Here is a 69,798-nt window from a genome sequence, read left to right as displayed (position 1 = left end):
GTGGGAGCTCTCTGCATTAACTCCGTTCTCCGCATGACCTGAGACAAAGCATTAATCAGGATGCTGAGGGGCTGACGATCATATTTTCCCATATCCTCCCCTAAATTCACTAGCTCCTTCCAAATCATGTTCCTAAGGCTCTCCTTGGGTCGGCACTGCCCAGGGTTGTGGGAGGTAGGGGAATTAAGATTGGGAGGGTGCCTGGCAGAGTGAGGACCATTATTTGTAAATGTGATGGCCTGCACGGGCTCTGAGGTAGTTTTTTTGCTGACTTGTCTTTTCAAGACCCCAGTTTCTCGCAGCAACTCTCCTGCCTGTTTGATTTTTGTCACTAGTTCACTCCAGGTTAGGTGTTCTAAATCTACAGTCCCCATGGTCATTTTTGTCTGAGAATTTAGTCCTGCATAGGTGCTCTGTACTAATTCATATCCCTGATACTGGAAAGTGATGATCCCATTTTCTTCTGTTACGGGTAATAAATCAGAGAGAGCTGCCAGCATTTTCTTTCGAATTAGGTAAGCTTCTGGGGCCTCTCCTGGTTTCCGCTCTTCCATTATATACAGTTTCTTAAGGGAAGAAGCAGGCAGTAATATTTTAAGAGCACTTATCATCCATTCCCGGGGTCCAGTGGCGGTCCGCTCCCAAGAGCCTATGCCTATGTCTAAAGCATCTGCATCACAATGAGAGGCGCATAACTGAGCCAATTGGGTTAAATCCATGCCATCAGCAGAGGGGTACATTTGCCAAACACGAGCCAGCCACGCAACGGCTGTGTCACGGTTCAGTGGCCCCAGTCTCTCAGCAATAGCTTTGGCTTGACTAGGAGACCATCTTACTACATCCGTGACCAGCTCTGTTGTGGGAAGATCAGCTCCTGCAACGAGGTGTTTAACCTCCCTGGTGGAAACAGGGGCAATATTATGCCTGTGTGGCCAATCGGGGTTGAATGGGTTTTGAGGGACTGCATCAGGGGGTATCTTTATTTTCCCAGGGGGCTCCAAATCACAATCCTCTCTCAACTTTACAGCTGCTACCACCCCCTTATGGGCACTAAGTTGGGCACACAATTTATTAATCTTTGCCTCACGCTCCTGATGGTCTGCTGCTGCCTTTGCTGCCCTGTTCTCTTCTGCCAAGAAGCGAGTTGCTGCTCTTGCTTCTTCTAACATAACTTTTGTGTGGGTTAAATCTTTTCTATACTGTTCTGCATTCCTACTTGCCTTGTCTCTCTCCTCTTGTATATCTCTGAGTACAGTCACCATTCTGAGCTTTTCTCCTATACATTCACACTCGTCTGTCTCACATTTATTTAAACGCTGTTGTAACTGCTTTTTCTCAAGCTCCAGTTCCTGCCCTCTCTTTACCATTTCAACCATGTCCAGACATGCATAAAATAATGCCCATGCAGCAGCTGCGTCCTTTGCACTACCCCGCGGCTTACAGGTTGTGCAATACTGTTCAAAGCTCAGACTAACTTCAGTCAGGGGATTCACCCTTAACACACCCCCTTTCCCAGGGACATTTTCCCTTTTTTATTATCCATCTTTCTAACCTGTTGGTTTTCTCCTGTCTCAAGCGAGCAGCAAAAAGGTCTTTTTCAGCCATTTCTATTTCCTTATTTTATTACCCAACAGCTCTTTCTAACACCTTTACTTTGAAGGCACTACTCTTAACTCCTTATTTCACAGTTCTACAAGTATTCTAAACACACTTCTTAACAGAAGGTTACCAAATAGTCTATGAGAGAGAGACCTTGCTAACGAAGCTTGGTCTGAAAAAGGAACAGAAAGAAAGCTTACTTAGGTCTGTGCCTCAGTTTCCCCACTCCATAGCAACTACTCAACAATTACCATGTGATTAGGGTCACGTGCTGCCCGCATTCTCCACCAATTTGTTACTAGATTTGCCCATTACTTTGGGATAGGCTCATTTATTCGGGTTACTTTTCTGGGGAAGGGGATTCTGTAATTCTATTAATGTACTGCTTGTGTCACTTGTGTGTTCATATGGAGCTCTACTTTTCCCTTCCCGCAAGCCCCCTCCCAATGGAGCTATCCTGCAGGACCTAGGTTCCCTAGGGCTGGGTTTCTCCAGCTCCAAAACCAGATGAGCACACACCCACCCACACATACATTAACAGAGCAAGTCTGAGCGGACCGGGTCAATCAGCGCTGTCAAGCTGACTCTTGGCTGTGGGTGGTGTTTTCTTCCAGGGAGCTCACAATGCAACTAGGCGGCTTTACTATTTGGATATCAATTAAGGATTCATTACTAGAATTGGTCTGATAATTGCTGAGCTGGGTGTGTGCAGGCCTAGGTTCATTAGCATCTGGAGCAGAGATTCCCATGATGCAGTACTTCCCTGCTTTTTCTAGTCCCAGAATTCAGTGTGGTTCTTGGTTCTAAATTCTGTATGCAAATTGAGATGTCTTCCCGTTCCATCTTTCATGCAGATGAGGCTAGGGGAGTTGCCTCTGCTCTCCATTCTGTATGCTAATGGAGATGTCTTAATCTTGTCATTCTTGTCAGGAGGAGTCTAGGTGTGTCTCCCAACGCCCTTCACTGCTCTCTGCAAGTTCTTTTCTCTGATGGGTTTTGGTTTAACCAAAGGCTGAGGGGTTGGGGGGGGGGGAGTCTTTCATGAGTCAGGCTGGATACTGCACCCTGGTTCCCCAAGAACACAGAGGTGTCTGGTATCAACACCCACGAGATGCTACCCCACGTCCTGTGTAGCTGCAAGCCTCATTCAAGAGCTTGGGAGCTGCAACACAATGCCATCCAAGATCACCTGACCAGAGCCATCCTGCCACCCATGGGGAAGGTTGCCATAAACTCTGCCATCCCTGGAACTGAGAGCCAGCTGCGACTGGGCATCGTCATCAGCAACAAGGACTGGAATAAGATCATCATGGTGCACATCAGAGAACAGGACCCCAGACTTCCACGATGCTCAGGCTGGAAAGGTAGAGAAATATGCCCCTCTGGCTGAAACCTTGAGAGCAAAGGCTTACCAGGTCCAGACACACGTGCTGATTTTCAGAGCCTTGGGTGCATGGGACCCCAGTAAGAGCAAGTGCTGAGAGAATGAGGAATTGGTCAATGCTACACTCGGCTGATGTGGCAACTCATGGTGTCAGATGCCATAAGGTGGTCGAGGGATTTCCACATAGAACACGTCACAGAACATCGGCAATACCAGGAAGGATGAGCTGGAATGCTGATGAGAAGCGCAGTCTATAAGGTGCCACAGGACTCTTTGTTGCTTTTTACAGATCCAGACTAATACGCCTCTGATAACTTCACTCTGTATATCATCTGACTTTTAAAAAACTAACATTGTATTGGTGGATAATCTAAGCACGACACCCAGATGTGCAGACACTCTTTTCTCCAACCTATGTATTATTTAATTTTTTTAACATTTGCTTTAATAAAACGTTTATATATGAGCATACAGTGGAAGGCTGCCTGGCTCCTCTCTCAAGCTAAAGTCAAGCAACCAGTTAGGAGGGGCAATGGGGGAGAAAAAAGAAACACTAAAAGCCAAAGAAATGTCTGTCCCTGACCAAAGCAAAACCTCGCTCCCTCCTCCTCCTATGGGATACAAAAGGGATGGTACCAAAGCCCCCAGACTCATGACCCTCCGAAAAGGGAACATGACCATAAATTGTAAGGGGTGGGACCAGGGGCGGGACCAGGGGCATGAACTGAGCTGCCTTGATATTGGTCAGAGGATTTTTTATCTTTCTACCACCTATTTCAGATATTTTCCTTGATAGAGAATATTTTCCTCATATATTGTTGTCCCTACCTGTGACTCCAGTCTTCTAGTTTTGGTGTGATCATCAGCTACCTGAAACCCATCACCAACCTGTGATTAAATCCATTGAAAAGTCAATTCATTGCCTCGCTCTCTGGTCCTTGGAGCCTCCTATAAATTGCAAAAATGGATTTTTTTCAAAGTTGACTTGTAATTGACGTGAGTTGCAGTTGAGTTCTCAGCACTTCTGGAACTCAATTCTGAAATGTCTCAAGATGAGCATCCAGAAAATGAACATACTAATTAGTGGCCATGCATGAAAAAGTTGGGTTTCATTGACTTCACTCTGTGGCTGACATCATGGTAGAAGCCAGTTCCCCGGTGTGGCATTTGATTGCTTTAGCCGTGGGACCATCCTTTCTCCTCCTGCAATCCCCAGCCTCATTCTGTACACAAATTCTACAACAAATGAACCGGGGGTCCCATAGGTCATTCTCATTCTTTCCCCAAGTTTTGTGCAGCCTGTGCATTTAATCCAGCAGGGATCTTGGCCTGGATCTGCAAGAGCATTTAGGTGTTGCAATGCTGAGCATCACAGGAACACACTTTGATCCACAAAGCTTGAGTTAGGGCCCCAGACTCCACAGGGAGCGAGAGATGCCTTGGAATGCTGTTGGAGGCTTTCCCTCCCCTCTGGTTCTTGGCACACAGACAGAAGGCAAAGGGCCAGAAGTCTGCAGTGCAGGCAATGCAATGTGTACTGGGGATAGTTTCCAGCAAGCACATCTGTAACTCTGATGCCACAGAATCTTGTTTCCCAGTGTTCCCTTCAGGACCATCCCTAGCCATTAGGGTGCCCTATGCAGCCCCTGCATGAAGGGGCTTTACGGGGCCCCAGGCCTCCTCCCCCAGGGTCTGGGAGACAGGAGTTGGGGGTGGCACTTTTGGGGGCCCCACAGGCCCAGAGGATTAGCGGGGGGCTGGGAGCAGCTGACTCTGCTTCCCTGGCCCCAGGCCCCAGCTGTGTCGCTTGGGGGAGGGGGCTTGGGGGAAAGGATCGCCCCACACACACTCACTGGCAGAGGCGGGAAGTGGAGCAACCCAGCCCCAGCCCACTCTACTTTGCCAGCTCCCAGCTGCGGAGTTCTGCTTCCCACCGCCGGTGAGTGTGGGGGGCGTCCTTTCCCCAACCTCCCCACACGCACTGGCGGCGGGAAGTGGAACAACACGGCTGGGAGCTGGCGGAGTGGAGCAGGCTGGGGCCAGGTTGCTCCACTTCCTGCCACTGCCGGTGACTGTGGGGTCACTGGGGGACAAGGTGGAACAGGAGCAGTCTGGGAGGGAAGGGTAAGAGGTGGGGCGGAGGGAGTTGTCCGGGACCCCCCCACCCACCTAGGGACGTGCCCCTTGCTGTGGGTGCAGCCCATGGTGGGGCCAGCCGAGGGACAGAGCTGGTGCTGCCGCATATGCAGCATGCAGCTGCCTAGGGCACCATGAAATTTGGGGCAATTTGGTGCCCCAAATTTCACAGTGCCCTACACAGCTGCCTATGCCTAAGGACGGCCTTGGTCCCCTTCTCCCTACTCCTTAGCAAGCATAATTATACCTGAAATGCACATCCTCAGTCCCACCGCCGACAATTTATGGTCATGTTCCGTTTTGGGGGTTGTGAGTCTGGGGTCTTTGTCCCACCTCTTTTATATCCCATGGGAGGGGTAAGGAATGAGGTTGTGCTATGGTCAGGGACAGGCATTTCTTTGGCCTTTCAGTGTTTTATACCTTCCCTCCAAACCCCCTTTGCCCCTCCCCACTGGGTGCTTGACCTTGCCTTGAGATAAGAGTTGAGGCAATCTTAAAGTGTGCGCTTGTATATTATACTCCCACCATGTCCAGTAACACTTAGTTCCCATTATACTAACAAACCCATTTGGCTATGCAGAAGCAACACACACAGAGTCTTTATCCTTCGTTTGCACACGTTAGTATAAGATAGGAGAATATCAAAAATCAACCAGGCAAACAAGACCCAAAATTCTACCTCAGGCAAAGATACAGGCCTGAATCCTACATTGTCACTAACACTTCTAATGCTCTCTCCCACCTGACGTGGCTATTTCCAGGCTGCACAGTTCCCTGCCTACACTGGGAATTCCCCAGCAAAGTCAGACTGCTCAAGCACCCTGGTCTGCTTTTCCCCTCAGAGGCTATAAACCATGCAATTGCCACAGTTATGCTACGACGCAGCCCCTTCTAAGCAAGTACATTTCTTCTTAAGGTAAAAGTATTAGAGAGAAAATATGAAAACCTGAACTTCACTAAAGGCTCCAGCCCGTAAACAGTGTTTCAAGCCCAACCCCCCCCCACTCCACCTGCGTGGGGTTTTTTCTGTGGTGGTAAGTTCATAACAGCTGTTAGCTCAAAACAAGCAACCCCATGAATTTGAGTCACTCTTTTATCCGGTTTGGGCTGCTGAACTTGTCCTCATGTAATGAGTGATCAGCAGACAACGTGTTTCTCCTCAGGGTGCAGCTTCAGAAGGATGGGACCAGAGGTGGGTAATTTGCATTCCCATTCTCCCACATATTTCTTAGGAAAGCCACTCACTAGAACAGGGCTGGCCAAGCCAAGCCCGAGGAGGAGCCAGAATTTACTGAATTGCCAAAGAGCCACAGTAATATGTCAGCAGCCCCCTGGCATCAGCTCCCCCGCCATTCCCAGGCCTCCCACCCATTGGCAGCCCCACCAATCAGCGCCTCCCCCTCCCTCCCTGCACCTCCCAATCAGCTGTTTTGTGGCATGCAGGTGGTCTGAGGGGAAGTGGAGAGGAGTGAGGGCAGGCTCTGGGGAGAGGTGGAATGGGGGCAGGGCCTATGGCAGAGCCAGGGGTTGAGCAGTGAGCACCCCCTGGCACATTGGAAAGTTGGCGCCTGTAGCTCCAGCCCCGGAGTCGGTGCCTATACAAGGAGCCGCATATTAACTTCTGAAGAGATGCATGTGGCTCCAGAACTGCAGGTTGGCCACCCCGATCCAGAAGTTTAATCTTGTCTAGCCCATTGTTTTAAATGAGTCCCCTGAAGCTCATAACACTTCCCCCAGTTTCTGTTAGACCACAATCCCACAACACCACAAACATTTGCATTTTTAATACAACCAATTCCTAAAATACTTAAACTTCGTTCAACAAGGTTTGTCCAGCATATTGCAGGTAATTGCTACATCTGTCACAGCCAAGAGCAGATTTTAACACTGCCCACACTTTTGAATGTCATATTGTAAGGCAAGTGATTCTCTTCGGATTTGACTCCTTGGACCAAGCCCTTACAGAGGACCCTCTGGGAGTTGCCACGTTTTTTCTCGAACTTCATGGCCTGAGATCATTATCCTGGACAACACAACAGCAGCTGTAACATTTTCAAAAATCTGACTGTCTCTCAAGTTCAGCACCCTAACAAAATGAGCGAACCCTTCACAACTGTGTGTGTGTGTGTCAGTTCCTCGCTTGTGAGCCAGGCACAGTAAATATCTCCCAGGCTCTTGTGAAGAGAAATAATTTAAAGAAGCACTCAGCTACTATAAAGATGGGTACCAGAGAAGAGCCCAGGAGGAAATGAGCAATTCGGTGTTTGTTTGGCTAATGAGCAGTAAATACAGGAGACCACTCACTGAATCATATGCCCGTATAAAATATTGAACAATTACCCATTCAGCTAGCACCACCCAGCCAGTCCCCTGATGGAGGGAGACATACTGTGGAAAAATACTATGTGAGTATATAGTTAAAGATGGGAATCAAAATACACAAGTACAAGGAGACAGAGACAACCTTAATTCTGGTATTTCCCCTGACTTTGTCAACTGACCATTCTTTTAATGTAGTTTTTGTATGTAATCAGAGACACAAAAGAGAAATTTGACCTCAGTACTTACCACCTGCTTAACCCTGGTGAGACAATAACTGCAATAACTAGAGGGTCACACCTTGTTACTTACGCAGGCTGAGGTGAGGGCCCTTTGTCCGTCTCCCCAGTGCAAAGGTGCCAACTGAAGTGGGGGGTGCAGCTGGCTGGAGTTGGGGAATAGGGTCTGTTGGGTGGGGTGCTGGCCAGACTGCAGGGGCAAGAGGCTTCTGGCAGCATGAGTTCTACTAAAACCAGGCCCACAGCATGCTCATTGGGTGCTGCAAGCAGAGGAAGCCCTATGGTTCCCCTAAATCTAACCTCACCTCACCTGGATGTCACCGCCTCATGCCTGTACTGAGTGATGCTCCCCTGCCACAAGCCTGGGGGAGGTAACTGCCTCGCCCATGTGTCTAGAGCCTACAGAATCATACCGTTTAGATTGGCAGAAATCAGACTTTTCCAGTTTTCTGATTTTCATCAAAATCAACAGGATTCTGCCATTGATACTTAGAACAGTCTCTGAAATTCCAGAGTGAACTGGAGGCGGTTTTCAAAAGTGATCATGCTACAGCCAAGCTGAGTGCAAGGGCTCCCTTTGCTTGGCCAATTAGCTCTTATGTATGCAGAAAAAAGGGAATCTTAAGAAGGGATCTGAAGGACAAGCTGGGGTGGGGGTTGTTTGGTTTGGGTAGGGGAGCTGGTTTTAAACAGACTAATTAAGGGAGAGTGTGGGAACAAAATCAGTAAGTTACGAACGCAGAGGAACAGGCAAGGACTGTGTGTGTGAGTGTGTGAGAGCGAGCGACGGGGGTGGGGTTAAAGGTGAGCACAAGAAGCTTGAATCTCATGCAGAAAAGCGGGGAGAGCCAGCAGAGGGATTCAAGCAGGTTTGAGATGGTTAGAGTAATAGGCCAGGATGACTAAGGCATCTACACATTATACTACACTAATACAAGGAAATAATAATCTTAGCAGCAGAGTTTTGAACTGAGGTTTGTGGTCTGGAGGCAGAAATCAGTGGATGCAGTTCTCTGACCTGCATGACACAGGTCAGACTACATGATCATAATGGTCACATGTTGCCTTATCAGGGTTGGAAGGGACCTCAGGAGGTCATCTAGTCCAACCCCCTGCTCAAAGCAGGACCAATCCCCCAACTAAATCAGAATAAATGGCCGGGAGAACAATGTGGGTTTCAGGGAAGCGAGGGAGGAGGTTATAGGAGCCACACGGGACATGGTGAGGGCCCAGAGGAGAGAGTGAGAAGGATGGATGGAGATAAAAGGCAAGCTGTTACAGAGGAAACTCCAGCATGATTTAGGCACTACCTGGGTGTGTGAGGTGTGGGAAAAGTTACAGATGACACTCAAGTCGCAGGCCTGATGGTGGTGTACTGTACAGTGACAGAGAAAGGGAAAGAGGAGACTTTGGTTGTTAGGGTCCAAATCCTCAAAGGTATTTAGGGTCCTAATTTCCATTGCAATCAATGGACGTTAAGGAACCTGAGTATCACTGAGGATCTGGGCCTAGGATAGCAGCGAGACATCCAGGAGGAAGATACATAGGACTGGAAGGGACCTCCTGAGTCATCATGTCCAGTCTTCTGCTACTGCAGGCTACCACATCACATAATCAAGTGAAGCTTCTCTGTCAGGAAATCGAACCCTGTCTCCCGCATAACAGGCAGGGATACTCACCACTATGCTAAAGGAAGGCACGATCAAGGAGGATACAGAGACAGATGGAGATGTAAGACTGGACAAATAAGGTTGAGTCATCGGTGTAAATATGGTAATTGAAGCCAGGTGAGTGGAGGAGATGACCAAGAAAGGGTGTAGAGGGAGAAGACGAGAAGGCCAAGGACACCGCCCGGTGTAACCCCTCCTAGAAGTAGGCGGCAGTGAAGAAAATGGCAGAACTAGAGCTGACAGGGTATTTATCAGTACCACTGAGCCTGTATTAGCTTCACAAATGATAAAACACCATTTATCATTTGCTGAGAAACCTTTCACTGAGAAATCACTGCTTTAAATTCCATCCTGGGGAGAGAGGACTGGAAATGACCATCTGACAACCGCTCCATGTTAGGGGACATACCCACATGACAGTTAGTCCCCTTAATAGTTTCGCTGACCAGATGGGGCATGGAGACGCTTCAGAAAAAAGAACCCACACATTCCATGCTTAGAGCTGTTTACTTACATCAGCTATGGGACAGGCACTGTCCTTGGCCTTCAGACACGCGCTGGCCATACTACTCTGAAAGTGTTACCCTAAAGCACAGACCTTACAGCGCATCCACTGCACTTATTTCTTGGGATTAGCTCCAGCCACATGATAATGTTAACAGCAATTCTATTAAGCAGTAGTTGCATGAGACCTTTGTGCATGCTGGGAGTGGTGTTCCCTGAGATCTTGGTCATTAATTCGCTTGGAAATAGGTGGGCAGTATTGTCATTATCAAAACTACAAAGACCCTTCAGGGCTAAAGCAGCTCCATTTGATATTCCACATCCCCTCCTTGTGACAAGCCAGTACCCATCAGTAATCAACCAACCCAGCACTCCAAGCTGCTAGCGGAGCGGGGTAGCTCAGGTCCCCTAGTTCCAAGAGTAGGGGTAGGTTATGCAGGAGGCAGCTCCATCTGGATATCAGGCAGCAGGTTGCAGCTGGTGACGATGTCCATCTTGTCAGCCACAGCTTGCAAGTCATCCAGAACGAGGCGGATATTGTGCGAGGCATTGATGATGCCGCTCTGCGAGTTGCTGAGCTGTGCGGTGATGGTGCCGAGTTCCTTGGTGGCCATTTGATACACCTGTTTGATGGTGCTGCTGACATCATAGCACAAGCGGGCGTTGCTCTCAATCAGCTTCTGCTGCAGCAAGGTGCTGTAGCGCCCCTGGTGCTGGATACGAAGGGCGGGTTTCTCTTCTACTCCCACAGGAGACCTTGGCTCCTCCTTCCTGATAACAATCAGGGGAGGCAGGTCCAGGTCGACTAGCTTAGACTTGACTTTGTGCTCACTTGGGCTCCCTTCATCTTCATCATCTGTCTCAGATGCTTCCCCGAGGACTTTCACACCAGAGAGGCTGGGAAAGGAGGCCTGGGGAACAGATGACAGATAAACTTCTTCATCGGAATCGGTCTCCGAGGCTTCTCCTTCAACCACTGCTTTGTACTGGGGCGCTGCCATCCTTGGGCTTCAGCCACCTAAAGAAACAAAAGCAGTTCAGTCACGGCAGCAGAAGGGACGCTGAGACAATGGAGAAGAGCTTGGGACAGCTCAGATGGTCGATGGGTCCCAGGAGCCCGGAAGAAGCTGGCAAATGGTTGTGACGTTCCAGGGGGGAGCAGCGAGGTGGGCTGTTAGCTGAAGTGCTACGTGCCAGCAACAGCCAGCCCAACAGCCGCTGGATGGCAGGTACCCAGCCAGAAGAGAGGTGGTGAATGATCCCAAGTGGAGGACAATACAGTAACAGGATAGGGAGACCACCAGCCCATGGCATGACGGACATCAGCACAGGACAGACTATGGCCATTTGCAAAGTCCCAGAAGCCTGTCATTCGTCTCTCAGGGAGACCCCACACACTCTTCCCACAAACCTCCTTTCCACCTCTCCCCCAGAGCCTCCTCCCCAGCCCCTCTCCCAGAAAGCACCCTGCTCCCCCTACAGTCTTCTACCCTAACCCTCTCAACCCAGCCCCCTACTCATCCACCTATAGAGCACCCCTGCTTCCCCACAGTGCCCCCACACTTCCCTCCACATCCACAACATTCCCAGAGCATCCCCTCATCCCACCGCTCCCGCACGAGCATCTCCGTTACCCCCAGAGCGCCCCCGCTCCCTTCTCCCAGAGTCCTCCCTCATCCTGCCCATCCCCCTAGAGCACCCCAACTCCCTTCCCCCAGAGCATCCCTGCTCCCCTCCCCGAATCCTCCCTCATCCCAGCCATCCCCCTAGAGCACCCCGACTCCCTTCCCCCCACTCACCCCCCATTCTCCCCTCCCCCAGTCCTCCCTCATCCCACCCATCCCCCTAGAGCACCCCGACTCCCTTCCCCCAGAGCACCCCTGCTCCCCTCCCCGAGTCCTTACTCATCCCACCCATCCCCCTAGAGCACCCCGACTCCCTTCCCCCCACTCACCTCCCATTCTCCCCTCCCCCAGTCCTCCCTCATCCCACCCATCCCCCTAGAGCACCCCGACTCCCTTCCCCCCACTCACCCCCCACTCTCCCCTCCCCCAGAGTCCCCCACTCATCCCACCCATCCCCCCAGAGCGCCCCCCACTCCTCCCCGAGGCCCCCCCAGACCCCTCAAACAGCCCCCACGCTCCGAGCCACCAGCCCCGCCCCCACCCGCTTCTCTTCGCTAGCCGCTACCGCGGAGGCGGAACAGGAACGGCACGGACCGAGTCCAGGTCACATGATCCCGTAGCAGGCAGGTCACGTGATCAGTCACATGGTGTCCAATCCCGGAAGTCGCTACTGCGGCTATGGCTGACTCGCCGCTGTTCCAGGCGCTGCACATGGAGATGGCGCATGCGCTGTGTGGGGAGGGGGTGAGAGGGGGCGCTGGGCAGGGTACAATGCTCCGTGTCGGGGGGCGAGCCGCTGGGCTGCGGCGGGGCGCGCGGCGAGGGGCGGGGCTCCGTGCCGGGGGCGGGGCTCTGTGCCAGAGGCTGGGTGAGGGGCGGGGCTCTGTACTTGGGAGCGTGGCTCTGTGCCAGCTTCAGAGCAGTGTGGGCGGGGCTCTGTGCCAGCCTCTAGAGCAGAGCAGGGTGGGGCTCTGTGCCAGTGTTTAGAGCAGTACAGGGTGGGGCTCTGTGCTAGTGTGCAATGCAGGGTGGGACTCTGTGCCAGAGGCTGGGGGCAGTGCAGGGTGTTGCTCTGTGCCAGCATTTAGAGCAGTGTGGGGCGGGGCTCTGTGCCAGAGGTTGGGTGCGGGGTAGGGCAGGGCTCTGCTGGGGGTGGGGCTCTGTGCCAGCGTTCAGTGAAGTACAGGGTGGGGCTCTGTGCTGGGGGCGGGGCTCTGTGCCAGCATTCAGTGCAGTACAGGGTGGGGCTCTGTGCCAGCATTCAGTGCAGTACAGGGTGGGGCTCTGTGCTGGGGGAGGGGCTCTGTGCCAGCATTCAGTGCAGTACAGGGTGGGGCTCTGTGCTGGGGGAGAGGTTCTGGGCCAGGGGCTGGGTGCAGTTCTCTGGCCTGTGCTACATGAGAGGTTACACTACATTAGGGTGACCAAATCACCACACTAAAATATGGGGACACATTGGGGTGCCATCAGCTCCGCCCACAGTCCACCCCTGCTCCTCTCAGGCTGTGCCCCAGGTCCCACCCCCTCCCCACTTGACCTTCCTACCGCACCCTTCCTCATCCCCTGGCCTGCTGCTGGCTTGCTGCGTCCCTCCTCCGTCCCCCACCCACCGCTCACCTTCCCACCCACTGCTCGCCTCTTCACGCCCCCACCCGCCACTCACCCCTACGGTGCCATCTTCCCCTCTGCTGGGTGGGTGGTTGTCCACCCTCCGCCTCTTCCCGCCCTTGCACCCTCACACCACCACCCCCATTCCATCCCCTTCCCCCAAGTCCCCGCCCCTGCCCTGCCTGTTCTCCTCCTCGTCCCCTGAGCACCCGGCATACCCGCTCATCCTCCCCCCCCCTCCTGGAAAGCGCTAAGCACTGCCAAACAGCTGTTAGGCAGCAAGAAGCCCTAGAGGGCGGGAGGAGCAGGGATGTGGGGCATTTGGGGGTGGGCGGGAGAAGGAGGCAAGGAAGGGAGAACTAGACTGCAATTTTTCCCCATGGGTGATCCAGCCCTGGAGCACCCACGGGGTCAGTGCCTACCTCCCGCTTGCCTCCTTACCTGAATATTGGGACAAATGGTGTCCCGATCGTACGTTGATCAGGACGTGGGACAAAGGGTTAAATATCAGAACAGTTCTGATTTTATTGGGACATCTGATCACCCTACACTACATGATCACATTGGTCCCTTCTGGCCTTGGAGTCAATGAATTGATGAAACTTCAGAGGGAGCATCAGGTTCCCCCTACCCCACCCCAATACACCATACCCCACTCTTCAGCGTCAGCTTCACCATGCTGCATCTTGCCCTGATGCTCCCAGGTCAGAGACCTACTCCCACCCTTCTGAAGCATGGAGGGGCTGCTAGGCCAGGCTAATCCCAGCGCCAGACAAATGGCTTACGTGCACTGACCCCATTCTGAGCCTTTTCATCTGTGGTGTTTGACAGGAACAGGAGAAAGGTCTTGGTGCCCTGGAGGGAGTGGGTTTCCGAGTGGGCCAAGGACTCTCGGAGAGGTGAGTGCAGAGTACCAGAGCACAGGTGGGGCTGGGTGGGAGATTCATGGAGTGAAGGTGGAGGACGAAGCTTAACATGGTGGACAGATCAGCAGGAGCGACTCCCAGTACAAAGCGGTCCCTGTGAACTAGGAGTGAATCAGAGTCTGAAATGGAGCCCTAGGAGCACCAGGGAGGGAAGGCCCCAGGAGGGGCTGGGACATGGCAGAAGTCCTGAAGCTGGATTCACTTCTAATTTTGGCACCGTTTGCTCTGGGCTCTCCTTGCTTGGGCTGTCTGCCCTCCTGCAGTTCCTCCTGCAGAGTGAGCTGGTGAGTCTGTTGGCTTTAAGAGCCTGAAGCTCATTGACTCAAATAGACACAGAAAGTGAATGATGTTTAGGCTCCTAAGTGACTTAATTGTTTTTGAAAATGTTTAGCCCTTCTGTTTCTGTGCTGTTGAGCCGTTAAGTGAAAAGCACTTCCAAACGCCGGAGAGGCTTCAATCCCCCTTGCATGTGCTGAAGGAGCTCCCAGCTCCCTTCCCAGGCAGGGATCGAAGCCCAATAAATCCAGCTTCCCTTCTAATACATCTAGTGCTTAATCTCTTTTGACAAGATACAAGGAAAACAGGAAATGAGCCCCGGGTGTCTGCGAGTTATCCCGTCAGCATTGCTTTGACCGGTGACTCAGCTCCAGGTTTTCTCTAGTCCCGCTGCCTGATACTGTAGGATCCATTCAAAGAGACAATTACCAAACACTGTGATTTCCCCCTTCTGCTGAAGGTTGACAAAGGAGATGCCATCATTCAAGGATGAGCTGGATGTCCTGAAATTCCTCTGCAAGGATCTGTGGATAACCGTCTTCAAGAAGCAGGTGGATAATCTGCGCACCAACCATCAGGTAAGAGCTGAGAGGCTTTCTCGTGCTCCCAGGAAGACTGGATGCTCTCCCACAGTTTTGTCTTGACCTTTGCAGGCTGTTCTCTAGCTATCTCAGTGTCCCTGCTGCACGATGCAGATGGGTGAGAAGAGAAGCCTTAATTCTCCCCAAAGTACTTCTTGCTCCGTAGTTTGTTCCAAGAGAAGGACTAGGCTGCTGCCTCAGGTAGTATCAAGAGGTCTGAGCAAACATTTGAGTCTGACGTGGCTGAGGGGTGTGAGGCACAACCACAGCCTTATTTCCAGAACAGAGCCTCTCAGCTGAGGACCCTCCACTAAGAATGCCCAGCCCCGGAGTTCCACCCTATTGTCCCCGTTGTCCTGGGGAGAGAGGTGGTCACTGAGGTTGGCAGGTCCTAGCCCATTAGAGCTCGGAGATTCGTACAAAGACCATGAAGTGTATCCAGAACTGGACCAGCATGTTCTGGGAGTCCTGTGCCTGTCCCTGCTCTGGAACTGACCTGACTTAGATTCCGAGGTGCCTCAGAGACAGCGAGTGCACTGACCAAGGGGCAGCTGGAGTACTCCCCCCGCAAAGCAGCAGTGCGAGGAAGTGCCCTTCCTGCTGTGCTAGGATTGGGGGCTTGGCATTGCGTGAGCCTGTGGCGGTCAGTGATGGATTTCTAGGCAATTGCTGATGGTCTCATGTGCTGTGCAGGGGGCACCCGGGTACATGCTGCTCACACAGTCCGACTCTTGGTTTAATTTCTAATGGGCCTAGTATTTGCGGCTCTGAGGCCCAGCCATCTTGACTTATTTTGACTCCCAAACCCACAGATCTCTCATTCCCACAGGGAACCTACATGCTGCAGGACAATCAATTCCTCCTCCTAAGCCAGCTGTCCAATGGGAAGCAGTACCTGGAGGAGGCACCCAAGGTAAGCCCAGCGTGGGGACATCCTCCAGTAGAAACATCTCCTCCTTGTTTGTTGGCACCACAGGAAAGGCTGCACTGTGACCTCTGTTATCATGGCTAAAACCCTCCTCGGTGTTTAGATCCCCAATATAAAACCCAACAGATTAAATTCCTCCAAAGCAGTCATGGACATGCTGTCTAGCAAGCCAAGCTGGAAGCTGAATCTGAACCAGATAGGCCTTGTGGCTGCTTTTCCCCTGTGACTGACTGCCCCCCTCAAGCTCAGATAGCCCATATTAGGTTGTAAGTTCTTTGGTGCAGGGACCAGGCCTTTCTACTTCATCTGGGGGGCCTCAGCATACCTTGGATGTTCTAAAATAATGAACACAGCTGCATGGACTGTGACTGGCCTGCTTTCAGGTGCTCTGGGTTCCAGGTCCTCTGGTGAAGTCCATCACTGTTGTGCTTTGAACTTGGAGCTGGTGTAACTCTTGAAAGCCCATGTAAGAACTAACGGGATGCTTGGATGTGTTAATGGCATGGTGCATGAACTGCCCCTTGGGGCAGGCTAGCCCCCAGCCACTCCCCTTCTGCCTGAGGCCCTGCCCCATCTCTGCCAGAGCCTAGAGCACCCCCGCCATGGCCACTGGCTCCACAGGCCGCCTGAGTGCCCCCAACCCTAGAATAACGAATGGGCGGCCCAGAGCACCAGGCGGGCGGCCTCAGCGGCCCCCAGCCCCAGAAGTGCCAGGCGGGCGGGCGGCCTCAGCGGCCCCCAGCCCCGGAAGTGCTGGGCGGGCAGCCCCCAGTGCCAGACGGGCGACCTCCAGCCCGAGAGAGCCAGGCGGGCGGTCCCAGCGGCCCCCAGCCCCAGAGTGCCAGGCAGGCAGCCCCCAGCCCCAACGCGCTGGGCAGTGCAAGCACTGGCCCCAGTCACTCCGAGTCCCAGCCACAGGCTGGCCCGCCCCCGCCCGAGCCACAAGGGAAGAGCGGGAACTGGAAACAGGCAGGAGGAGGTCTGGGGGCGAAGCATGGGCAGGGTCACTCTGGGCTGTTTAGGGAGGCTCAGCCTCCTCTGGCCTATGATACCCGCCGCCCATGGTTAACGGGAGTAGTGAGTAGGAGCAGGAGGGTGATTTTTCCCTTTGCAGAACATTGATGAGACCAGTACTGAGATACTGCCTCCAATTCTGGGGTCCACTTTTTAAAAAGGATGTTGGAAAAATTGGAGCGGGTGCAGGGAAGAGCTACCGGAATGATTGGGAAGAAACTAAAGAGTTCAGTCTCTTTCGTTAATCCAAAAGACAGTTACGGTTACACGTGGAAGAGATTTCTGGTTTTTATATCTAGCCCAGTGAGTTAGAACAAGTTCCAGTTACTGGAAGCTGAAATTAGATAAACTCAGAGTAGGAATAAGGCACAAATTTTTAACAGTCAGAGTAACTAACCGCTGGGAGAATTCACCTAAGGGTAGTGCGGATTCTCTACCACTTGGAGTCTTGAAATTAAAATGGGACATTTTACAAAGATCTTCTCAGCCATAAGTTACGGGCTTGATGCAGGAATCAGCGGGGGAGGTTATCTGGCCTGTATTATGTAAGAGATCCGAGCAGATGATCTTAACTGTTATTTGTGGTCTTATAATATATGGGTGAAATCCTGGGCCCACTGAAGTCAATGGTAGGAACCCCCCACTGAGATGGGCAAGCCAGGATTTCACCAGAGGAGTTCATGACTGTCAGGATAATTCCCTAATTCCTGAGGACCCTCCCAACCCTGATATTCTATGATTCCATTGGTTACCCGCTGGAGCAGTCTCCTCTCTTGGTGTTCACACTTCAACTGCTAGAAGAGGGCTTCATCCTTCCCGACTGAACTAACCTCGTTATCTCCAGCCTGATTCTTGCTTACATATATATACCTGCCTCTGGAAATTTCCACTGCATGCATCCAACGGAGTGGGTATTCACCCACGAGAGCTCATGCTCCAATACGTCTGTTAGTCTATAAGGTGCCACAGGACTCTTTGCTGCTTTTACAGATTCAGACTAACATGGCTACCCCTCTGGTACTTGACAAATAGAGAGAGTCACTCCCAGGCTAGCTAGTGACTCCTAGCTCGATCCTTCTCTGTCTAGGGTAAGTATTGCTGCTCCAGAAGGCCCCCCGGGGGAGAACTGACCGGCTTTCTGCCTTCCCTGTAGTTTCTTGCCTTTACATGTGGCCTTGTGAAAGGAGCTCTCTCCAACCTGGGCTTTGACAGCACTGTGACTGCCGAGGTGGCGGTGATGCCGTCCAGTAAGTAGTTAGCCTCTGCATGGGGAGAGGGAGCTGAGATCCAGTAGGATGCAAGCCAGGGCACCTTAGTCTGTAGTGGATATACCCCTCCCCCATCCCTGCTCTAGGGAAGAAGGGAGTGGCCCCAGCGAGCACCCTACTCCCTACTTCCCTGCCTGTCAGAGCCCTGGGGAGCCATGGGTCCCAGTGTGATGTGCTGGGCGTTGCCCAGATGTTCCAGCCAGCTGATGTGTGTTCTGTGGCTCTGAGTGGAACAAGGAAGACAGACAGTCTGAGTCCAGTTCTTGGCAACAGGGTAGCCCTTGTCACAAAGCTATCATCACCATTAGCCCCAGCTGTCTCCCCTGGCCGATGGCCTCTGGAGAGGGGCCCAGGATGGAGCAGGCCAGGCAGGCTGGAATCCTTTCTTGGAGAGGCCCTAGAGGCTGAGGCATGTGGAGGAAGGTGCCCTGCTGCCGCTTGTGTAGTACAGAAGGGTGTGCCAGAGGGGCCAACCTTCTCCCTGCCCAATATTCACTTCTGAAAGGGACCCCTCCTAGCTAGTGCTCAGTGAGGAGGTGTCTGGGGATGTGTCAGGGAAAGAGAGGCCCAGGGAGTCGGATTTGGGCTCTTGGTTCAGTATTTGGTGGGGTCGCATGGATGAAGCCAGGACAGTGATTTCCCAGGCAGAGGTGTCTCAGCCATGAGATCTCTCTAAACCAGCCCCTTTTCATGGCCATTGCCATGGTCATAGGTGTCGACTTCTGCTCCCACCAGTAGGAGCTTGACCCTCATCTACCCCCTGCCCCACCCCGACTCCACCGCTTCCATGAGGCCCTGTCCTGCCCCCAATCCAACCTCTTCCCCAAAGTCCCTGCCCCAACTCTGCCCCCTCCCATCTTCCCCAAATCCCCACCCCAGCCCCTCCTCTTCCCCGCCACCTTCCCGCTCCTCCCCACACCCAGAGCGGCCAAACAGCTGTTTGTCGGCGGCCAGGCGGGAAGCAAAGGGAGGTTGTTGGAGGAGCGAGGAAGCAGCATGCTCAGAGGAGGAGGAGGTGGGGCATGGGGGAGCTTGGCTGCCAGTGGGTGCGGAGCACCCACTAAATTTTCCCCTTGGGTGCACCAGCCTTGGAGCATCCACGGAGTCGGCGCCTATGGCCATGGCAGCATTTCCCTTTTTATGTGTCCTCCCCTTCGCGAAGGGCCTGCATTGCACACTCAGTGCTTTCTCTTTCTGCCAGGTAAATTTCAAGTGGTGATTCAGAAATCCTGACCTGGTGCTGGCAGCTGGGAACGGGTGGAAGAGAGACAGTGGAGCAAGCTGCAGCCCTGTTTCAGTGGAGCTGGTTTCTGCTTTCTGGGTACCAGGATGTCATAGGTTTGCAATAAAGTGTTTTTGATTTCCATTCGTCTCTGCTGATCTCCTGAGTAACCAGCCAGCTTCTGTCAGATGTGGGGCTGGCCTGGCAGCCTAATGCTGGTGTTCTACTGCTACCACGTGGAAGTGAATGAGCTCGAGCTGCAGGGTTGTGAAGAATATCCCTCCCTGTCCGAGGTTCAGTAGCAGAAAAGGGGTGCCTGTGACCTGAGGCTTTGGGAGTGATTCTCTGGGTGAACAGGGATTCATAGACTCTAGTACTGAAAGGGACCTCTAGAGGTCATCGAGTCCAGTCCCCTGCCCTCATGGCAGGACCAAATACTGTCTAGACCATCCCTGATAGACATTTATCTAGCCTACTCTTAAATATCTCCAGAGATGGAGATTCCGCAACCTCCCTAGGCAATCTATTCCAGTGTTTAACCACCCTGACAGTTAGGAACTTTTTCCTAATGTCCAACCGAAACCTCCCTTGCTGCAATTTAAGCCCATCGCTTCTTGTTCTATCCTTAGAGGCTAAGGTGAACAAGTTTTCTCTCTCCTCCTTATGACACCCTTTTAGATACCTGAAAACTGCTATCATGTCCCCTCTCAGTCTTCTCTTTTCCAAACTAAACAAATCCAATTCTTTCAAACTTCCTTCATAGATCATGTTCTCAAGACCTTTAATCATTTTTGTTTCTCTTCTCTGGACCCTCTCCAATTTCTCCACATCTTTCTTGAAATGCGGTGCCCAGAACTGGACACAATATTCCAGCTGAGGCCTAACCAGCGCAGAGTAGAGCGGAAGAATGACTTCTCATGTCTTGCTCACAACACACCTGTTGGAGGATAGATGGGAGGTGGAACCATTTGTTCCTTTGTGATAGTGGGAGTGGCTCCATGATCAGGGGTTTGGCTCTTCCAGCCTGTGAGTTCTTGCTGGCCTTTGATTCTTGCTGCTTGCAGCCTGTGGGAGGGAGAGGGACACAGAAAAATAGTGGGTGCTCAGCACCCACCAGAGCTGTTTGGTGGCGCCACAGATCAGCTGTTTGGGAGGAGCTTGGGGGAGGACGGAGAGCAGCAGGCAGGCAGGGGCCTTGGGGAAGGGGTCAGAGTGGAGACAGGAAGAGGCAGAGTGAGGGCGGGGCCTCGGGGAAGGGGGCAGAGCAGGGGTGGGAAGAGGCAGAGCTGGGGGAAGAAGAGTCAGAACAAGGGCGGGGCCTCAGTGTGGGGACAGGACCTCAGGGCGGACTGGGGGTGAAGTGCTCCCGAGGGAAAATAAGTCAGTGCCTCTGCTCCAGGCCCAGCAGTCAGGGCTCCAATTCACATGGAGTATGGCCTGCAGGGACTGCAGCACCACTGTAGCGAGAGTGAAAGGCAGCCCTAAGTACCCTTGTCAGACGCCAGTGGCAGCCCTTGGCTCTCCCACTGCTCCTTGTAGGGGAAATACCTTACGTGTGTTCTCTCTGGAGCTCTCTGCTGGGACAGCTTGTCAGCATCTGCAGGCCCTGAGCGGTGGAGGTCCGTGTGTGGGCACAGTGGGCACCAGCAGACATGGGCAGCTCTGCCAGGTGCCAAGCATGGCTACAGCCCCAGGTAATTCCCTGTCCTAGGTGCTGCCTCTTGCCTGATTCCTCCACTGACACACCCTGGCCTCAGTGATGCCACACCTCCAGTGAGGTACGGAGTGTGAACCGCAATGAATCCACAGAGACACAAGAGGCAGCGGAGCAGAAGAGAGAGATTGTCAGGAGCCCATGCAGGGCAGCCACACAAAGGGCTTGTTGATAAAACGTGCTGTTCTGAGCTGGTCAGAGCACGGCATTGCTCTGCGCCCCCTTTGCTGTCTCTGAGCTCCATGCCCACTCCTTCTCTTGCTTTCTCCACCCATCAGAGTCCAGGCCGTGGGATCTGATGAAAGCCCCAGCTTGGCACACGTTCCTAAGAGCCATTTGCATCCAAAAATGGTAATCTGAGAGTTTGAGCTTTCTGTATATCATGGATGTATTGCAATATTGGTCTAAAATGAATCACTAGTAGCAATTTAAGTCCCTCACAGGACTGGGCCACTAGGACATTTTTTTGCATCTTTAGTGTGGCCCAGTGGCATCTGTCAGAGCTTCCCAAATAATGACAGGAAACGAAGAAGTCAGCAGACATTTGTCGCGGCTCCAAAGTATGAAAAAGGGGCCAGAGCCCACGTGTGAGGGATTATACCCCATAACATTCCACAGCTCCTGTTCACGAGCAGAAAACTTAGTTAACACAGAGCTAAAGTTGCCTGTGGCTCATTCATACCCTTCCAGAATACTCAGTCCAGCTACACTCAAACTTCTGAAAACCAGGAAATACAAAGTAAAGATCCAGCCCTAATTTAGATACCTTTTTTTGGTGAGATTACAAGTCTGATTGATAGAGAGCGCCATGTTGATGTGGTACACTTAGACTTCTGTAAGGCATTTGACTGGGTATGACTGTGACATCCTGTACCTTGGGGGAGCATCCTGTAACCCCATATTCCTCATTTGCATATAATTGTGATCTTACATATAAAGCAGGCCTTATAAGGTATCGGGGAGAGGTTATGATCTGCAGAAAGGCATTTTTCTATCTGTATATGTAGATCATTAATGTGTATGAAGTTATGAGATTGTGTTGTAAGGTTGTCACTAAAGCAGGCTGCAAGTTGGGGAATCAGCCAGATATTAGCTCCCCAGAGGCAACAGCAAGGAAAGTAACCAATGCGCAGGCAGGGTGTCAAATAACCATCAACAGCTATTGTCCAGCAAGGGAGCTACAATACAATGACTCACCTGCGTGCAGGGCTGGCGCTTCCATTTAGGCGACATAGGCGATTGCCTAGGGCGCCAGGATTTGGGAGGACGGCATTTTGCGGCCCTCGGCGGCAATTCGGCGGCGGGGGGTCCTTCCACGCTCCGGGACCCAGCGCTGAAGTGCCCCGAAGACCGGGAGCGCGGAAGGACCCCCCCCGCCACCAAATTGCCGCCGACCGGGAGCGCAGAAGGACCCCCGCCTAGGGCACCAGAAACCCTGGCGCCGCTCCTGCCTGCATGAGGCCACACCAGGGGAATTGCCCAATCTTGCCAGGAGACTCAGCAATGCCCCCAGACATGCCTGGACTTGTGTTCTACAAGCACATGAACGCGGGGCCCAGGCTAGGCCCTTCTCCTGCCCTCACCTACGCTGCAAGCAACCAAGACGCTGCGAAGAAAAGACTCCAACAGAGGAGATTGGCCCAGGTTTAAGGAACAAACCCGTATATTAAGAACTGCAATATTCAACAGGGTGAGAAAAATGCCTTAATCTAGATGTTGCCCAGTCTAATAGAATTGAGAATTTAGAAAAATATGCACTGTAATTATTGACAATACTGCTTAGAAGGTATAGCATACATTCAGGTGTGCACACCCTCGGTCACAAAGATACTGGGCAGTAAAGAGGGAACCAGGTGTGGTTAATATTGTTTTCACTGTTGGTATTTTATGAATTGAGAATGTTTGTGATTAAAAGGTATACATACCTTCGGTCATAGCAGGGCTGAGAAACAGACTGCTGGGGGTAATAATTGGAGGTGGGTATACCCCTGATTGTGGTATGGTCAGGCAGTAGGAGGAGGACTTAGAGATCCTCGCTCCAAACTGAAAAATCCTAGGTGCGTACGCCCTCAGCCGTAGCAAGACTGAGCACAAGAGGAGAACTTAGTGTTTCTCACTCTGATCCCTAGGAGGAGTTATTATATTTGGTGTATAAACCCCCAGTCATAGAGGTGCCAGGCCATAAGGGGGAGGATTAGAGTCCTCGCTCCTACCCATGTGTTGGGGAAAAATTGCATAGGTAAAAACACCCTTAGTCATAGCAGGATTGAACCCAAAAGGTAGGGGGCTTAGCGTTTCCCCTTCCTGCTCTGTCAGGCAGAGTTCTTTTTAGCGAGTAGAGACTTTTGTGTTTTGTAAGTCCCAGCACAAGCATGGGCACAGAAAAGTTATAAAGGTAAAAGGTAAAATGTTCCAGGGCCACCTGGCAGGGGGGAGGGGCAGGTGGGGCAATTTGCCCTGGGCCCCGCAGGATCCCCCACGAGAGTTTTTCAGGGCCCCTAGAGCAGGGTCCTTGACTTGGTCTGGGGGCCCTGGAAAACTCTTGCAGGGCCAGGGCCCCCGTAGCTCCTTCTGCTCCGAGTCTTCAGTGGCAGTTCGGTCACGGGGGGTCCTTCCACTCCGGAACCCACCACCGAAGTGCCCCGAAGACCCGCGGCGGGGGGTCCTTCCGCCCCGGGACCCGCCACCTATGTGCCGGGTCATTGGTGGCAATTCGGCGGCGGGGGCCCCCCGCTGCCAAAGACCCCAGGCCCCCTGAATCCTCTGGGCGGCCCTGAAATGTTCAGGCGGTATTTTCTATGTGAGACACAACTCTGAAGAATATAGGAGTGAGGGCAAATAGTAGTAACACCTGTGTAGGAAATGTTTGAAAGGAAGCAATCCAAAGATGCTACTTTGTTCAAGAGATTACTCCTTTTCAACAGATCTTGCTCTGTTAAACCAAACACTGAAAAATATAGGAGTTCAGGCACTGTGGTATTTTTTTGTTTGTTTGTGAGTGATATCATGGTAATTTCACAGTTTTAAAAAATATGTTTAAGGACAGGGACCAGAAGAGGTGGGGGATAGTTAAGGAGCCCACCCTCCTTGCTAAATTGGTAGTGGAACAAAGCCTGTGTCCATAAAAAGGGACAGTTCAGCGAGGAAAACAGGATTGGGCCCAGACAAGCAGGCAGGCAACAGATAAAAAAAAATTGAAAAATAGATTGGAAGCCCTAAGGGCATAGGGGCAGGAGTAAGAAAAAAAGGAATTTCAAATCCCTGGAACAATACTTGGAATGGTGAAATCTGAGTTGATGCAGGTGTCATTTTAGAAGATAAACTAGTTTTTTTTTTTTAAAGTAAGAAGTTAACACTGCAGAGGCTGAAGGAAATTAAGCAATTAAACGTTGTAAAAATGTTTTTTTTTAAAGTATTTTAGAAAGAAAATTCTTGGTTTCTTTGCACCCATTCTGAAGGGAAAATGGGCTCTTTACCTAGGGAATGTCTGTAAATAAGCCAGGCAAAGAAACAATCTGATTTAAATCATTTGACTATAAACAATTTAGTCAAATTTGCTAAAAGAACATAAGGGGTTTCTATTGGAACTTAACTGCTCCCAACTGTATAAAGGGAATGTAATCTGTGTACAGCTATGTAGAAATAACAGGAGTACTTGTGGCACCTTAGAGACTAACACATTTATTTGAGCATAAGCTTTCGTGGGCCCACGAAAGCTTATGCTCAAATAAATGTGTTAGTCTCTAAGGTGCCACAAGTACTCCTGTTCTTTTTGCGGATACAGACTAACACGGCTGCTACTCTGGAACCTGTCATTATGTAAAAATGGAGCAGTGCAGAAGGAATGTTAAAAAAATGTGTATGTATCTATGTGTCTGTGTAAATATGTAAGGTTCTAAGTACCAATTGGTTTTGGTTTTAAATAATGCCATTCAAAGTTGCAAAACCAGGAAACACTTTTTGCCAGACACAGGTAACTAGTGTTGTTTGGCTTTGATATTTAGCATTTAACGCTTAAGGTACCTTAATGCTTTATAAGTTCAATATCTTTTTAAAAGACCAAAGTCATGGCTGCAGCAGGGCAGTCAAAACCAGGAGAATGAAAAAGATTCTGGATTTGTTTGTTGGTTAAAAAAATAACAAATAAGAATTGTAGTAAAAGATAAAAAAAAAATACAGTGCCCCACACTGAGCCTTAAGATGGCTCTGAGTAATTAAACTGTCACTCTGATAAGCGTACATAAAAACTCTGTGAGCAGAAAAAAAAACCCAGTTACATCTTATGTAAAAATTCATATAGCTAATGTTATAAAAGTTAAACTATAAAAGAAATGTGCATTTCCCCCAGAATATGTATAATGTATATTGTAAAAGAGAGAAAAAAAATGCAAAATAAAAAAAAATTGCAAACTTGGTCTACTGTATAAAAAGGGGAAACTGAGGCACAAAAGCACGCACTAACAAAAAAGGTTTTGGCACTAATTCAGAAAACGCAGTTCAAAGTAGCCTTAGATAAGGTTTAATTGGTGCAGCCCCAAGTTACATATTGGGGTGTAATTACTGAACAAGAAGAAAGGCAAATAGTGCAAAGTGAGAGCCCTAGTGAAAACGCCAGCTCCTACTGGCGCTTACTCCCTGAAAGTACTGTGAGGAGGGCTTAATTTTCTCAGATCACACCTCTACAAGTATGCTAAAATAACACACCCCTTGTGGCGATTATTAGAAAAGAAGACCAAGTGGAATTAGGAAAAGAAGCAGGATGCTGCTTTAAGGCTCTTAAAGCGAAAAACTCTCACAGCTCCGGCGCTGCGCTTCCCTGATGAATCACAGCCTTTTGTTATTCACCTAGCTGCCAACGAGACAGCCTTGGCTGCTACCCTATTACAAAATAATAAAAAGAGAAAACTAATTCCAGTAGCTTATAAATCTAGGAAGTTACAAGGAGCTGAGATAAATTTTAATCCCTGTAAACGCGAATGCCTGGCAGCCGTCTGGGCAGTGCAGTCTTTTAAGCCACTCACAGGAATAGCTCCAATCACTATTCAAAGCACCCACACTCCAGTAAAATACATTTTGTCAGGAAAGCTGATGGGAGAGAAAGTCTCTAATACCCGAATGGCACAATGAACTCTCATTTTAATTAATAGAGGGGTAACCACAGAAAGTGTCTAAACCAGACATGCTAAGACACGCTTTAATTAAAAAAGAAAACCGACACGACTGTCCAGAGATCACTCTGGGGCAATGAATTGCTTTAGTACAAGCACCTCCACTGGACAAATGGAATATAGTAGGGCAGGGGAGAAGCATATTTGGTTCACTGATGAAAGTGCAATGGTAATAAATGGAAAAAAGTATGTAAAATATGCAGCTATCAATTTAAATAAAAACGTTATTCAGGGCCAGCTGGACCATGGGTCAGCCCAACAGGCAGAATTACATGCAATTGATCAGGTTCTGAAACAATATGAGCATTCCCCACAACCAGTGTGTATTTACGCTGATAGCAACTTTTGTATAAAGGGAATTCAGGTCTGAATGCAGGACTGAAAAAAAAATAAGTGGAGGGTGGCAGATGCAGGAGTGTAGCCAGGGGGGTGCAGGGGAAGCAGCCACTTCCCCTCAGCACAAAAGTGGTGCCTTAGTTAGGGGTTACCATGGCACCAGTGGCACCACCATGGCACCACCAAGCTCCTCTCTGAAGCTTGGTCTGCCAGGCTGGCGCTGAACTCCTGCAGGCAAGGGGGGTGGAGGGGCTGGTCCCTGTGGCGGGGCGGGGCGGCACCGGGCACAGGAAGGGGAAAGCAGCAGGGCTAGCAATTCCCGGGTCAGCTCTGACTCCGCGTGCTGCTGGGGGCGGTGCCTGCCTTTGCGTGGCCTAGCCCGGGCTCCCCAGTCGGCCAGCCCACCCGCCGGCGCTGCTGGCCATGGCCACCTCCAGCGCGTCGCCCCACGCACAGGCTCTTCTGCAGCAGTGTTTGGTCTCCTGGCTGCAGGTGATGCCCCCCTAGCCGGGCTCCGAGGCTGAGTGGGTGGAGGTAACGTGGGCAGCGGGCCGGCCCGCTCTGGCGCTGCGTTTGCAAAGCCATCTGCAGCCCCAGGGGGTAGAGGCCGTGCCACCCCTTCCCTTGCTTTTCCCTCCAGCAGCCCCCACACCGCGCTGCCAGGCCTGTTCAGCCCTTGGCCCCACCGGCTCCTGCCCTCATGCAACCCGCCCCTGCCATGCAGGTGCAGGGGGGCGGCCCGGCCCGGCCCGGAGGGACTAGGGGAGTCGCAGCAAAGCCCCGCCCGGAGCTGGTGCTGGAGACGAGCCTGGATCTCAGCCCAGGCTCCAGCATCAGCCTGCAGCAGGGAGCGAAGACACCCCCACCAGCTTGGCTCAGCCCAGCCCCTCTCTTAAAGGGACAGAGACCCTACCATGGCCCGGCCCAGCCCGGGGCACGTGGGGGTGTCAGGGTGTGTGCAGGGGCACCCGGGTGCCTGCAGGGCCCTGGCAATAGATGGGTCTGGGGAGGATCGGGTGAATGCGGAGGGGGTGGGTTACATGGGGTGTCCAGGGGGGTTGGTATATGGGACTATCAGGGTGCATGCAGGGGGCTTTGGGGCACAAATGCCCCCAGCACTGCAATGCACTGGTGTAGGTGGGGCGCTGCAGGGCTCTGTTTAACAGGCCCTGTGCTGAGTTCCCGTCGCTAGCATTGCTGGTGCAGGTCTTGGGACGGGGGCCGACCGCAGCCTCCCAGCATTCTAGAACCCCACCGGGCTCTGGAACATTCAGCCTCCTCCCCCTCACACCCCGCCTGGGGTGCCTGGTGAGGGGGGTGCTTGGCACCATAGCAGCGCAGAGGGAAGGCCAGTGCGGAGTGGACCCCATGAGGGCGGGGGGGGGTGTGTGGTGCAGCTGGAGGAGCCAGCCAAATGGGGGGGTGCAGAGTGGCCAGGGGAGGAGCCAAGGTAGGGCATGGCCAGAGGAGGAGCTGGGGGGGGGTGCTTTCTTATGTGTGCTTCCCCTGCTCTTAGAACCTGGCTACGCCACTGGGTGGATGGTAAAGATATTGCACATCTAAATAAATAAAAGTGGATTTATCAGTGGGTAACAGAAAATCCTAACCAACTGAAAATCAAACACATTAAAGCCCATAACAAGGAAACAAGCGAGGAAGCTGTCTGGAACAGTCGGGTGAATAACGTAGCCCGGCAACACAGTATAGCAATTGTAACTAGAAGCCGAGCTAAAGGTGCCCCTGCTGAGGCCCCTGAACCAACAGATGATACTGTAAATCACAAAACTCCAGGAAAGGCAGAGAGGCAAGAACTAATTAATGTAGCCCATCAGTTCACGCATGAAAAAGTAAAGGAAACCTTAAATAGGGTAAAACAAGTTGCAAAATAAAAAACCATGGAGGATAATGCTAAAACATGGGTAAGGAATTGCATGCGGTGTGCACAGGATAAAGCACCATCCCCTCACTGGCAACCCATGATGCACCAACCAAGGCACGGGCCCTGGCATAGAGGCCAGATTAAGTTTATTGACAAGTTGCCTAAAAGTAAAAAAGAATTTCAATACCCATTGGTAATAATTGATTCTTTTCCAGGCTGGGTAAAGGCATTTCCTACTAAAACCAACAGCACCAAGGTGACAGCTAAGAAGTTTTTAATAAGGTGGTGTGTAAATATGGTACCCCTGAAATAATAGATTCCAATAATAGGGGGGTCTTTGTGGGAAAAAATTCACATTGATGTTGCAAGCCTTAGGAATCAAACAAAAGTTTCATATATCATACCGACCCCAATCCTCGGGTCAGATAAAACACATGAACCGCACCATTAAGGAAGCACTGCGGAAGGTAGTAAACCACACCGCAAAAAAGTGGCCAGACAAGCTACCTCTAATTTTGGCAGCTCTCCGCAGCAGCAACAAATTAAAAATCAAAATTCAGCCATTCCAAATTATATTTGGACACTCCATGCATCTTGTGATTGATCCTGTCCACCCAACACAAGATTGGGGGAAAGACCCCTAATGTAACACAGCATAAACATTTGCAGTGGCTTAAGCAGCTGCAAGAAGGTAAGACCACTCTTCAACAAGGGTCAATCAAGCTATTAAACAAAGAAATAAAAAAAAATCCAAGTACAAAAGCATATCAAAGTGGCCCAATGGAAAACAAGGGATCAAGTTATGTACCTTAAATTAAAAAAAAGACACCACTCCCTGAAATCAAAATGGACGGAACCCATAGTGGACAGCCTCAGCCCATTGGTATACTGTATTAAAATAATAAAAACTTAAAATGGGTAATGTTTCACAAATGAAACCCTCTGCATGATTAACAATGTCTTTAACTTTTTACAAAAAAGGACCCCTGGAATTCAAAACATAAGACGCTGGTCGACCGCTACTACTTCCAAATCCATGAACCCTCAGTATAAGTGTTGGCAGTCCCTGTTCTTGGGGGCCTGTATGTCCCAGATATTTAAGAGTATCTTGGGAAAGCCCACTGCCACCTCTCCCCTGGCCACCTCTGTCTGGGTCTCTGGTAACACAGGCGGGGCCCTTGTGGACGGCTCAGGAACAGGGATGGGTGTGGAAACTTGCTTAGCCTGGCTGCGTGTGACCACTCCCACCCTCTTGGCCAGCTTCACATGGTTGGCCAAGTCTTCTCCCAGTAGCATGGGAATGGGATAATTGTCATAGACTGCAAAAGTTCACATTCCTGACCAGCCCTTGTACTGGACAGGCAACTCAGCTGTAGGCAAGTTTACAGATTTTGACATGAATGGGTGAATTGTCACTTGGGCCTCTGGGTTGATGAACTCGGGGTCCACTAAGGATTGGTGGATAGCTGACACTTGTGCCCCTGTGTCTCTCCATGCAATAACCTTCTTTCCGCCCACTCTCAAGTTTTCCCTTCACTCCGAGGGTATTTGAGAGGCATCTGTGCCTGGGGATCTTTGGTGTGATTGTGGTGTAATGAACTGTAATCGGTTGGGGTTCTTGGGGCAGTGGGCCTTTATATGTCCCAGTTCATTACATTTAAAACATCGCCGAGCTGACTGGTCACTGGGTCGAGGTGGGTTGCTGGAGACTGGTGAGGTGGAACAGTAGGGTGTCTGGGGCTTTCCTTGGGTTGTAGGTGGAGTCTTGGGTTGCCCCCGGTGATAGGGTTTATTTTCAGTTTGCCCCCTCTGATATTTGCTCCCCTTGCTAGTAGTTTTTTTCTTTTCTGCCACTTCCACCCATCTGGCTCCAATCTCCCCCGCCTCGGTTACAGTTTTGGGCTTCCCATCTAGGATGTACCTTTCTATTTCCTCAGGAACACCCTCTAAGAACTGCTCCATTTGCATTAGGAAGGACAGCTCTTCCAGAGAGTTAGCACTTGCTCCTGATATCCAGGCATCCCAATTCTTTCCAATGTGGTAGGCAAGTCGGGTAAATGACACATCTGGTTTCCACCTTAGGGCTCTGAACCACTGATGGGCATGCTCAGGTGTTAGCTCCATTCTGATTCTGGCCTTGGTTTGAAAAAGTTTATAATCGTTCATGTTCTCCTTAGGCATTTCAGCCGCCACCTCTGCGAAGGGTCCACTGAGCTGTGGCCTCAGCTCTATCATGTACTGGTCTGTAGAGATGCTGTACCCAAGGCAGGCCCTTTCCAAATTTTCTAAGAAGGCCTCAGTATCATCACCTGCCTTGTTGGTGGGGAATTTTCTGGGATGGGAAACAGTACCTGGAGAAGGGTTGTTAGGGTTGGCTGGTACATCCTGCTTAGCCCTTGCTAACTCCAGGGCCTGCTTGTGGGCCTCCCTCTGGATCTCCATAGCCCTCCGGTGGGTAGCCTCTTTCGCTTTCTCTTCTCTTTCTCTCTATTTTTCTTTCTCCTCCATCTCTTTTTGTTCCATCTTCATAGCTCTCTTGTGGGCCGCTTCTTCCCTGGCTATTTCTGCATTAATTTCTAATTGTTTTAGTTCCATCCGTCTCTTATGTTCGTTGTCTTTCTCCGTTGCTTCCAGCCTAGCTAGTTCTAGTTTGTTAGTTGCTCCACTGGTACTCATTTTCCTGCTTTCTTGTGCTGGCCACACCCCTCTGCAGTTCACTGAAAGTGGGATGCACTCAACTCAGGGCTGCTTGGTTAACAGAGACTTTCTAACTAGCTATACCCGAGAGGTAGAAAGAAAGAAAACAATTCAGCTTGTAAATTCCTTTTGCTGGCTGCTTGCTCACAGATTGAAGCCTCCTCTTAACAAAGACCCTTGTTAAAAAAACTTAACACCTCTGCCTTCAGGCTGCTTTCTAAGCAGCTAGAAAGGAGAAAAAAATCCTATTGGCTTTTGGTTCCTAAAAAATCCCTCACCACTGCTCACCATGTCAAGGTTCCTCCCCTACTCTGAACTTTAGGGTACAGATGTGGGGACCTGCATGGATACTTCTAAGCTTAATTACTAGCTTAGATCTGGTAACACTGCCACCATCCAGAAATTTCAGTGTCTGGAACACTTCCTGTCCCCCCAAAACCTTCCCCTCCCTGGGCAGCCTTGAGAGGCTTTTTCACCAAGTTCCTGGTGAACACCGATCCAACCCCTTGGATCTTAACACAAGGAGAATTTAACCATCCCCCCCTCCTTTCCCCCACCAATTCCTGGTGAGTCCAGATCCAATCCCCTTGGATCTTAAAACAAGGAAAAATCAATCAGGTTCTTAAAAAGAAAACTTTTAATTAAAGAAAGAAAGGTAAAAATTATCTCTCTACAATCAGGATGGAAAATACTTTACAGGGTAATCAGATTCATATAGCCCAGAGGAACCCGCTCTAGCCTTAGGTTCAAAGTTACAGCAAACAGAGGTAAAATCCTCTCAGCAAAAAGGAACATTTACAAGTTGAGAAAACAAACATAAGACTAACACGCTTTGCCTGGCTATTACTTACAAGTTTGAAACATGAAAGACTGATTCAGAAAGATTTTGAGAGTCTAGATGGACGTCTGGTCCCTCTTAGTCCCAAGAGCGAACAACCCCCAAAACAAAGAGCACAAACAAAAGACTTCCCCCCACCAAGATTTGAAAGTATCTTGTCCCCTTATTGGTCCTCTGGTCAGGTGTCAGCCAGGTTTACTGAGCTTCTTAACCCTTTACAGGTAAAAGAGGCATTAACCCTTAACTATCTGTTTACGACAACCCCATTAGAAGCACACCCACTCGATGATTCCCCTATGATGAGATTTATCAGTTAGCCAGTTTTTAATCCATGGAATGTTAGCCATGTTAATTTTATTAGAGAGACAAGATGGGCGAGATAATATCTTTCATTGGACCAATTTCTGCTGGTGAGAGACAAGTTTTCAACTGTACACAGAGCTCTTCTTCAGGTTTGGGAAAAGTACTCAGTGTCACTGTCACGGACTTGCAGGATTCGTGCTCTCTCTCGGCTCCATACTGTCGCTGCGAGGAACCCCCTTCAGTGCGACAGCCCTTCTTGGGGGTCTACTCTCTCCTGGGGGTTAAGCCGTAGGCCCCTCCACCTTCTGGAACCTCTCTGAGCCTTCAGCACACCTGTCTCTCACTTTGGGCCCCTCAGGGAGTCCACTCGCTCTGGACCCCAGGGCCTCCATGCCCAGAGGGAATAATGCAACCCCAATCTCTAGCCTGCAGTGGCTCTCAGCATAAAGCAGAAGAGTTTATTGAGCATCTGAAACCAGCACAGGAAACTCTCTGGGCCCTCGGGCCTAGCAACCCTCAGCACAGTACGTCTAGGTCTCTCCTGCATCCAGGGGGGCTCAGGCTGTTCTCTCTCCACAGTCCAGCTGTCCCCTCCTTCCAGCTGACCATCCTATATCATCTCCCACAACAGCTCCTCTGCTGTCCTTTGTCTTGGTCCCAGGTAAACAGGTCGCCTGGGCCTCCTGTCCACCGTCCTTTGTTTCCCCCTTGCTGGAACCAGAGAGTCAGGTCAGCAGGGTCCTCTCTCCTCAGCCCTTTGTCCTTCCAGTGGCCAGAACCAGCTTACTGCCAAGCTGGGGAGGGCCACCTGGTCACCAAGTCACTAGGGTTCCCCATCTCCAGGCAGTTTTCTGGGGTCCTGACTGCCAGGCGAGGTCACACCTAGTCCCCTCAACAACAAACTCTCTCTCTCACCACCTCATTACACACACAGCACACAGGGAAACTCAGATTCCCATAGTATTCATGCAAAACTCAAAGAAAATCCCCCACTTTGTCATAGTCACAGCTAAATACAAGATGGAACAGATTGTTCAGCATTAGTAGATAACACATATTTCAAAGGTGAAGTAGCCTGTTAGCACCTCCGCAGTCATTGGAGGGGGGTGGGGCTTGGCGGGGAGGAGGGTTGAGGTTTACAGATTGTTGTAATAAGCCAGAAATCCAGTGTCTCTATTAAGTCCATGATTTTTAGTGTCTAGCAAAGTTATGAATTTAAGGTTCCAGGTTCATCTTTTGAAAGTGTTGTGCAGGTTTCCTTTGAGGCTGAGGACTGAGAGGTCAGCTGCAGAGTGATCGCTTGGTGAACAGTATTCACCCATGAGTGATATGGTGTTTTTTGTCAGGCTTTCAAACAACCCCCCACCCTCTCCAAACTCATCACAGATAGGTTTGAATCAGGCCCTGGAACTCTAATCCAGTGGTTCTCAGCCAGGGGTGCACATACCCCTGGGGGTACGCAAAGGCTTCCCAGGGGGTACTCAGATCATCTAGATCAGTGTTTCTCAACCTGGAGGTCACGACACCCAGGAGAGGTTACTGGATGGTTTAGGGAGTTCGCAAGTTCAGGGCTGGCATCGGGGGTGGCAAGCAGGGCAACTGCCTGGAGCCCCATGCCATAGAGGCCCCCATAAAGTTACATGCTTTAGCAATGCCGCCTGGGGCTCAGCCTTCAGACAAGGCTCACGAGTGAAAAACAGGCTGAAGTATCACACTGAAATGTAAGTACAATATTTATATTCCAGTTGATTTATTTTATAATTATATGGTTAACACGAGGAAGTAAGCACTTTTTCAGTAATAGTGTGCTATGACACTTGTGTTTTTCTCTCTGATTTGTAAGCAAGTAGTTTTTAAGAGAGGTGAAACTTGTGATACACAAGACAAATCAAACTCCTGAAAGGGGTACAGTAGTCTGGAAAGGTTGAGAACCACTGCTTTAATCTACAGTATCAGAAATGCATATAGACAAAGAAGAGACAATGAGAGAAGCCCTTCCCGCCCTCAACCCCCATAGTGAGACTTCAGTGTTTCTGTATGATGTGAGATTTGGTGGCTGAGATCTCCGGGCTTGGCAGTGGAGCTGTTGAATGAAGATGATGAGAGGGCTCTGGAGTGCAGGATGAGACTGAGCCCAGTGAGTTGAATTAAATAGTGAGAACTTAGTGGCCCAGGAGGGGCCATCAGTACTGCACATAGGAGAGTGTCACATCCCCCGCTATCTGTAGCTGGTCCACCTGGTTGGCAGGGATGCGGTGGACATAGTCAAATACACGCAGCCCGTTCACTGAGACCTGGTAGCAGTTCCTCGTGTTCATTATCTCCATCTGGAGGAGAGAGAGAAGATTTACATCTGTGTGCCCTGACACCCAAGGATACAAGAACACCTGTTACACTGATAACAAGGCCCAGGGGAGCCATCCCTTCATCCTGCAGCACATTAGCCAAGTAGATAAAGGGCTAATTTAGCTACAACAAATCAGGAAAAAGATCTTGGAGTCATTGTGGATAGTTCTCTGAAGGCGTCCACGCAATGTGCAGAAGCGGTCAAAAAAGCAAACAGGATGTTAGGAATCATTAAAAAGGGGATAGAGAATAAGATGGAGAATATATTATTGCCCTTATTTAAATCGATGGTATGCCCACATCTCAAATACTGCGTACAGATGTGGTCTCCTCATCCCAAAAAAGATATACTGGTACTAGAAAAGGTTCAGAGAAGGGCAACTAAAATGATTAGGAGTTTGGAGAGGGACCCATATGAGGAGAGATTAAAGAGGCTAGGACTTTTCAGCTTGGAAAAGAGGAGACTAAGGGGTGATATGATACAGATATATAAAATTATGAGTGATGTGAAGAAAGTAGATAAGGAAAAGTTATTTACTTTTTCCCATAATACAAGAACTAGGGGTCACCAAATGAAATTAATAGGCAGCAGGTTTAAAACAAATACAAGGAGGTTCTTCATGCAACGCACTGTCAACTTGTGGAACTCCTTGCCTGAGGAGGTTGTGAAGGCTGGACTATAACAGCATTTAAAAGAGAACTGGATAAATTCATGGAGGTTAAGTCCATTAATGGCTATTAGCCATGATGGGTAAGGAATGGTGTCCCTAGCCTCTGTTTGTTTGTCAGAGGGTGGAGATGGGTGGCAGGAGAGAGATCACTTGATCATTACCTGTTAGGTTCACTCCCTCTGGGGCACCTGGCATTGGCCACTGTCAGTAGATAGGATACTGGGCTAGATGGACCTTTGGTCTGACCCACTCTGGCCATTCTTATGTTCTTATGAAGCCAAGAAAACCTTCTCCTGACCTGCATGTTTGATGCCAGGTGAATGCATGTCTCAAAACCACAAATGTAACAGTTTCCAATAGAGCTCCTGAAATGAAACAGCAGCTGGCTTATCTCCAAGATCACTCCTTGCTACATGATCACAGAGTGTTTATTTCAAGCTCTTCTGGTAGGGGACACAATATGCAACTCAAAGGCCACTTCCTCACAAGTATCTTTAAAAGATTTGTTTCAGGGAGAAAGCTTACCTGCCTGGGAAAGGAGACCAACGGGGAGAGCAGATCAGAGTATATAAAATCACATTTTTAAAACCTACCTTAAAAGAACATTAAAGTTGCAAATTCAAGCACTCAAAAATTAGATAATGTTAGGGATTAATATTGCCCAGCAACCTTAATTCATCTGCCTTGTGTGTGTGAGCATCATGGTACCGTCTTTAATTACATAAAATCATAGCGATGTAGGACTGGAAGGGACCTCAATAGGTTATCTAGTCCAGTCCCCTGCACTGAGACAGGACTGAGTATTATCTAGACTAATGGTTCTCAACCCATGGCCCGCAGGCCACTTGCGGCCCAATCAGCATACAGCTGTGGCCCATGTGACATCCTCAGGGCCATACATGTAGTATATCTATTGTGTGGGTGCAGCCCACATAATGCATAGAGAGCAGCATACGTGGCCCACAATGGTAAATAGGTTGAGAACCACTGAACTAGACCTGGATAGGTGTTAGTCTCACTTGTTCTTAAAAACTTTTAGTTGACAGAGATTCCACATCCTCCCTAGGCAATTTACTCCAGTGTTTAACTACCCTGACAGTTGGGAAGTTTTTCCTAACGTTCAGCCTAAATCTTCCTTGCTGCAGCTTAAGCCCATTGCTTCTTATCCTGTCATCAGAGGTTAAGGAGAACAATTTATCACCATTCTCTTTATAACAACTTTTTATGTACTTGAAGACTATTAGCATGTCCCCACTCAGTCTTCTCCACACTAAACACACTCGTTTTTTTCAATCTTCCCTCCTAGGTCATGTTTCTAGACCTTTAATAATTTTTGTTGCTCTTCTCTGGATTTTGTCTAATTGTCCACATCTTTCCTGAAATGTGATGCCCAGAACTGGACACAATACTCCAGCTGAAGTTTCATCAGTGCTATATGGAATAATTACTTCTCATGTCTTCCTTACAACACTCCTGCTAATACATCCCGGAATGATATTTGCTTTTTTATTTATTTATTTATTTTGCAACAGTGTTACATTGTTGACTCATATGTAGTTTGTGATTCATTATAACCCCTGGATCCTTTTCTGCAGTACTCCTTCTTAGGCCACTAGCGGGGGGAGTGGGGGTTGAACTAAGATACGCAACTTCAGCTGTGCTATTTGCGTAGCTGAAGTCAAAGTATTTTAGTTTGACTTACCTGGCTGTCCTCACATCAGCGAGTCAACTCGCGCAGCTCCCCCATCGACACTGCTTACTCCTGCTGCCAAGGTGGAGTATGGGCATCGATTAGCCGATCGATTTATCGTGTTCAGATGAGACGCGTTAAATCGATCCCCAATACATCGAACGCTACCCGCCAATCCAGCAGGTAGTATAGACGTACCCTAAGACATACCCATTCTGTATTTGTGCAAATGATTATTTCTTCCTAAGTGCAGTACTTTGCATTTGTCCTTATTGAATTTCATCCTATTTATTTCAGACCATTCATCCAAATTGTCAAGAGCATTTTGAATTCTAATTCTCTCCTCCAAAGCACTTGCAAACCCTCCCAGGTTGTTATCATCTGCAAACTTTATAAGTGTACTCTCTATGCCATTATCCAAATCATTTATGAAGATATTGAATAGAATCAGACCTAGGTCAGATCCTGTGGGACCCCACTTTATATGCCCTTCCAGCTTGATTGCGGACCACTGATCAGTATTTCCCGAGTACACTTTTCAAACCGGTTGTGCACCCATCTTATAATATGTTCATCTAGCCTATATGTCTCGTTTGTTGATGAGGCCATGTGAGACAATATCAAAAGCCTTACTAAAATCAAGATCTATCACATCCACCGCTTGCCCCCATTCTCAAGGCTTGTTACCCTGTCAAAGAAGGATGTTAGGCTGCTTTGTCATGCTTTGTTCTTGACGAATGCATGTTGATTGTTATTTATCACCTTATTATCTTCTAGGTTCTTACAAATTGTTGGTTTGATTATTTGCTGCATTATTTTTCTGGGTATGGAACTTAAGCTGACTGGTCTGTAATTCCCTGGGTTTTCCTTAGTCTCCTTTTTAGAGTTAAGTACTATATTTGCCCTTTTCCAGTTCCCTGGGATCTCTCCCATCCTCCACGAGTTTTCAAAGATAATGGCTAATGGCTCAGATCTCTTCAGCCAGTTCCTTAAGTATTCTATGAAGTATTTTGTCAGGCCCTGCTGACTTGAAGACATCTAGCTTTTCTAAGTAATTCTTAACTTGTTCTTTCCCTATTTTAGCCTCAGATCCTACTCCATTTACACTGATGTTCACTATGTTAGTTGTCCAATCACTGCTAACTTTTTTGTTAAATACTGAAACAAAAAAGGCATGTAATACTTCGGCCATTGCCGTGTTTTCTGTTATCTTTCTATCCTCATTGAGCAATAGGCCTACCCTGTCTGTGGTCTTCCTCTTGCTTCTTGTGTCTTTGTAAAATGTTTTCTTGTTACGCTTTATGTCCCTAGCTAGTTTAATCTAATTTTGTGCCTTGGCCTTTCCAATTCTGCCCCTATATACTTGTGTTTGTTTTTGTTTGTTTGTTTATATCCATCCTTTGTGATTTGACCTAGTTTACACTTTTTGTAGGACTCTTTTTTGAGTTTTAGGTCATTGAAGATCTCCTGGTTAAGCCAAGGTGGTCTCTTATCATATTTCCTATCTTTCCTATGCATTAGGATAGTTTGCTCTTGTGCCCTTGATAATGTCTCTTTAGAAAAGTGCCAACTCTTTTTTCCCTTAGAATTGCTCCCTGAGTTTGCTAACGTCATAAGAACGGCCATATCGGGTCAGACCAAAGTCCATCTAGCCCAGTATCTGTCTACCGACAGTGGCCAATGCCAGGTGCCCCAGAGGGAGTGAACCTAACAGGCAATGATCAAGTGATCTCTCTCCTGCCATCCATCTCCATCCTCTGACAAACAGAGGCTAGGGACACCATTCTTTACCCATCCTGGCTAACAGACATTTATGGATTTAACCACCATGAATTTATCCAGTTATCTTTTTGAAGTTCGTTGTCTTTATTCTGCTTTTTTCCCTACTACCATTCCTTAGAATCATGAACTCTATCATTTTATGATCACTTTTGCCCATCTGCCTTCCACCTTCAAACTCTCAACCAGTTCCTCCCTGTTTGTCAGGATCAAATCTAGAACAGCCTCTCCCCTAGTCACTTTCTCCATCTTCTGTAATAAAAAGTGCATTTCAAGAACTTGTTGGATTGTCTGTGCCCTGCTGTCTTATTTTCCCAACAAATGTCTGGTTAGTTGCGGTCTCCCATCACCACCAAGTCCTGTGCTTTGCATGATTTTGTTAGCTGTTTAAAAAAAGCCTCATCCACCTCATCTTCCTGGTTAGGTGGTCTATAGTAGGTCTGTACTGTGACTTCACCCTTGTTTTTTACCCCTTTTTATCCTTACCCAGCGACTTTCAACAGGTCTGTCTCTCGCTTCTATCTCCACCTCAGTTAGAGTGTATATCAAAGATGTATACAAGGCAATGCCTCCTCCCTTTTTTCCCTTCCTATCATTGCTGAACAAGCTGTCCTCTTCTATACCAATGTTCCAGTCATGTGAATTATCCCACCACGTCTCTGGGATGCCAATTATGTTGCAATTGTGATTATTCACTAGTATTTCTAGTTCTTCCTGTTTATTCCCCATAGTTCTTGCATTAGTATACAGACATCTAAGATGTTCATTTGATTTCTCCTCTATATTCCCTCTTCTCTCCATTGTCCCTGCTGTGATTGTCTGTCTTGTAGTCCCCCCGCCCACCCCAATATTCTGACCTTTCACCCAGGTCTCTGTGTTTTGGACTTAAAAGTCAGCCTCACTAAGTTAGCCAGTCTGTATCCGAAGATACTCTTCCCCTTCCTTGACAGGGACCTTGAGAGGTCATCTAGTCCTGTCCCCTGCACACATGGCAGGACTATCTCTGACAGGTGTTTGTCCAACCTGCTCTTAAAAATCTTCAATGTTGGAGATTCCACAACCTCCCTAGGTAATTTATTCCAGTGCTTAACCACCCTGACAGGAAGTTTTTCCTAATGTCCAACCTAAACCTTCCGTGCTGCAATTTAAGCCCATTGCTTCTTGTCCCAGCCTCAGAGGTAAAGAAGAACAATTTTTCCTCCTCCTCCTCGTAACACCCTTTGATATACATGAAAACTGTTATCACGTCCCCTCTCAGTCGTCTCTTCTCTAGACTAAACAAACCCAATTTTTTCATTGTTCCCTCCTAGGTCATGTTTTCTAGACCTTTAATCATTTTTGTTGCTTTTCTCTGGCCTTTCTCCAATTTGTCCACATCTTTCCTGAAATGTGGCACCCAGAACTGGACACAATACTCCATCTGAGGCCTAATCTGCACAGAGTACAACGGAAGAATCACTATACTATGAATCACCCCCGTGTCTACTCTTTAATCCTCTGCATTAGGCAGGCTGCTTCCTCCTCCACTTCACTGCCGGGGCCCAGCAGGGGGAGCACTGAGAACACAGGTGAGACAGTCTCCTTGCTCTCCACTCTGGAACCTGACAGGACAGCAACCCCCAGGAGGAGCAATTGCAGGAAAAGCCCATGGCCCAACAGTCCTGGGCTGGAGCATGCTCTGTGCAGACAGTCTCTTCAGAGAATAACACTTGCAGCCTCTAACAAACCTGTACTGAGCAAGTGCAAAGTGCAGTTTGCATTGGTGTGTGACTTGGCCATATGTGGGTGGAGTTTCGCAGAGACAGCAAAAGGCATGTCTCTGACACAAGGGAGAGAAACATTTCCCCCTCCCCTGCCAAATTTCTAAAGCACAGGGGCTATAGCCACAAAGGGATTTAGGCACCTAAGTCCAAAATTTAGAGCCTCAAAACTCCTGCTCAGCTGCTGCCAAAGCCTGTAGGCCCCTGAATCCTCTGGGTGCCTCTGTTTCTCCTGGTAGTCTCCTAGGCACCTAAATCCTTGTGGGTGGGTGTGCACACAGCTATCCAAGGCCTGACACCTGGCACCCGGCTAATGCCTAAACCCAATGGGATTCACAGACTATACAGTATCCACCTATCTCACCTGCGGGGCCATATCTGAGGCCAAGATAAGAAGCTGCCTTAGATCATATGTACTTGACTGGGTCCCATGCAAAGAGGTGGCATTGCCCTTCCCCTATAGGCCTCGGGTGACCAGATGTCCCTATTTTATAGGGATAGTCCTGATATTTGGGGGCTTTTTCTCCTATAGGCATTTATTACCCCCCCACCCCCTGTCCCGATTTTTCACACTTGCTGTCTGGTCACCCTATATAGGCCAGGGGTTTAAGGAGATGTGCTCCAATGATTAGTTAAGTATTTTATACAGGGTGGAATAGCTTCAGCAGGAGTAGTTGAATGTGACCTACCCTCGTCCAGTGGCTAGGAAGTAGTAGATTTGGGTTCAAATCAGACAAACTCTGTATCTCCCACATCCTGCGTGAGGACCCTACTGGCCAGAAAATACAGAAGGTGGTGGTGTCAACACCCTTTCTCCCCCTAATTTTTTTCCCCCTCAAGAAAAGAGCTGATCCAGCTTAGGTGCCTAACTCCAGGAGAGTGTCACAGCAGAAAATCCGGAGCACAGACAGACACCTAAATCCGGGTCAGAGGGAGACACTTACGTGTCTGGTTTAGGCAGCTCCCAGTCAGCCTGCTGGCTTTGTGGATCCCAGCCATAGGCACCTAACTTTCCTCTTGTACTATAGGGGAACCTGAATGCCCAACCTGAGGCTGTGGATTCTGCTGGACAGCAGGGAACCTAAAAGCTGGGCTCAGCAATGCAGCGCCTAAGTCCCCTTTGTGGGTTTTGCCAGCAAAGTGGTTGCAAGAATTCTTGAGCATGAGCAAAACAACCTCCTTCTTCCTAGCTTCATTCTTGGAAATGGCTGAACTGTTTCTACTGAAACTTACCAAACAATTCAGTCTGAAGCAGATACCCAACATGGGAAATTTCACTCTGAATTCCAGGCTAAGTGATAAGCAACTGAAAACAGAGTCTTATAATGGAAAGTATCACACAACCTTAATAATAAGTAGTGCTATAAGAATGAATGATCCAGAGCCAGAGCACAGGAGCTGATCCCTGTCTCTTAATACAAGAATAGGGGGGTGTTCTATGAAATTTAAGAAAATACTTTTTCACATTAGGCATGATTAGACTGTAGGGCTTACTGCCACAGCTTTTCATTGAGGCCAAGAAATTAACAAGATTCCCCACACAACATATAAAAATCTGGCATTCTACTAGTTAATTCTAACATCAGTTTTTACAGGGATAGAACACCTCACGCTCCAGGCTGAGCCAATCTCTAATTAGTAGACACTTGCCCAGTAAAAAATAAACAACTGACCTTGACTGTTTCTGTGTCTGGACAACTCTAATATGGGTGAACCTTAAATTCTCTCACTCCGCCAGTGGCAAGGCCCCCAAAGAGGAAAGGAAGACGGGAAAATATTTTGTTGGTCATGATGCAGTCTCAGCATGAAATGTCTCTGAAGGATTTCATTCCACAGGGGCCTGTGGCTCTGTGGATTCCCACTGGGCCTGATTCCCTACTGCACAGCACCCCAGCTGCAGCATGAAGCTGAGAACATGTTCCAATGCGTGCCTCAAACAGCCGCCTTTGAGGCTCACCTGGAAAGCCTGGCCTGGCATGAAAGGCAGGGTGGAGAGGTGCCTCTCCTCTGAGCCCCACATGCCGTGCATTTGGGTGTTCCGAACCAGCGCCCTCTCCCTCAGCCGTGGGTTGATGTTCAGGGCGATGTTGCCAGTCATGCTGTTTTTCAGATTGATGTGAAAGCTATGAGGAGGGAGAAAGGGCTTGTTCAGAGCTTTTCATGACAAGGGCACAGGGAGAAATGTACCAGGATGGTGCACACTGGAGAGTGGGACAGACTTGTGTCCTGTAGCCAGGGCCATCGTCAACACCCCCGCCCCCACCCCTCTGGGCACTGGAGCCCACACAACTTTGACCAGGAGTTCCTATACCCAGCTCCTGGCAATTCCTATCCCAGCCCAGACTTTCTCATCTGCCTTGAGCATCTTGTGGCCAGACCACTTTGCTTGTGGAGAAGGAATCTTAGGAAGGGCGATTGCATCCAGCTAGGCCTGGTGCTTAGTGTTTGCCTCACAAATGAAGACAAAGGGTTTTGTTTGTCACGTGCTGAGTGCAGCAACCCCTCTCTTCCCCCCCCCCCATTTCTAAAGCATTGTCACTTGGTGAGTCTTCTGCCCACCCCACCCCATCCCAGGCTGTAACCTATCAGCTGTGTTTGTGTGATGGTGGGTGCAAACCAGCCCATGCACATCGGCCCAATGCCCCCACGTTCCCCTCCAGGCTGCATCAGAAACCCACCTGTTTGCATGGAAAGGCACGTTCCCCACAATGGTGATCTTGCGGGCCCGGGAGATAGTCCCTGGGATAGCTGCTTGGAATGGGACAACCTGAAAAGAGAGCCCAAAATCTTACAGGCCACAGTCCTTCCCCACGGCACCAGGGGAGGCTGTCATAACCCCAGGTTGGGGTTAAAGGCTGACAGGCCTGGGGAAGGGGATGGCGTGGCTCTGGGGGAGGGGGCACCTCCATTCCTGCCATGCCTCGGAAGGCCAGCGCCGCTGGAGGGGGGTTGTCACTGGCTCTGTTGGTCAAGGATTGGTGGTGTCCCGACCAGTGGCTCAGCTAGGTGCAGTCCCTACACCACTGCCCTGGGGCAGATGCTGAGCAAGGAGCTGCCCCCACCCTGCGGCTGTGCTCCTGCCTTACATATGGAACAGTTGGCTCAGTCCACATGTGCTTGCCCAGGCCCAGTTCCTCTGGTGCCACTTCTGTGCAGGTCAGGTCAGCAGCACTTGCTGGGCAGCACAGTGGCCTTTAGGTCATATCATCATGAGCAACTGAGATGGGGGCTGAGGCTCTGGACTAAGGCAGGAGCGATTTTGGGCGGGGGGACATGGCTTCTGCTCAGATAAGCCAGAAAATCCTGCCCCTGTCCCAGCTCTCACTAGTTCCTTCTCGCTGTTTGGCTGGGTACTCACAGGGTTGGCCACAGTCATAGGAAAGTTGTGCTGAGGAGAGAAGACACGAAGGCAGTCAGAACAGTCCCTCAGACATCACTGTGTAACACTCCCCAGTCTGTGCTGGCTGGGGAGCGCTAGCACCTCTCTGGTGTGGGGACTGTACCAGGCCTCCCCTGTTCTTTGACAGGCTGTTGGCAAGGGCACGGGGAGCAAACCTACCCGATCTGTGTTTCCTCCTACCTCCCTGCAGGGCGCAGGGAAAGTCATGCGGGTTTCCCCTTAAAATAAAGGCCTCAGAGCCCTTTTCTCCCCAGAAGGGAGTCAGTGTCTGCTGCTAAGGACTCATGAGCAGCCCTACAATAAAAAACCAGCACTCTTGTCCTGAGCATCCCAGGCATTCCTGCTGCCAGTGGGCATGGGAGTTGGGGGAGGCAGACCAGTGACCCAGGAGGACCACTTCAGGCAGCTGAGAATGCCAGCTGCCATCTCCATGGAGCTGGCCATGGCTGGCTCCCAGAATGTGCCTCTGGGCCCTTGGGTGAACCCCAGCCCAGCTCTCAGCATTGTCACCATTCCCAGAAATGCTTTCAGTAGCATTCAGCTTGTGAATTTTACAGTTGGGCACACTTCTCTCCTATGCGCTCTGCATCCAACCTGCACGCTAGGTCATCTCCTGAGCACAGCTTCCCCTGGGCCCTGAACTCACCTCTCACAGGAGCTCCCCCAGCCTCTTTAGCAGCTTTGACTAAGAACAACCTATAAAACCTGCCACCAATAATGCCTTGAAGGAGTCAAAAGGCAAGGAAACAAGTAGCAATTTACAGGTGCATTTGTGAGAGATCAAATGCAAAGGAGAAGATGGATAAAAAAGAAACCCAAGGAGATCCCAGCTTCTCCTGCTCCCCAGGGACTGCAGCTGCCTCCAGATCTGCTGGGAATCATGGTGCCTCCAGGACAGGGGCATCCCAGGCAGCCAACACACACTTCCCCCTGCCAGTGTGTGCCCCTGCCAGTGTGTGCCCCACCTCTGCCAGAGCAGGGCCATCTCTGCGGATAAGAGAGGCGTTCAGCATCTGTGGCCCATCTGAGTCTTTGACTCTCTGTCAAGGGACAGTGGTGACAAGGCACCTGCCACCAGCAACTGAACTGCATCATCCCATCAAACTCATTGCACTGCTGGGAGCTTTGGGAGGAGATGTTCTTCTTTCAAGAGGTTTGGAATGGAGCGAGATGTTAGACTGTGGGTTTGGCATGAACAATAAAAGGAAAAGAGCAGACCTGAAGGTCAAGGGGAGATGGAACGGATTCAATGGTATCTTGCTTTTGTTACTTGTAAAAGAGGCTCAGGACACCCCTCGGCTGTGGTAGAACCCCAGTGCCACTAGTGGCAATCTGTCTTCTGCCAGAGGAATGACGGCCAGTGCAGCCTTCCAGCCACTTACTAACCAGATCATTATTTCCCCTGCCCCAGTTAGCTTCAATGTGCAACCTCTTAAAAATCCCGTTCTTCTCCCCTCCATGGAATTCTCCCTTTCACACACTGGCAGAGTGGGCAGACCGGCTACACTGCAGCTGGAGGCGTAATTTCCAGCTTGGATAGATGCACACAGGCTAACTGTGCTCACGTTAGCTTGCTAAAATTAGCCAGGTAGCTGCAGCAATGCAGGGGTCAGCATGAGCTCACTACCCAAGTACAATCTTATCTGAGACCCCAGGCTACCCCATGACACCACCTGTGCCACCGTGGCTACACTGCTGTTTTTAGCCTGCGTAGGTCTACCCAAACCAGAAAGTACACCACCACCAGCAGTGTAGGTGTTCCCTGAGACACACATTTGCTGGATTTGCTCCAGCCAGGCATTGCTTCCCCCCAGACACCCACTGAGAATGAGGGGGCATTGCTGGGTCTTTGGATAGCTGGCTCCCCCTAAGAGAACTCACTGCCCTCCCACTGACGTTCAAACTCCCCTGGAGAGAGCTGCTCTCCGTGTTTCACTAGAGAGCAGGGAATCAGGTTGCAGCTATGCTGCATTGGGCTGTGCCCCATACCAAGGCAGCTGACACGTGTCCTGGGAAGTTCTTCATCTTCTTCCTCTGCAAAGACAGAAGACAGATTTCACAATTCAGTCTCTCAGGCTCTTCAGCTGGTTATTTTATTCCCACGCTCACCTTTATCTGCCTGTGGGCCCTGCTCCATGAACACACTTGAGAGAACCTGGGACACTTATTTGTTCAGCTGTCTCTGCAGCCGTGAGGCTGATGCTTCCAGCTGTTTCTTCTCCAGAACCAAATTTCCATCTTTAATTTCTGAGATCCCACCACTCTTGATTATGACCCAATAGAATCAGAGGTTCTCAGCACCTCTCAGTTTGTGTTACTTTGCTCTTTCACAATGCTTTTTAATCTTCCTCCGAGCATACTGCCTCCTGCACATCCATCCCCCGAGTAACCACTGGCGATAGATCGAAGGACATTTCCTTATCTTTCTTTTCCCTTCATTCCTTTATCCTATTCTGCTCCACCCAATGTTCTTCCTGGGTTGGATTCTGTAGTCTGTGCTATGCAGGAGATCAGACTAGATAATACTCCTAATCGTCCCTTATGGCCTTAAAAATTTGTGAAACTGTGAATCGTCTCAACTTTGCTCTGCAGAAATGCAGAGTCTGTCTTCCCTTCAGCTGTCCTCCCTCAGGGCTGAAATGGAATTCAGCCTAACCAGAATTTGATACAGGTTAAGTAAAATGTTCTTGGAAAACAAGAACTGGCCCAGATCTTTACACAAATAATGAACCATCCTGGAGGCTCCATTAATGAATATTCCCCTATGGACATGTCCCTAGTGTAACTTGAATCACTCCCTGCCTGATTCTCTTTGATATGTTTGGATCTATATAGCAGCTTATCTTGAATTTGACTATTGGGCCATCTAGTCTGACATCCTGCCCCTAGCCAGGGGCCAGTACATGTTGCTACGAAGCAAGGCAAAAATCCTCAGCTATGCACTTAGCCAAGTGGAAAATGCTCTACATGGACCATCCTGATGCCTGCACATAATCAGATCAACCTAGGCTCTGAAACATGAGATGTATTTATCCCCAGCAGATGCAGTCAACATTGTTAGTAGAAGAAGGCAATAATGTCTAATGGTTAAAGCAGGGCTGGGCAGGGTAGAGGCATAGCACACAGAAGTAGCTAGCTCCAGAAATGGTTCACATGTGAAATCCATGTAGCATGCAGCACTGTTTGAATCAATGGGGCTCCAGCCAAATGGAACCCTGAGCAATGTAGTACAGAAAGGAGACCAGACAGGCCATTTCTGAAATGACCAGTGCACTATGGGATATGACTGGGAGGACTGAAGGAATATAGGTAATGCCAGATGGCACTTAATAGAAAAATAACTAGTTAGGTGAAACTAGTTATAATTAGCTGTGCCGTTGTCAGGCAAATTCAAGTTGTTTTTATGAGGTTAAAAGGGGTTGCTTTTGTGTTCGTTTAAACCACACAAAAATAGTTTAAGCTGGCTAAACTCACTAGAACTAAAACCTGCTAGTGAAGGCAGGGGGCTGGACTCAAAGACCCTTCAGGGTCCCTTCCAGTTCTATGAGATCGGTATATCTCCATATATTATATTAAGGTTTGTAACCGCTGCAAGAGGATGTGTCTGAGACAAGTAGAACTTTGACTGATGTAAGCAAGTGCAGCTAGCAGGTGGGCACAGAACATAAAGGCAGGATTTAGACAAGTTTTAGCATAGGTGCTGACTTCCTCTCTATCTGGGGGGTGTTCGCCCCCCGCCTCAGGCCCTCCCCCACTCCACCCCTTCCCCCAAGCCTCTATCCCCACCTCATCTCTTCCCGCTTCCACTCCACCCCTGCCCTGCCTCTTCCCACCCCCTCCTCCAAGCACGCCCCATCCCCGCTCCACCCCCTCCCTCCCAGCGCCTCCTGCACGCTGCCTGTTCCGTGGCGTGCAGGAGGTGTTGGAAGGGAAGGGAGGAGTTGATTAGCGGGGCCAGTGGCAGATGGGAGGTGCTGAGGGGGAACGGGTAGCTGGCAGCCGGTGGGTGCTAAGCACCCACTAATTTTTTTCTGTGGGTGCTCCAGCCCTGGAGCACCAATGGAGTCAGCACCTGTGAGTTTTAGCTTAGAAGACCTGTAGAAAACCCAAGACCATGGGATGCCTGGATGATGTGGTGGTCCTCCTTCTAGCTCTACTGTAAGTAACAGGCCATTGTTTATAGTGTTAAGGAAGCATCATTGTATTTGGGGTTTCCAGTTACACTGAGTACAGGGTACAGGAAATATTTACATTGGGAGATAGTTACTTTTGCTGAATTATAGTCTGAGTCTTAAAATAAAAAATTAGATCCAAAAATTTCAAGAAGGATCGTGAGCAATGACCATCTCTCTCCAGCATGGGATGGATGCACCCTGCCACTCAACCAATGGCACTAACACCAATAGACACTTATCCGATTTCACATCAGAGCAACTTGTATAGTCGGAGAAACATCACTTGGGGTACACTAGTGAGGGGACAAGTAGTGATTTTCCCTACAGGACACACCCTCTCTGCTGTAGAGCCTAACTAACCAAAACAGCTCAGGCTGTGTCTACGCTACGGACCTTACAGCTGCACTGCTGTAAGGTCTCCTGTGTAGCGGTTCTATGCGGGTGAGAGAAAGCTCTCCTGCAGGCACTTCTGTCAGTGAAACTTTTGTGGGTCAGGGCAGAGATGAAAGTAAGCCAGTCCGGTCCAGTACAGCGTACCAGTGAGAAAGTGGCTGCCAGAACACAGCTGACCGTGCTGGCAGAGCCGCTGATGGTGGGGAGGGAGCAAAAGGGAAGCTGCTCTGGGGCCCAGCCATTTAAAAGAGTCCGGGCTTCCAGCAGCGGCTGGGAGCCCCAGGACCCTTAAATCACCACCAGAGCCCTGGAGCTCCTGGCCACCGCTACCCCGGGGCTCCAAGTGGCAATTTAAAGGACCTGAGGCTCCCAGCCACCACTGCCAGCGGTTGGAGCCCTGGGCCCTTTAGATTGCGGCTGGAGCCCCAGGTGGCGTGGGCCAGGTAGCGCTGAAGGGCTGGGTGCAGGAGTCTAGTCCCAGCACCGCCCCTTCTGCCTGAGGCCCCATCCCTTCTGGGATCCCAGAGCTGCCCCCGCCCCCCGCATCTTGCCCCGGACCCCAGCCACCCTGCAATACTGGTAAGACATTTAAGTTGCTTTCACCCCTGGTCAGGTGTGTTTTTTCACACCCCTGACCCACAAAATTTTTACCGACAAAAGTGCTAGTGTAGACTGAGCCTTAATATCCTCAACAAACACCACAAACTTGCTAGCAGCATCTTCCTCCAGCCATTGACTTGTTGATTTACCCAGAACAAGAACAGAAGTGGGCAAGAGCTCCAGGACACTTATGGAAACAGCATATTTGAAGCTTATGCTAGAGAATATTTGCAAAAGCAAATTCTGTATTTGCATTTACAAGTGATCACAGCACAACCCTAATTCTAGGGGTTACATTCATCCAGCCAGGGAATAAAAACAAGAGCATGTGACTGATGAATCCTGAATACCGAATGAAACAAACAGCTCACAGATGAGCTGCAGGCCAAGGATTACTCAGTGACTCATTTAATAAATTAGAGAAAAAAATCTCAAGAGGATCATTAACAAATAGGGACAAAATTCAGTGAATCAAGTCACATTCAGCCCAGCATGTATCCAGTGACACATTAACTGAAGGAGTGAGCATGTCGAATGTTTAAGTTGCATCCTTTTTCCAAAGTACTCATAAGCCATTGGAAGCTAGGGTCTACACTGGGGGGAGTCGACCTAAGATATGCAATTTCAGCTACGCGAATAGCGTGGCTGAAGTCGGCGTATTTTAGGTAGATTTTCCTGGCCGTGAGGATGGCGGCGAGTCGACCGCTGCTGCTCCCCCCGTTGACTCTACTTCCATCTCTCGCCCCGGTGGAGTTCCGGAGTCAATGGCAAAGCGAGTGGGGATCGATTTTATTGCATCTACACTAGACGCAATAAATCGATCCCCGATAGATCGATCACTACCCGCCGATCCGGCAAGTAGTGTAGACATACCTGGAGTTGTGTATGTCAACCAAAGCAGAAGCACCAAGTATTAAACAATCTGATCAAAACCCCTTTCTTCTCTCAAATGCTCCACTTTCATTCTCTTGGCTCTAATGCAGCCAATATTTCACTCATGTTCCAGGCATCACAGTGACAGGTCCTGTGTTTCTAATGGGAAAAAAAGTAACTCCTCTCTGATCCCCCTCAGCCTTCCTTATTCACCAGCCGGATGCACCAAAGGACACGTGTTCAATGCCTCTTCCCTTTGCTGGACATTTTAGCCTCTCTCCCCTTTGAGGAGCAGCCGATCACTGGGACTGTGAAAGCTTCTCTCACATGACTAGGTGCAAATCCCAACAAGACTTTGCCCCTCAGTGAGTATCGAATTTCCTTCATCTCCTATCAGGTATTTTAGCCAAAGCCCATGGGAGCCACTAGGTCAGCTGGCTCATTTTTCCCAATGGACTTTTGTCATAAACATACAGCTAAGGGTAGCGTAAAATCCCTCCTTTACCTGTAAGGGGTTAACAAGCTCAAATAACCTGGTTTGCATCTGACCAAAAGGACCAATAAAGAAAGAAGATACTTTTCAAATCTGCAGTGGGGAGGTTTTGTTTGTGCTCTTTGTTTTTGTCCCAAGAGGGAACGACAGAGAGAGACATAAGAACTTAACAGCCGTACTGGGTCAGACCAAAGCAGTGGCGTAGCCAGATTCTAAGAGCAGGGGGAGCAAACATTAAAAAGGCACCCTCCTGCCCTTGGATCCTCCTCTGGCTGCTCTGCCCCTCCCCCCTCGCCCTCATGGGGTCCACTCCACGCTGGCCTCCCCTCTGCGCTGCTATGGTGCCAAGCACCCACCTGGCCGGGCCCCCCAGGTGGGGGGTGAGGCAACACCCCCACGTGCCCCGGGCTGGGCCAAGCTGTGGTGGGGTCCATGTCCCTTTAAGAGTGGGGCTGGGCTGAGCTGAGCCGGCAGGGGGTGGCTCCACTCCCCGCTGCAGGCTGATGCCGGAGCCTGGGCTGAGAGCCAGGCTCGTCTCCTGCACCAGCTCCGGGCAGGGCTTTGCTGCAGCTCCCCCAGTGCCCCTGGGCCGGGCCGCCCCATGGTAGGGGCGGGTTGCATGAGGCAGGGCAGGACCCGGTGGGGCCGAGCTGAACAGGCCCAGCAGGGCGGTGCGGGGGCTGCTGGAGGGGGAAGTTGGGGAGGGGTGGCATGGCCTCAACCCCCTGGGGCTGCCTGCCCCGCAGAGGAGGCAGAGGGGCGCAAGTCACAGTAGAACCCCAGTCTCCCAGGAGAGGGGATCTGGGGCCAGCCGAGGGAGGCAGGAGCAGCCCCAGGAGGGCTGGGCATGTGCAGGGCAGAGCCCCTGGAGAGCCCCAGCCCCGCAGCAGGCAGTGCTGCAGAGGAGGAGCCCGCAGCCATTCCATGCTGCTCCCGGTACCAGCCCCGCTGCTGCAGTTGCTAGTGCTGCTGCTTCCTGTGACCGGTGCCTCCCCACACCACCACAGGGACCAGCCCCTGCCCCCCCTTGCCTGCAGGAGTTCAGCGCCAGTAGGCCTGGAAAATGTGCTGAGGAGAAGCAGCTGCTTCCCCTGCACCCCACTAGCTATGCTACTGGACCAAAGGTGCATCCAGCCCAGTATCCTGTCTACTGACAATGGCCAGTGCCAGGTGCCCCAGAGGGAGTGAACCTAATGAGTAATGATCAAGTGATCTCTCTCCTGCCATCCATCTCCACCCTCTGACAAACAGAGGCTAGGGACACCATTCCTTACTCATCCTGGCTAATAGCCATTAATGGACTTAACCTCCATGAATTTATCCAGTTCTCTTTTAAACACTGTTATAGTCCTAGCCTTCACAACCTCCTCAGGCAAGGAGTTCCACAAGTTGACTGTGCGCTGCATGAAGAACCTCCTTGTATTTGTTTTAAACCTGCTGCCTATTAATTTCATTTGGTGGCCTCTAGTTCTTGTATTATGGGAACAAGTAAATAACTTTTCCTTATTTACTTTCTCCACGTCACTCATGATTTTATATACCTCTATCATATCCCCCCTTAGTCTCCTCTTTTCCAAGCTGAAGAGTCTTGCCTCCTCTTTTCCAAGCTGAAGAGTCTTGCCTCTTTAATCTCTCCTCATATGGGACCCATGCCAAACCAACCCCTAATCATTTTAATTGCCCTTCTCTGAACCTTTTTTAATACCAGTAGATCTTTTTTGAGAAGAGGAGACCACATCTGTACACAGTATTCAAGATATGGGTGTACCATGGATTTATATAAGGGCAATAAGATACTCTCCGTCTTATTCTCTATTCCCTTTTTAATGATTCCTAACATTCTGTTTGCATATTTGAATACTGCAGCACACTGTGTGGACATCTTCAGAGAACTATCCACGATGACACCAAGATCTTTTTCCTGATTCATTGTAGCTAAATTAGCCCCCATCATATTGTGTGTATAGTTGAGGTTATTTTTTTACTTTACATTTATCCACATTAAATTTCATTTGCCATTTTGTTGCCCAATCACTTAGTTTTATGAGATCTTTTTGAGTCTTTTTATGAGTCTGCTTTGGTCTTAACTATCTTGAGTAGTTTAGTATCATCTGCAGACTTTGCCACCTCACTGTTTACTCCTTTCTCCAGATCATTTATGAATAAGTTGAATAGGATTGGTCCGAGGACTGACCCTTGGGGAACACCACTAGTTACCTCTCTCCATTCTGAGAGTTTATCATTTATTCTTACCCTTTGTTCCCTGACTTTTAACCAGTTCTCAGTCCATGAAAGGACCTTCCCTCTTATCCCATGACAGCTTAATTTATGTAAGAGCCTTTGGTGAGGGACCTTGTCAAAGGCTTTCTGGAAATCTAAGTACACTATGTCCACTGGATCCCCCTTGTCCACATGTTTGTTGACCCCTTCAAAGAACTGTAATAGATTACTTAGACACGATTTCCCTTTACAGAAACCATGTTGACTTTCGCCCAACAATTTATGTTTTACTATGTGTCTGGCAATTTTATTCTTTACTATTGTTTCAACTAGTTTGCCCAATACTGATTTTAGACTTACCAGTCTGTAATTACTGGGATCACCTCTAGAGCCCTTTTTAAATATTGGCATTACATTAGCTATCTTCCAGTCATTGGGTACAGAAGCCGATTTAAAGGACAGGTTACAAACCATAGTTAATAGTTCAGCAACTTCACGTTTGAGTTCTTTCAGAACTCTTGAGTGAATGCCATCTGGTCCCGGTGACTTGTTACTGTTAATCTTATCAATTAATTCCAAAATCTTCTCTAGTGACACCTCAATCTGTGACAATTCCTCAGATTTGTCACCTACAAAAGCTGGCTCAGGTTTGGGAATCTCCCTAACATCCTCAGCTAAGAGGACTAAAGCAAAGAATCCATTTAGTTTCTCCGCAATGACTTTGTCCTCTTTAAGCTCTCCTTTTTCTATCTCAATCGTCCAGGGGCCCCACTGGTTGTTTAGCAGGCTTCCTGCTTCTGATATACTTAACACATTTTGTTATTACCTTTTGAGTTTTTGGCTATCCGTTCTTCAAACTCCTCTTTGGCTTTTCTTATTACATTTTTACACTTAATTTGGCAGTGTTTATGCTCCTTTCTATTTACCTAACTAGGATTTGACTTCCCCTTTTTAAAAGATGCCTTTTTATCTCTCATTGCTTCTTTTACATGGTTGTTAAGCCACGGTGGCTCTTTTTTAGTTCTTTTACTGTGTTTTTTAATTTGGGGTATACATTTAAGTTGGGCCTTGTGGACGAGGTGGTGCCAGGGCTCAACCCTCCCTGGGGAGGAGGGGAGCCACACCGGCCTCTATCTTCAGGACCTCAGTCCTCTCCAGTGGTTCAGGCCCTGTACGCGGGGCTGAACAGCAACACAGTTCAATAATAGGGGGGCCAGCCCTTGGGTCGGGCAGGCCCCAACAAACCTAGTAGTCAATTATTGGCTTTGGCCCTTTGGGGCAAGGCAGAGCAGGGACAAAGTCAAAACGGGCCCAGCCCTTGGTTCAGGTGGGGCACCAAACACAGTTATCAGCTCTGACCCTTTGGAGCAGGGCAGAGCAGGGCCAAAGTCAAAAGGCGCCCAGCCGTTGGTTCGGGCGGGGCACCAAACACAGTTATCAGCTCTGGCCCTTTGGAGCAGGGCAGAGCAGTGGCAATGTGGGGGGGAGTCTGCCACCCAGTTACGGGTGGCAGGGGGAACGCAGGCCCACCCACTCCTCTGCGTTCCAGGCCGGGGCCCTAATAGCAGCTGACGCTGCTAGTGGCAATCAGTGGGGAAGGGGGCCCTGACCAAAACACACTGACATAGGCGCAGGGCCTTCTGCAGCCTGACTATGGTCAGCTGCCCCCCAGGCTACTTCCAGCCTCCCCCCTGGTTCCTACCTGGTCCATTGGGGTGTCCAGTACCATGGGCTCCTCCCAGTCCGGGCAGGGCGGTAGGTCCAGGAATACCTCCGGGATGGCAGACCAGGTCTGGTCTGGCAGCTCCTCGGGGCTGTAGTGGGGACGGGGCAGCTCCAGCAGCTCCCTCGGGCCTCAGTGGCTTCCCAGTGAGGAGGGTCAGCGGGCACATCTGCTCCTGCCGGCAGCCAGGCCCTGACTGAGGGCTGAGGTCCGGCTTTTATCCTTCTGGGTCGCTGCCTGACCCTTTGAGGGACAGGACTTCCTCCCAGCGGTTCTGCCCTGGGGGGTGATTGATGGGGCTCAACCCTCCCTGGGGAGAAGGGGAGCCACATCGCCTCGCTACAGGCCTCTGTTATGGTGTCTTTGAAAAGCATCCATGCAGCTTGCAGGGATTTCACTTTAGTCACTGTACCTTTTAATTTCTGTTTAACTAACCCCCAGCTCCTACTGAAATGATACATCTAAAATTACAGAAATTGTAAGTAATAGCAAGGAAATGTGTTAGGTTATCTTTTGTTTTAGCTTGTGAATTTTCCCTATGCTAAGAGGGAGGTTTATTCCTGTTTTTGTAACTTTGAAGTTGAGCCTGGAGGGGAATCCTCTGTGTTTTAAATCTTTTTATTATCCTGTAAAATTACTTTCCATCCTGATTTTTACAGAGGTGCATCTTTTACTTTTTTTCTTTATATTTAAGTTCTTCTTTTAAGAACCTGATTGGTTTTTAGTGTCCTGAAAACCCAAAGGTCTGGTCTGTGTTCACTTTGTTAATCTATTGGTCGGTATATTATTCTCAAGCCTCCCCAGGAAAGGGGTCAAAGAGGCTTGGGGGAATATTTTGGGGAAATAGGAACTCCAAGTGATCCTCTTCCTGAATCACTTGGTGGTGGCAGCAATACCGTCCATGGACAAGGAAAGGATTTGTGCCTTGGGGAAGTTTTTAACCTAAGCTGGAAGAAATAAGCTTAGAGGGTCTTTCATGCGGGGCCCCACATCTGTACCCCAGAGTTCAGAGTGGGGAGGGAACCCTGACAACTTTAGTATGCCAGAGACAGATTATTTTCCCTCATGGAAGGCAGGCTGGTTTCATGCCATTGATCATAGATATCCAAATGCCAGGTAGAACTGTTCTCTCCTTGTTCAACTGTTTCTATTTCTTCACAGGGCAGATCCACAGCTCTACAGGGTCTGCTACAGAATTGTGACATACAAAGAATATTAGCGCCTCAGTCATTCTCCCTTGTACAAGGAGGAGACTCACAGCTCTGCAGTTCCTTTGCTTCTGTCTGAAGTACAGCAGCCCTAAAATTCCCAGCCACCAGGACCCAGATAGGAACATACCTGTAGGAATACAGGGACTGCCATGCCACAGCAGACCTAGTGGCAATCTAGTCTGTATCCATACACTACCAGTTAGTGGTTAGTTTATGCCCCAAAGCAGGAGGGTTTATATCTCATTTTTTTTATTCTCTTTAACACAATGTTGGGGTGAAATTCTGGTTCCATTTAAGCCAATGGGATTTTTGCCACAGACTTCAATCCAACCAGAATTTAATCCTGAATGGTCTCATCATCCATATAAGTGTCCCATCTTTTTCTAAGTGTCCTGTGATATCATGTGGCAATGAGTTCCACAAGTCAAATCTTTGTATAAAAAGTATTATGAGATACGTCTGACAAAGTCTTAACAGTGAAGAAGACTAAAAGAATGTGACTGCATTAACTGTATAATTTTTATGCCCTCAGTCAGCTGAAATGAAACATCAAGTTTGTGTGGGATACAAGGAAATGTGGGACTGAGCTCAGTGGCATATAGCAGTAGGCAGGTGCAAATGAGTCGAAGAAGAGAGAGTTCCATGTTGGCAGCTGTCCAACCTCAGGAGCAGCCGCTCTTTATATGGTTACAGTGCCTGTAAATCCTGGGCAGTGTCTCTGCTCTTTCACACAGGCCCCTCTGATAGCTCCATCTGCTCCCAGTGATTTGCTAACTCGGATTTCACAAATTGCTCCGTAGTGTAAATCTGCTTGCCCTCTCCGTTGGCACATTCTGCAAGCCCATGACTGCTCGAGCCACAGGCCACCAGCTACTGCACCTCCCAGGGCATTGAGAGTCTTCAGATCTGGGATTTGGAGCCATGCAGGCTTCTCTTCATGGCCTTCTCCACACAGAAGTCCTTGAAGCATGGTGTGTGTACCCTACACCTCTGCAGCCTCACCTGGCACTTCTGTATATATATGCCAGTATATTGTTACCCTACTGGGTCTCCCTCCCTATCCTGCCCTCTCCCATCCCAGGGTCTTGTCAAAGTCTCTGTATGATCGATGTGTTTCATCTGTAGCAAAATACTCACGCTGGGAGGTGGAACCGTGAAGACTGGCTGGGCAAACACATTGGAGACCTGCAAGGACAGAGAGGCCAGGTAAGCACAGCACCTGTGATCTGAGCTTCAGCAGCTAAAACTCCCCTGCCTGCATGACATCATCAGAATTAAACAGCCCCTTCGCTTCGTGACAAAGCAGAAACTGAACCTCTTGCCCCACCAAGGCCCACACGTGGGACAAAGCCCCAAAATGAGGGGCCCAGACAAATGATTCCTGCAGAGAACTGGACCTTCAGGTGTCTACCCTTCAGAAAGGATGTTGAGAAGCGAAGTCTTGGGGTGTCACTCTGGTGAGCTGTGTGGCTGCTCCATTCTGATAGGGTGCAGGGGTCTCAGCAGCAAGACGCCTCCCATCCAGGTGACTGGGGCATTTGTAGAGCACCCAAAAGTGTGCTTAGTTCAGGTATAAAGCAGGGCCCTGCCCTAAGGAGCCTGAAGCCTACACAGAGGCAGTGCCATGGGCGGAGGAAAACAAAACTCTGCTCACTTACTTTTCTGGCTTCTTTGGTCTCATAGCCCTTGCCCAGGAGAGGAAGTCATCTCAGCCCAACAGGACTCAGGCAGTGGGAGGCAAACCCTGTTTGAATGTCTCATATGCAAGGGGACAGCTGGACCCAGTCCACTACTCCCCTGATGATGCAGCAGGGGGACATGTCAGGTACTGTGCAGGCTACCATGGCCAGAGACAACCATTTTGGCCCCTGATGTCTCCTAGAGCTTTTCCAGCTCACTTTTCTAGGATGATCTGAGCATCTGCTCTTTAGATACACATTCCCTCCTAAGTTAGCAGAACATGGGAATGGAAGACCTGTACTTACACTGCTGGAGTGAATTCTATAAGCAGGGGCTGCCTGCCCTTGCGGCTCGTAAACCCAAAGAAATACATTAAGGTAAACCATAGAATCATAGAAGATTAAGGTTAGAACAGACCTCAGGAGGTCATCGAGTCCAACCCCCTTCTCAAAGCAGGACCAACAACAACAAAATCATCCCAGCCAGGGCTTTGTCAAGCTAGGCCTTAAAAACCTCTAAGAATAGAGATTCCATCACCTCCCTAGGTAACCCATTCCAGTGCTTCACCACCCTCCTAGTGAAATAGTGTTTCCTAATATCCAACCTAGACCTCCCCCACTGCAACTTGAGACCATTACTCCTTGTTCTGTCATCTGCCACTGAGAACAGCTGAGCTCCGTCCTTTTTGGAACCTCCTTTCAGGTAGTTGAAGGCTGCTATCAAATGCCCCCTCACTCTTCTCTTCTGCAGACTGAATAATCCCAGTTCCCTCAGCCTCTTCTCATAAGTCTCATAAATCCAGGACAGCTGAGAGGTCTGTTAACACAACATCCCTTGCCACTGGGCTTCCGGCCTGAGCAGTGGAACTGGTGCTAACAAGGCCGGAGCAGATACTCACGCTGGGGCTTGTGAAGGTGATGCAATTCACAGTCACGTCCCCTTTGATCTCCAGAATCTGGACAGTATGAAGGGGAAGGCGGTGTCTGTACTCCAGGAAGTGCTGACCATTCACAGAGACCTAGCGAAAGAGCAGAGGGAGGGATGGGTGAGGACTGTGCTAGGAGGAGTGAGAAGATGAGGGTATCTGCAGTGGGGGGGAGCCTTTACTCTAGTTAAGATCACGTCAGGGCTGCAATATCGCCAACCCCAGTGTTCACAAATTATGAGTCACGTCCCATCAAATCATGAGATTGTCTTAAATATAAAGAATTATGGATTCTGTCTATTTGCCTTCTGGGTTTCCAGTCTTTCAGGATCACAGCTTCAAACTTTTCTCCACAGCCATGGGAGGTGAAAATTTGCCTTTTTTTTTTTTTTAATGAAAGCTGAGCCAACACTGAGCCAGATTCTGTGGCCAGTGACACCAGGGCAATCTGAGGTAACTCCACTGACGCAGAGCTTGACTCTGCTTTCCGCCACCTCCATGTAAACTGGAAGTAATGCCAAGGAGGCTACAGAGATTACACTAGTGCAAAAGGAGAATGAGGCCATGGATTTAGGTTTTGTCTACTCAAGGAAATTGTACCAATTGAACTACAGTGGTTTAGAAACTGATTTAGATCAACCAGTGCAATCCTCAGTGTCAGTTCAAGAGTGCCTTGTCATGGAACTGCTGGTCCTTATTCCACAGTTCAGCCTGAATTGCATTTTGCACTTAAATCAGGGATTCAACCTCTTTGTTTTATATGAAAAATACAGCATGTCCTCCTCAAACGGACAGCACTCACTCACTGGGTACTGGATGGATTGTCTGAAGATTTACAAGTACATCCATTAATTAGTTTATGAGTTAAAAATAATTAAAAACTGGATCCTTTAAGAAATTTAGCACCCAGTGTCAGTCTTTTCTTTGTCCAGAATGATCTTGATAAGCTCCTGGATAGATGAAACTTCAAACTTTCCATATAGTTAACATTACTAGACCTCTTGTGCACAGGCTATATTTGAAGAAATTATGTTGTTACTTAACTAAGTGATTAATAATTTTATGGAATTTCATTGTTACGGTTATATAGGCTGCAGACAGGCTCGGATCAACAACTCGGGTAAATCAAGTAGGGCCATTATGACATCAGCAGTAATTCTATCTATCCCCACGCTTCCTCGACAGCTAATTTGCCTACAGCAATTCTGTTGGCACATGTCCAACGAGATTACTGGGCCCAGATGTCACAAGTTCTCCTTTACGAAGGCTCTGGGCTGCTCTTAGCTTGGGAATCAGTGTGTGAAAGGCTCCCCGTGGTGCTGCTGCCTCACCTCCTCTGCGCACTGAGGCCTGGTCTGCACTTAACGTTTAGCTGGACATAGCTTCGGCCCTCATGGGTGTGCAAAACCCATCCCTCAAGCACCAGAGCCCCAGCGCCACCCACCTGTCCCAGCAGAAGCCGCAGTGTAGCAGGGGGAGCCCCAGCACCCAGCCCCCCACTGTAGCGCTGGGACTGGAGGAGCTCTAACTCCCCGTGGCTGTGGCATGGGGACATAGCTTCTCCAGGAATGTCCCCCCGGCTCCACCTGCCACCCCTGGGCAATTTAAAAGGGCTTGGGGCCCCCAACACCAGCAGCACAATGGAGCTAATGTGGCTTCCTGCCCACCCACCCACTCTGCCTCCGGAAGTGGCTGACACATCCCTGCAGCCCCTGGGTGGGGGGGTGTCTGCGTGCTGCCTCCACCCCAAGCTGCAGCCAGTGGGAGTTGCGGGGGCAGTGCCTGTGGGCAGCGGCACGTGGAGACCCCTCCAGGTCCCAGCCTAGTAGCTGCTGCTATAGGGGGTTGCAGGTCGCTTCCGGGAGCTGCCCGAGGTAAGTGCTCTCGCAACCCAAACCCCAGCCCAGACCCCAGACCCTCTGCACCCAAACTCCCTCCCAGAGCCCACCCCCTGCACCCTCTCCTGCACCCCAACCCCCTGCCCCAGACCAGACCCTGCACCCAAACTCCCTCCCAGAGCTCAACCCCCGCACCTCCTCCTGTACCCTAACCCCCTGCCCCAGCCCACACCCACACCCTAACTCCCTCCCAGAGCCTACTCCCCACACCCCCTCCTGCACCCCAACTCTGTGCCCCAGCCCAACCCCCAACCCAAACTCCCTCCCAGAGCCTTAGGCACCACCAAAATTATACAAACCTGCCTCCCCTGCATGTACTGGCACCCCAGAAGCACAGACTGGTCTGTACTGGCCTCCCCTCAAGGCCACAGATGTACTCACTGACGTGTCCTGTCCTAGCAAGGGGACCAGTTTCCCCTCCATCACCCCTGTGAAGCTAGTGTCCTTTGATGGGCCGTGGTGCAGTGCTTTGCAGCTACCAGCCACAGAGTATCCACCCAGGCTGCCGTGTGCGCACCTGCAGGGGCGGCTCCAGGCCCCAGCATGCCAAGCGTGTGCTTGGGGCAGCAAGCCGCGAAGGGCGCTCTGCCAGAGCCGTGAGGGCGGCAGGCAGGCTGCCCTGGGCGGCTTGCCTGCGGAGGGTCTGCTGGTCCTGCGGCTTCGGCGGACCTTCCGCAGGCGTGCCGCGGGACGAGTGGATCCTTCGCAGGCAAGCCACTGAAGGCAGCCTGCCTGCCATGCTTGGGGTGGCAGAATGCCTAGAGCTGCCCCTGCTCACCTGATAGCAGTGGCCCCTGACGCTGATGATCACTTCGAAGTAGTTGCCTGGCTGGAAGGGCATGTGATAGGTCCTTTCCTCCGCCCCCCAGCGGCCGTTCTGCTCAGTGTTGCATACAACCATCAGGCGGCCGTTGTTGAAACGCGGATTAAAATGGAAGGCGATGTCCCCGTTCCCACACCGCAGGTTCACCCCAAAACTGAAACAGAATGAGATGATGTGACCTGGGCTGCCTGTGCCAGGAGGGGGAGTGACACTACACCCCCATGTTCTTCACAGTGATGTTGTTGGTGTCACTCTGGCATAACCCTAGGTAACTCGGAAAGGGGGTAGACCACAAGTGTCAATGAAGCCCTCCTGTTGTAGGCCTCAATGAGCCATTGTTCCTCCATGTTAAATACTTTGTGTAACCTAGTGTAACCTAATGTACTAATAGCTGCAAAAATGTTAGTTTTCGGTTGTAACAGCCAGTTCTCTGTTGTAATACATTGAAGCTAGGCTAAAGCCCGCTCAAGGCCGTTTTAAGATACTATGTACATGTCTCAGCAGCGGAGAGGGGGGAGGAAGAGGGAAGACAAAAGATTGAATGAGAAAAGATACTGCAGCTGGATGGGAAAGCAGGGGGGGGGAGTGAGAGATTAGCTAGTTAGCACGAAAAAGTTTTGTAGTAAACAACTGGGATATAAAAGGAAGAAACTGCTTGTTTTAGGGGGGCAGGATTTGAGATTTTCTCCCTTGCACCTTATCTGAGCTCAAATAAACTTGGTTTGGTTCTCAACCCTGGTGTGTTTATTGGCGCGGCACACCAGGCGACGGACCCCCCCGCTGTTGCTTGGCCTCAGGCAGTTATCTGCCGGCAGCAATATTAGTATGATATGATTATGACATAATCATAATGTATTTTATGCAAGATAATCACAGAATATTAGGGTTGGAAGGGACCTCAGGAGATCATCTAGTCCAACCCCCTGGTTAAAGCAGGACTAATTTCCCAGACAGATTTTTACCCCAGTTACCTAAATGGCCCCCTGTAGGATTGAACTTATCCTGGGTTTAGCAGGCCAGTGCTCAAACCACTGAGCTATCCCTCCCCTGAGTCATGGGAGGTGTCATTGCAAAGGTTATGATTTGCTGAATATGATTCTCCTATTTGTGCATGTATCACTTTTGTATCTGAAGTGATGAATATTGACTATGTATCTGTATTTCAAATGTAGTTACACCTGGGTAACTCCCACTAGACAAGATGCTTTCAGTGGAGATAGTGGGTGAGAAAGGGTCTATTCAGGGCAAGGAGACATTAGGGAAAAACAATAGGCCTTAGGGGAAGCTTTTCTGCCACCTGAGGCGCCTTCCTGAGAACTACAGACAGCCTCAGTGTAATGGCTGCTATGACTCTACAAGGACATGTGATGAGACCACATGTCTCTAGACTCCATCTTGGAATGTCAGTGTTTTTCCATAGACTGGTCTGGGATCCAAGCTTTGAGAACAAAGGATTCCCTCCATATGCAAAAGCTATATAAGGCAGGGAGTGACATCATCAGGTGCTCTTCACTCCCCACGCAAGAAAACTCCTGGAAACATTTGAGGAACAAAGGCTGAACTGGGGGAAGTGCTGGACCCAGGCTAATGGGATTTTTTAGCCTGTGAATGAAACACCTGAGGATTTTGAGCTGTAAAGCAAGTGCAGCTTGCCCCTTAAGAATCTGCAGCCAGCTTGTGTCATCTCTTAGGGTGAGAATCTGCTAATTCATATCCAATCTATTTAGTATATTAAGTTTAGTTTGCTTTTTTATTTATTTATTTGCTAGGTTATCTGCTTTGGTCTGTTTGCTATCACTTAAAATCTATCTTTTGGCGTTAATACATTTATTTTTGCTTAATCTAAACCAGTATGTGTAAATCATAACTCAGGGGCAAAAGGCTTTTGCATATTTCTCTCCACAGTGAGGAAGGGGGTGAATGTTATGAGTTCCCTGTGCAGCACAAGATGATATAATTTGGGGTTTATACTCTGGGAGTGGGGGGGTGCCTAAGGAGCTGGGAGTAGCTTTCCCATGCAGGGTCTGGTCAGAGAGCCTGCATGTCACTGCAGCTGGGTGTGTCCCTATCTTTGTGTATGATGGTGAAAGTGCAGGCTGGAAGGCTTTGTAGTGCCATGTAAAAGGGAGCCCAGGCTGGTGGATTGGGGACTCAGTGGTACCTCAGTTCCAGGTGGCATCCTGGGGGCAACCCGTCACAGGGCGAATGGGGGCTAACTGTGCCAGAAGGGGAGAATAGGCACTGACTGTGCTAGGGTGGCAGGGAGGAAGCATGGGGGCTTCCTATGCCAGGGGCCAGAGAAGGGGCTTCCAGAGCCAGGTGTGGGGATATGAAGGCTGCTCTTGACACACCAGATGTCCACAACAGAAAGGGGAAATGAGGGTCTGCCTGCACAAACAGTAAGGGACAGGGGGGCTGCCCAACACTGTGGTGGATGGGACTATTTTGGGACAGAGGGAGCATGGGGCTATAGGGATGGGGTAGAGAAGGAGCCATACGGGGCAGGTAGGCTTGGGATAGGGCTATGGGGGCAGTGGAAGGGGGCTTTCTTCAGGGAAGTGTGCAGAAGAAAGTGTCACGGGGCAGCCCCCCTTTGTGGGGGGAGCAACTGTGGGTGCAGATGGCACCACATTGTGGAGGGGGCAGGGTGGATGGGGCAGTAGGACAAGAACTGCCTCAGGTGAGGCGAGGGAGGAAGGATGGGAGTCATGGGGCAGCCCTGCCCAGGGGGGAGGGGGAATAAGGCCTGTGGGGAAAAGGGGTATGGAGCCCATGGGGCAGCCCTGCCTCAATGGGGGGAGGGGGCATGGGGCTCATGGGGGGGGCAAAGGAGGGCTAGTGTGTGTGTTTGTGCATGTGCATAGTAATTGTTCCAATGGTTAATTCCCATCACTATTAAAACTATTAAAAATTACTTCCTTATTTCTAGCCTGGATTTGTCTCACTTCACCTTGCAGCCACTGCACCTTGTTCTGCCCTTGTGAAATTAATGAGACTTTTGCCATCTATGCACCGTGATCAAGTCACATGTTTATTTAGTTTCTCTCAGAGAAAGCAAACTCAGCTCCTTTAGTCCTGCCCTGTGTGGCAGCTTGTCCTTGGATTGTTCTTCTCACTCTTTTCTGAACCTTCCCTTTCTGTCAACATTGGCACTGGTGAGAGGGATACCGGAAACGGTGCCTCATTCTGGTTGCCACATGGTAAAGAGGAAGGTGTAAATTGGAGAAAATGCAGAAAAGAGACACGAAAATGATTTAATGGCTGGAGAAAATGCCTAGCAAGAAGAGACTTAAGGAGCTCGATCTGTCTGATCACAAAGGATCAAAAGGTGACTTGGTGACAGTGCACAGGTGTAACCCACACCCCTCCTGGGTGTGGTGTTCTGTCATACCTAGTGGCACCGAGACCACTTAGCGAGAGAGAGATTAATGAGTTTACTCTGCAGCCTTCGCTAACAGCCAGTGGAGGGTCATTCATTAAACTACAGAGGGCCCCGGTTCAGTCCTGCCCACTGACAACCAGGGTCTGTTTTGGCGTTGCACAAGCACCTTCACAACAAGAAAATACTGGCTACTAGAGGGCTCTTTGACCTAGTGGAGAAAGGCTGAACAAAAACCAGTGGATGGAAGCTGAAGCCAGACTAATGTAAAATTAGAAATTACAGTCAAATGGCTGAATAACCATTGGCACAAACTCCCGGGAAGTGATGGATTCTCATCTCTTGATGTCTTCAGACCGTGACTGGCTGCCTTTCAGGAAGGTGCTTTAGCAAATGCAAATGATTGGGCTCAATGCAGGGGTAACTGGATGAAATGCAATGGCCTGTACTACACATGAGGTAAGACTAGATGTAATGGTCCCTTCTGGCCTTAAAGTCCTGAAACTGTGAGTCATCCAGTTTGAAGTGTGGACACCAAGCTGGTCCTGATACCTAGTGAGGGTCTCATCACTGCCATATAGAGATGACAGCACCTCCTTACTTCCTCTTCCCCTGTTCGTACCTCCAAGGAACACCTTCACCTTCTCAGCCGCAGCATTGCTCTGGAAGCTGGGTTTCACAGTGACCCATAGTCCTTTGCAGAGAGCTGGGGCAGTGGGAGCAGAAACCATGGTGGAAGAGTGAGAGCTGAGGGAGTTTGTTGAGAGGCAGGTGATTCAAGGGAGGAGGTTTAGCATGGGGAATAGAGTCATGCCATGTGCAGCTAAGCAAGAGGGAAAGGAGCCAGAAAGAGAGAGGAGATTGGGGAGAGAGAAGGGCCAGTGGAGGGGATGAGCCATAACAGCAGCCAAGAGGAGCCTGGTGGAGAAGCCGTGCTGGTGGAGGACGATAGTAAGGACAGCCCAGAGTTAGTGGGCGGTGAAGGCGGTGAGGGGGATTTGGTGAGTGAGGAGGGAGGGGTAGTGGAGAGCAGTTTTGTGCTGATAGCACAGGGGCATGGTTGAGCTGTGTCCAGATGGAGTGTTGGTGGGGGAAGTGGGTGAGACACGGCACAGGATGGGGAAAATAGCACCAACCTTTTCACGAAGGTTTGGACTATTCCTTGGATTAACACCATCTTCCCTTCACTCAGGCCTCCAAAGATGGGTCCAGAAAAGGGGACACTCTGGAAGAAACCAGTTTTAAGGGCAGCAGAGGAATTGTACACTAGTCCCATGCCCCCAGCTGCACAAGCCCTGCACTGGCCATTGGGGGGTAGTAATTTTCACAGAGCCCTATGGCAGGCATTCTGCTGTGTCTCTCAGTATCGGGCCATTGTGGCTGGGGAGTCTCTCTGTTGGGGCCTTGACTGGGTGACGAGAACATAGAATATCAGGGTTGGAAGGGACCTCAGGAGGTCATCTAATCCAACCCCCTGCTCAAAGCAGGACCAACACCAACTAAATCATCCCAGCCAGGACTTTGTCAAGCTAGGCCTTAAAAATCTCTAAGGATGGAGATCCCACCGCCTTCCTAGGTAACCCATTCCAGTGCTTCACCACCCTCCTAGTGAAATAGTGTTTCCTAATATCCAACCTAGACCTCCCCCACTGCAATTTGAGACCATTGCTGCTTGTTCTGTCATCTGCCACCACTGAGAACAGCTGAGCTCCATTCTCTTCAGAACCCACCTTCAGGTAGTTGAAGGCTGCTATCAAATCCCCCCTCACTCTTCTTTTCTGCAGACTAAATAATCCCAGTTCCCTCAGCCTCTCCTCATAAATCATGTGCCCCCAGTCCCCTAATCATTTTTGTTGCCCTCCGCTGGACTCTCTCCAATTTGTCCACATCCCTTCTGTAGTGGGGGGACCAAACCTGGACACAATACTCCAGGCGTGGCCTCATCAGTGCCAAATAGAGGGAAATACTCACTTCCCTCAATCAGCTAGCAATGCTCCTACTAATACAGCCCAATTTGCCGTTGGCCTTCTTGGCCACAAGGGCACACTGCTGACTCATATCCAGCTTCTCATCCACTGTAATCCCCAGGTCCTTTTCTGCAGAAATGCTGCTTAACCAGTTGGTCCCCAGCCTGTAGCAGTGCATGGGATTCTACTTTCCTAAGTGCAGGACTCTGCACTTGTCCTTGTTGAATATCATCAGATTTCTTTTGGCCCAATTCTTCAATTTGGTTAGGTCACTCTGGACCCTATTCCTGCCCTCCAGTGTATCTACCTCTCTCCCCAGCTTAGTGTCATCTGCGAACTTGCTGAGGGTGCAATCCATCCCACCATCCAGATCATTAATAAAGGTATTGTACAAAACCGGCCCCAGGACCGACCCCTGGGGCACTCAGCTCAATACCATTTGCCAACTAGACATTGAGCCATTGATCACAACCCCCTGAGCCTGACAATATAGCTAGCTTTCTATCCACCTGATAGAAATATGTCCCAATGTTATCTGGACCATCCTGATATTATGTCCAGATAATATGTCCAGATATTATCTGGACCATCCCGATATTAGGGCCTTTGTCAGGACCAGCGCTAGTGTTTTTAGCGTCCTAGGCGCACGGCCATTTTGCCACCCCGCGCACTGGTCCCGCGGCTCCGGTGGACCTGCCGCAGTTGTGCCTGCGGGAGGTCCACCAGAGCCGCGAGAGCAGCGGACCGTCTGCAGGAATGCCTGCAGAAGCTCTACTGGAGCCACAGGACCAGGGGACCCTCCGCAGGCATGACTGCGGCAGGTCCACCAGAGCCGCCTGCCTCCCCCCCCCGGCAAAATGCCGCCACCCAATAATCCTGGCACCCTTGCTATCTGGTCACCCTAGCCCTGACAGATGTCTCCTGCAGAGAAGGCAGTGTGCATCTCCAGTTTCTGCCTCCCCTCACTCACCGGGTTCAGAATAGGCTGCTGGAAAGCCATGCTGACCTTGCCCAAAGCCGCTGCTTGTGGTAGCCCTAGGCGTCTCCCTATAACTCTTTAGTTTCGTTTTCTGAGCTGCAGGTACAGAATGTGGGCGGGTTGTCTCTCTCCTGCCACCAGCATGCTTTGATTAACCCATTAAGGTATGGTTCCCTGTGGCAGGGACACTGGCATTGCCGTCCCAGAGCCGCAGTCGGTGCCGATGATGTGAGGAGCTGGCCAGGAAGGGGAAGTAACATGCACCTGCCATGGGGTGAGAGTGTAGGAGCATTGGTGAGAGTGCAGAGCACTCCCTGCTTCGTGTCTCTGCCACCAGTTCCCCTTTCAAGTGCAGTTGTTGTTAGTTTCCCCCAGGTTCTCAGCCATTTACTCGGCTGCTTTTGAGCTGGGTGTGACGTTATTAATATAAACTGGGACCATATAGAACATGGGTTGCAACCAAGGTCCTGTAGTGGCACCAAATCCTAGGTAAAGGGGGTCATATAAGGTGTCTAAGACCAGGTTATGGGTTACTGGTTAGATTATGCTGTCTGTATGTCTGTATCATTTTGTAGTTGAAGTTATAAGTATTTGCTCTATACTGTCTATATTTCAAACTTGTGCTGTGTTACTGGGAAAGATCCCAGACAAGTGGGTGTTAGCTCTGTTTAGCCTGCTTGATGGCCCATTAAGGACCATCAGCTACACAATTGACCCATTGAGAGGAGGCAGATACACCTTGTGACTCAGCAGGGTGTGCAGAAACTAGCCCATGTGACTGCAAACTCCATTTTGCTGTAATTTTCCACAGTAAGAACAAAGAAGTGTTCTTACACCTGGAAGTGCCTATGTAAGGCTGATGCCTCATCTCCATCTTGTCTTCAATCCTGCTTCTTACCTCTGGAGGGACTTTGCTACGAACAGAAGCTCTGCATAAAGGACTGAATGACCCATCCCAGCGGGGGATGTTCTGCAGATTTGAACCTGCAGTTGATTTGAACCTGCAGTTTACTCCATCACTGCTACAAGCCTGAACTAAGAACTTTGCCATTACTGTATGGAATTGATTCCATTTAACCAATTCTAGCTCTCATCTCTATCTTTTTCCCTTTATGAATAAACCTTTAGATTTTAGATTCTAAAGGATTGGCAACGGCGTGATTTGTGGGTAAGATCTAATGTGTATATTGACCTGGGTCTGGGGCTTGGTCCTTTGGGATCGAGAGAACCTTTTTCTTTTACTGGGGTGTTGGTTTTCATAACCATTCATCCCCAGGACGGGTGGCACTGGTGGTGACACTGGGAGACTGGAGTGTCTAAGGAAATTGCTTGTGTGACTTGTGGTTAGCCAGTGGGGTAAAACCGAAGTCCTCTTTGTCTGGCTGGTTTGGTTTGCCTTAGAGGTGGAAAAACCCCAGCCTTGGGCTGTGACTGCCCTGTTTGAGCAATTGGTCCTGAATTGGCACTCTCCGTTGGGTCCCGCCAGAACCACAACATCACACTGGGTAAGAGACTTTCCCCTTTTAAAGACACCAGTGTCTTTTGTGCCTGTGGAATCCAGACCTAGCCTGCTAACCCTGACCCACGGACACCGCTCTGCGCTGTCTGGCCGGCGTGACTCCAATGCGCAGGCACATGGCAGTGGTGTCTTGACACAACCCTGGCAGTAGCCTGGAGACCTTAGGGCCTGCGCACCCGGACAGGGCTTATTTGGGGAATGAGATTGGAAGGAGGGAAAGGATTAATGCCTTTGGCCTAGCTTGCCTCTTCCTTTAGCCTGACGCTGGGGTTCAGCCTGGCTCTGGATGTGCACAGATTCTCTCCCGTGGCCATAATCTCCAGGCTGGGTTTCAGGACTTTCTGAGACTGTATCTGCAGCAGAGAAGTCTTGTGCGCTGACCCCATGGTCCCCTAGCTAGCAACAAACACATGATCTGTTGGGAGGTGTGCCCTTAGAAGCAAGTGGCTAATGCAGGATGCAACAGAGTCACCCACTAAAAGTCAAGCACTTCCTAGGCAGGGTGGCCACTGACCCCAGCACAGGGGAAACCGGGAAGATCCCTGTGGAGCTGCCAATCTCTGTGCAGCCATCCCTGCTGCAGTCACTGGCCCCAGGACCTTACCCGCCGAGTCCATGCCACACTCTGCCCCAGCCTTCCAGCCTAGCCCACCCAGAGGCAGTGTCACTCCTCCCACCCGAGTGCCCCACGCTGGCCCCTGCCAGCCTTGTGCAATGTATGGTTCCCCTGGTGACCTTGAACATTATGGGATGGGTTCTTCCAGAATGTCCTTGAGCTCAGCAATGCAACTAAGCATGCCCCAGGGTACTGAGATTGCCCAACTCTGCCCTGCCAATGGTACCTACTGGCTGCAATGTGCATACAGCTGCAGGGGCCGCTGAATACAGGGAATGTTCTACTTCAGCCAGGACATGGGTTTGGGGGGGCGGGTCTCAGGAGGACAGGTCCACGAAACCCGGGACTGTTGGGGAGTTCTGCAGTGGGTGCAAATGATCACACTGCTGCTCTGAGCAGATTGCTTGGGGCCAGGCTGTCCCCAGGTCATCTGCTACTGCCTAT

General features: G+C 49.9%; 3 protein-coding genes across 7 annotated transcripts; 1 reads left to right on the top strand and 2 right to left on the bottom strand.

The window, feature by feature from the left end:
* Window positions 1–9,835: 9,835 nt before the first annotated feature.
* BLOC1S3 (biogenesis of lysosomal organelles complex 1 subunit 3) lies at window positions 9,836–12,137 on the bottom strand. Of its 3 annotated transcripts, none has more exons than XM_050927909.1 (2): window positions 12,071–12,137; window positions 9,836–10,869 (listed from the first exon to the last, which is right to left on the bottom strand). In XM_050927909.1, exon 2 carries the CDS (start codon window positions 10,850–10,852, stop codon window positions 10,283–10,285), a length of 570 nt encoding a protein of 189 aa, XP_050783866.1. In that variant the 5' UTR covers window positions 10,853–10,869; window positions 12,071–12,137; the 3' UTR covers window positions 9,836–10,282. The 3 variants fall into 3 exon arrangements, with proteins under 3 accessions (XP_050783866.1, XP_050783864.1, XP_050783865.1); XM_050927907.1 differs by having other exon boundaries at window positions 12,018–12,090; XM_050927908.1 differs by having other exon boundaries at window positions 12,042–12,090.
* Window positions 12,107–19,443, top strand: TRAPPC6A (trafficking protein particle complex subunit 6A). 2 transcript variants are annotated; one of them, XM_050927914.1, is made up of 6 exons: window positions 12,107–12,220; window positions 13,916–13,983; window positions 14,747–14,864; window positions 15,697–15,780; window positions 17,963–18,056; window positions 19,279–19,443. In XM_050927914.1, exons 1-6 carry the CDS (start codon window positions 12,155–12,157, stop codon window positions 19,308–19,310), a joined length of 462 nt encoding a protein of 153 aa, XP_050783871.1. In that variant the 5' UTR covers window positions 12,107–12,154; the 3' UTR covers window positions 19,311–19,443. The 2 variants fall into 2 exon arrangements, with proteins under 2 accessions (XP_050783871.1, XP_050783872.1); XM_050927915.1 differs by lacking the exon at window positions 19,279–19,443 and having other exon boundaries at window positions 17,897–17,994.
* A 14,511-nt stretch (window positions 19,444–33,954) lies between these two features.
* On the bottom strand, window positions 33,955–67,323 carry LOC127036713 (galectin-4-like). 2 transcript variants are annotated; one of them, XM_050927850.1, is made up of 10 exons: window positions 67,211–67,323; window positions 65,410–65,498; window positions 60,850–61,048; window positions 58,147–58,266; window positions 56,706–56,753; window positions 45,870–45,914; window positions 43,839–43,868; window positions 43,159–43,247; window positions 42,438–42,603; window positions 33,955–34,561 (listed from the first exon to the last, which is right to left on the bottom strand). In XM_050927850.1, exons 1-10 carry the CDS (start codon window positions 67,238–67,240, stop codon window positions 34,418–34,420), a joined length of 960 nt encoding a protein of 319 aa, XP_050783807.1. In that variant the 5' UTR covers window positions 67,241–67,323; the 3' UTR covers window positions 33,955–34,417. The 2 variants fall into 2 exon arrangements, with proteins under 2 accessions (XP_050783807.1, XP_050783809.1); XM_050927852.1 differs by lacking the exon at window positions 45,870–45,914.
* Between the last annotated feature and the right edge of the window lie 2,475 nt (window positions 67,324–69,798).

This window comes from Gopherus flavomarginatus, chromosome 18 (genome assembly GCF_025201925.1).
Source record: "Gopherus flavomarginatus isolate rGopFla2 chromosome 18, rGopFla2.mat.asm, whole genome shotgun sequence".
Lineage (NCBI taxonomy): Eukaryota > Metazoa > Chordata > Testudines > Testudinidae > Gopherus > Gopherus flavomarginatus.
The sequence above is the reverse complement of the archived record's forward strand: the minus strand, read 5'-3'. Positions and strand labels throughout refer to the sequence as shown.

Coding starts and splice junctions, on each gene's coding strand:
- TRAPPC6A (XM_050927914.1), top strand. CDS start 12,155: ATGGCTGACTCGCCGCTGTTCCAGGCGCTGCACATGGAGATGGCGCAT. Junction 14,865..15,696: donor ATCTGCGCACCAACCATCAG/GTAAGAGCTGAG, acceptor TCATTCCCACAG/GGAACCTACATGCTGCAGGA. Junction 18,057..19,278: donor GGTGGCGGTGATGCCGTCCA/GTAAGTAGTTAG, acceptor TCTTTCTGCCAG/GTAAATTTCAAGTGGTGATT.
- BLOC1S3 (XM_050927909.1), bottom strand. CDS start 10,852: ATGGCAGCGCCCCAGTACAAAGCAGTGGTTGAAGGAGAAGCCTCGGAG.
- LOC127036713 (XM_050927850.1), bottom strand. CDS start 67,240: ATGGCTTTCCAGCAGCCTATTCTGAACCCG. Junction 43,869..45,869: donor GACACGTGTCAGCTGCCTTG/GTATGGGGCACA, acceptor TTCTCTCCTCAG/CACAACTTTCCTATGACTGT. Junction 34,562..42,437: donor TGCCAGGCCAGGCTTTCCAG/GTGAGCCTCAAA, acceptor TCTCTCCTCCAG/ATGGAGATAATGAACACGAG.